Source organism: Cupressus sempervirens, chromosome 11 (genome assembly GCF_028749045.1).
Source record: "Cupressus sempervirens isolate cs-2001-9-10 chromosome 11, ASM2874904v1, whole genome shotgun sequence".
Lineage (NCBI taxonomy): Eukaryota > Viridiplantae > Streptophyta > Pinopsida > Cupressales > Cupressaceae > Cupressus > Cupressus sempervirens.
In genome coordinates this window covers 778,617,232-778,689,320 of record NC_143128.1, presented here as the reverse complement: position 1 = coordinate 778,689,320, position 72,089 = coordinate 778,617,232, and the positions used below count along the sequence as shown (strand labels likewise).

Genomic DNA, 72,089 nt, shown 5'->3' with positions numbered 1-72,089 from the left:
ATTCATATGTTTACTAGCACATAATAGGTATTGTCAGGTAATCATGAGTCTTACATTACCAAACAACACATTACTTGATCACTTATGTCAACTGCGTTTTTCAATACGTTATCCATACATGTGTGTCTTAAGGGGACATAGGAGTCATAATAGGTCATACTATTTTTTATAGGTTCTAATGAATCTTAATATGTATTATTAGGATATAATAGGTCTTATTAAGTAATGATGATTCTTACATTACCAAATGACACATAATGACCTCATGATATATTTTTAGGTATTTTTATCCATATATATGTTAAGGGGACCTAGGGACTCCTACTAGGTCATTACGTCTGTTATAGGTTGTAACAGGTATTCATATGTTTACTAGCACATAATAGGTATTGTCAGGTAATAATGAGTCTTACATTACCAAACAACACATTAAGATCACTTATGTCAACTGCATTTTTCAATACATTATCCATACATGTGTGTCTTAAGGGGACATAGGAGTTGTAATAGGTCATACTATTTTTTTTAGGTTCTAATAACTCTTAATATGTATTATTAGGATATAATAGGTCTTATTAGGTAACAATGATTCTTACATCATCAAATGACACATAACGACCTCATGATACATTTCTAGGTATTTTTATCCATACATATGTTAAGGAGACCTAGGGACTCCTACTCTAGAGGTCATTACGTATGTTATAGGTTGTAATAGGTATTCATATGTTTACTAGCACATAATAGACTGACCTTACTATCAACCTTAATAAAATTATATCCCATTTACTTTATTAACATTCTTAACTCTAATTCAAACTACTAAATTAAGTCATGAGTTCTAAATTGTAAACTAACATTTGCTAACTAAACTCATTTACTTATCTAGTAACAAATTTTTCTATCCCTATGTCCTAACTCTCATCTACACTCCCCATAATCATCAAAGCATTTACATCAAAATTTAAATTTTAGTCAAGAATTATATTTTTTTATTGCATGTATGTACATGTGTACACTTAGTTATCATTTAATCAAGAAATTTTATTTTATTTTTATTGCATATACATGTACATGTACGAATATTTATTTTTCACATTTGCATGAGCACGTTACAATGTACATTAGATATGGTCTCTAAGATAATTTGTTTTAAAATACATATGTATGTTACATGATTGTTCATTTAGCACCATACATTTAATGTTGTGTATTTATATGTACATGTGTTTCAAATTAAATTTAACTTTTAATTATTTTAATTTAAATAGACTTGTATGTTTATATTTGTATATATATGCATGTGCAGATCTCTAGATATTTATCACTCAGATTGTAGCTTCACATTCATATTCTCATATTTATTTTCATATATACATTATGGCATCCGGTTTTGGGGATCGTGCTCCTGCATCCTCAGGGGATACCAGTGTTCATGGTGGGGGTCAGAGTGTTGAGTCTGGTACAACACATAGATCGATCTCCACCCATGATAGACATCAGTTATTTAGAGATACAGTGGCGAGATTATCTCGTGCTATGCAGGTTTTGGATACCTCGCTTTCCTCTTCTACCACCCTCCCTAATAGGGAGAAGGTCATAGCGATGCGAGAGGAGTTATTTCGTATGATTTAGACAGTTGAATCATACAACCCTTTTGATGATATGAGCATTGAGACATTTTATTCTTCTTTATCTCACAGTGTCACTGGCACTGTGAAGTATACACAGATTGACGTTGAGGTTTCCACCGGCATGGTAAAAACCATGTTTCCATCTTATGCAGATTGTCGCAGAGTCAGAGGCTACTCTGCGATGAAGTGTACTGATCCACTCGTCGCTCCATTGATGTATCCTCGTTGGTTGGCTACTCATCATAGATGGCCATAGAAGGATGAGTTCCCCCTATATTTCTGCAAACAATTGTTTGCAGAATTTCATTTAGACTATGATATTGACTATATAGATTATGCAGGGCATGTTGGGCAGGGTCAGGGGAGACTTTCTAATAGATTTAGACCCGCGGACACTCTTGCGCCCGTTAACAAATGGGCAATGGTGGGTCCAAACCTTTTGGTTATGCCGAGAGGTCCACAGATGGCTACTGCAGGTGAGAGTATTCCTGATGACACAATTAGGACACAGATTTTTTTGAGCATTGCCACCGTCGCCACACAGTTACATGAGATTTCTTCTGATCGATGTAGTCGATATATGCTACGGTCTCAAGGTACCGCTCCCATATCTGCATCATCTAGCACACCTGTCGATGATGATTATGGAGTTGCAGACATACCTTCTCCTATAGACATTTCTGCAGTCTTAAAGGTGGATGCATTGCATCGTTTGGCATCATATTTAGCATCTGATCTTTTAGATGCATATCGAGCATTATCTGCACTCTCAGGGATTCCACTTCGTGACATGAGCTCTCAAATTAGACATATTTTGTCACGTACAACAGTCCCAGAGGATTCACAGAGGCAAGAGGACATTCCTGCACCTTCTACTACTCCTACTGCTACACAGGCTCAGGCTACAACACCAACCCCAGCTACTCAGGACCCTACATCACCCCCCCCTACTCAGGATCTCAGTGACACCATACAACCTGGTCTATTTACTTCCATGCTTTCAGATCAGGGCCGCACTATTGACTTGGATGCTAATACTATTTTTTCATTACATGATTCAGATATCAGTCAGATCGACAGAGCATTACATAATGCTACAGTAAATATCTCTATATGTTTAGATTTATTTTTATTATAGTAAATAATATGTCTATATGTTTAAATTAATGTATATGTGTGTGTTTGTGTATGTGTTATAGGGTTTGAGTGATAGTATGTTACGTTTTGCTGATCTGTAGACACCGACAGATCCTACACGTCATGAGTCCCAAGTATGTTACAATTTATATATATATATATTTGATTTATATACATGTAGATCTTAATATAATTTGTTTGTACACATAATTAAATGGTTCACTTGTTATCATTTGACACAGGGTTCAGATGCAGCTGATAGACCCTTTTGGGGACAAGGCCCAGGATCAGGAGGGGGGATGTAGTTGATTAGATCATATGTGACCTTTTATTTTATTACACACATGTTATGTCTAGATACATATTTATATGGACAGTTTGATGTTTTATATGTTATTTCCATATGCATACATTTTATATCCAGACACTTTGATGTCTTATATGTTATTTTCAGATACATGGTTTAGATGGACACTTTGATGTTTTATATGTTATTTCTAGATACGTGTTTATATCATGGACACTAAATGATGTTTTATATGTTATTTCCAGATACATGTTTATATGGAGATTTTGATGTTTTATATATGTTATTTCCAGACATTTGATCTACATGATCTATTTTTACACATTTGATATGGGTACATTATATTCTCCAGATATATGCACATATATGTTATTGATCTTTTAATGTAGACGTCTATTTTATTGATCTTTTGATGTCTTCATCTTTTATGTAACTTATGTATGTGTTATGCACATGTTTCTATATGTTATTCATATTTTCAATATTCAAGTTTACATCTATATGTATAGTTATTCATCTTAATGCCTTAATCTAAGTGTAATTAACTATATAATTTTAATGGTCGATGTACATAACAATATAACATATATTTAATGACATGTCTTAATTAACTGTATAATTAACTGTATTTAGTCTAATTATATTTAATGTAGATCATGTATTAACTATATTTAATGACATGCCTTAATTAACTATATTTAACCTAATTAACTATAACTAACTATATTTAATCTAATTATATTTAATGTCTTAATAATTAACTCTATTTAATGACTTAATTAACTGTATTTAATGACATACATTCTTAATTAACTATAATTAACAACATTTAATTAATAAAATATAATATACATGTAATATGTAACATAGTTCATATAACATATACATGTAAGAACATAACGATTATATACAAACATAAAGAATGTATCATATAAGAACATATAAAGATTATATGTACATACAAATACATACAAATACTAAAATGGTTGTCTTAAGGGGAGGTCTTAAGAGACCTGGTCTTAAATGAGATATCCATGTCAAATTTAAATAAAAATAACAATACATGCCTAATTTTGCATATGCAAGATAAATGATCCAATGTACAAAAATTTATAAAACAAATATCCTATCAATATTAAATATGAAAGTATAAGAGCTATATAGGCATAACTCAACTAGAGCTCCACAATAAGTACATAGGTAAACTAGAGCTCCACAAACAATGTATTGTTAGGATCCTCTCTACTTTTTATTATCTCTAGAAGTTTTTCATGTTCTTCAATAGACAATTTCCACTTTTGATTTCCACAACGTCCTTTTCTTTGTACTACTTCAAATTGTAATTTGGTTGCTATAACATGGTTACTGTAGTGTAAAACCTTTTCTCTAGGCTTGTATTCAATAAATTCAATACCACTACCAATTACCCTTGTTTGTTGATAATATGTTCCTTCAATAACAACTGATCCAATTGGATATGACTATTCATCAGCATCTATAGTTCCTTCTAGCAACTTGTGTTTTGCTTTTGTGCATCTTAAAAGATAATAGTCCACATTTTCTGCATTATTTGGTAAGGCTTGAACTGCAAAAATATCTCCTGCATGTATATAAAAAGATAAATATAAATTAATTTTAAAACAAATATACATGTATATTAATTTTATATATATGTATATATGCACACAAACCTGCCACAACTAAATCAAAAATGCGGTCATAATCAGCTGAATATACTGGATCATGAATGTCAATGTCAATGTCAACATCTTCAAAAGGAGGCTTTCTAACTATCTCCTTCAAATCCCAATGTGAAACATATCCATTCTCAATATTTTCACATGCACTCACTACATTGTCCTTAATGCAGTCATCACAAAAACATGTTTTCTCTCTTACTTTAAGTACTGGAGGTTTATGGTTTCCTGTAGTCATCACTTGATGTAAACTTCTAATTCTAGGAATCGTTTGACAATTGTAAGGATTAGATCAATCTATATCTGTTACAAATACAAAAACTAATTGTCATATTTCAAAATAAATATTTAATTAAAAACTCAACTTGATTTGAAAAAGACATTAAAAATAAATATAACTTAGTTCACCTTTCACCTCTCAAAAGTAACGCTTATTGTATTTAGTATCTCGAGTAGCAAAATGAACTTTGCACCATTCAACAATTTGATTTGCGCTCTCTATCCTATTCCCTATATGTACATAAAATATGCATGTATATATAAAATTTAAAATATATGCTATTAGAGTATTAAACATGTACATGTAAAAAATGCATATATTTACCTGCAAGTTCATGTTGTCGAAGCGCACGTTTTATACATGCTCCTGCTCCATCATGCTCCCCTTTTCCGTGTCCACTTTCAAAGAAATTCCATAAAAACTTAACATTGGTTCTAGCATGTTGCATTGCTAACCAATTAAATGCTTTTGCAGATTTGAATTGTCCTGTGAACATGAAACATGATAAGTATCTACAATTATCCAAGTACATATATTAAATAGAAATAGACATGTCCAAATAAATACAAGTTAAAATAAAGTTAAATAAATGTGTAACTATTTCGTGTATACTAACCTGCACATCCATCATACCAAATCCAGTGCTTTGAAACATTTATTCCACGATTTCTGAGATCTTCAGAGAACATTGCAAAACAATGAGCCACATAACTCCTGTCATGAACTTTATCATCACTAATATAGAAATGAACCTCTTTGATGATGATGCGTTCATTTTCATCCAATCTTTCTATCTGATCCACCTCAAATTGTGCATGTCTATAGGTCACTTGCACAAATATTGCAACTTGTTCAGAATGATAATATTGGCTTTGGAGCTTTGTATGAGGTGCAAATGTATAATTCTCAGAAAAATCTACAATTGAAAGTATACAACAAGGTGGAAAACAATTTTTGGAATAACGAAATTGTTTAGCTTGCCATCGTGCACCATGACAATGTTGGATATGTGGATATATCAATGGACGGAACTTGGCCATGAACTCATCATAATGCAATTCACTCTCCTTCAATACAATTTTTTCTGGATTCATCCCCTCTATTATTTTGGTATGTCTCATATTCATATCTCATCCATGAAACTAGTGTGAATTCATTAATATTCTCAACTTGCATAATTTCAGAAAATTTGTGTAAATCTGCACAAACTTCTGTAATGCCCCGCCAAGGGATCCAAAAGAATTAACCTAAAGTTTCACTAAGTTCGCTAAACATATTTTTTTTAAAAAGTAAGAATGTATAACATACGCATCAAACACATAGTAGCGGAAGCAATAACATGTAATCATCGACAAACATACATTGCAAGTTACACTTCTTAAAGATCCCAAGACGTTGAGTCACGTTTAAATTTAATTAATTCTAAGTCTAACAACTATCACATATATATGAAAGAATAATCAGAAAGTCCCATGTCCATAATATACATTTGTTCTGAATGCCTCTTGGCAAATTAATTCGGAATGCTCAATCATCCACTGTACAAGTCACAGGGTATGAAAGGCTTAAAAGAATATACATATGTAAAGATAAAGATACAACATCCTCAAATCCATGATACAAAGTACAGTAAAAATATATGAAACTATTCCCCTTACATGATACATCCATACATCCATAATGATAAAACATCTATCATAAAATCTAACCATCCATCATAATAATCCAGGAACATAGTGAAGGTAAATGCCAATCACGAAAACTCCAGCCACGGTGACCACGGAACGGATCTCAATGGTAAGAGTAAAAGCACTGCCACCCGACCGCGTGGAACCTAAATGGTCCACTCCCACCGCGCTGAGGAGATAGTCTCAAGTCCCAAACAAGGTATCAAAACACAAAACACAAGTACTCTCTAAGTCTGGGAAATCCTAAAAGTATACTAACTCAAGGGTTCCAACATAGATAGACATCTAGACCCAGAGGCACCACAAAGACACGTAGGAAACCTAATATGCAAGCGGGAAAGTGTCATCGCAAAAGTCACATAGAAGTTACCCGAGCAATCCCTTAGGAATCCCGGGTCCCTACTGATCCTGCGGCCACTAGTATCCTCTCGTACTGACGAGGCTTACTATGGAATGCAAGGTCGTAACCAAGCGTCCTCTCTACCCCATCCTAACCTGTACTAGCACTCAAGGCATGGGAGAGAACATACAATTATCTTGTTAGGTTCATTTTCTCCCATTTAGTGTAAATGTTTTCACTTATTAAATCAACTTACAATGGGTTACTCTAGGCAGCCTCTTAGGGCCCCGATCCCCATTGCAAGCCACTTCCCGACACTACACATAGATAACCTACCCTAGGCTCATGAAATCATAAATCAAAGAATCATAATAAAACCACCTCAGTCCTATACAAGCAACTGAAAAACATCATAAAAGATAAGCCACAAAATTACATCAGTTCTTCATGAGCAACATATAAGCATCCAATAATAATCATATGATCACGACAGTTCTCTATCAGCAACTGAAGGCATTAATGATAAATCACAAAATCCAATGGTTCTCTAATGAGCAACTAGAAAGTATCTCAATAGAAAATTACAATACTAATCGAAGACCCCAAAATGGTCAAGTTAAAACATGACATCATCAAGAACATAACAAACACTTCAGTCCTCTCAAGCGACCGAAAAGCAATCCAAGTATAACTGATCGAGACTCAAAAATGGTTATCAAATATAACTGATCGAGACTCGAAAATGGTTAAGTTAGGTATCTCAAATACATACACCTCAGCTTCACACAAGGAAACTGGAAAGCAATAACAAACAGTAAATACATCCATCATAGAGCATACTATCACATTACCTTGGTTGGTTTGAAAAGATCGAGAACAAATCATCATAACATCACATTCACAACCCCGAGCCTCTGGGGACAACCTAAACTGGTCAACGCTAAACCAACCCCATAACACTCAAACATAAACAATATATAGAAAACATCATAGTCTCACAATTGGTTTTGATTTGAAATATACAGTTGAGTTAAACAATAAGGTTTCAGTTTTCAGTGTTTATTTTCAAATAAAAAGTTTTATAGTTCAATTTGATTGATAATATACTATTGAGTAAATGTGAGGTTTCCATTTCCAGTTGAACGTATGTTTAAAATAGATAGAACCCGTAGTTCACCTTTACAAATTAACCCGTTCCTAACTCCAAATGAAACACCTAATTACCCTTAATTGATTTTAAGTCAAAGTCCTAAAACAATCTAAGGTAATAATTAAATTATTAATAATCCTTGTTGATTATAATAATCTGCGCTTCCATTAAAATCGATGTTATAATATTAAACTTGCTTACACAAATATTCGATTTAATTAATCTTAATTAAGTCAAACTATAACTAAGATTAATTAATGATACATAAAGAATCATATTATATTTATTAATAATTTATTTATTTATAAAATTATTAATAAATAATAATAAAATTTCAATATAATTTAAAATTTAATAATTTTAAATTATCTAATAACAATATTAAATAAAGTAATTCTATTTAAAACGTTTTTTTAAAAAAAAATGATTTATAAAAATTTAAATCGTAATACTTTTTTTAAAAAAAAACAATGGCGTTTTTAAAGGCCTGCCGGCTTGCCGTCCACCTGCGGCCGCAGGTGTTACTGCTGCGCAGCAGTACCACCTGCTGCGGCAGCGTGGGAAAGAGTGTAGGGCGTGGGAAGTGGTGGCCCCGCCCCACCCCAAATATATATTTTTTAATTTTAATTTTTTTTTAAAATTTAAAACAAATCTCCAATTTCGATTTTAATAAAAGTATAAAATAAATTAATTTTATTTTAAATTAGATTTATTTAATTTTATTAAAACAATAAATATATATATAAAATAAATAATGTTTATTTTAAATTTAGTTTTATTTAATTTTCATTAAGACAATATCCTCCAAGGAAAATATATATAATATATATATATATATATATATATATATATTTTTTTTTAAAACTTAGAACTTTCAATTTTACATTCAAAACCCTTACCTAATTAAATCTTAATTTCTAAATCAAGAAAACAAGGGTTCTAATAATTCATCCAATCTCCATGGATACAGAAATTATTGACGAACAATTAATAAATTCACAATATTGAAAGCTTAAAACTTTCATCACAGAGAATTCGGATTTACAAACCCCAGATACGAAGAAGACAGGAAAGGATAATTGCGTATTTAATCGATAATCAACAACACAAGACCCTACCTGATCCTGATGCTATTATGAAATTCCCAGGAACTGTAAGAGAATTCGCTCCTCTCAATAACCTTCTTCCCAAAATCTTTCTTTGGTATTCGCCTTCTGAAAATCGCTTCCAAAAGATGTCTCCCCAAAAATTCCCGTCCAACTTCATATCTCTCAAAAATGAACCCCCAAAGTTGTGATAAGCAAATTCTCCTCAAATCGGGGCACTAATTGTGCGTTCACCCGAGAAGATTCATTGCATAACTGAGTTAACTCCAAATTAACCTTTATTATCCTTTCTTTTATTTTGCATTCAACTTTCATGCACATTAAGTTAATTTATTAAATAACTTTATTTAATATACCACTTGACTTCTATTTTAAATTAATTTATTACTTTAATCTCATGTGCACTTTATGAAATTAAAATAACGTTATTAATTTCTATTATTTAATCTTTTAATTTAATTCTCAAATTTAAACTCATGCTTAGATCATGCGATCTAGAATTTTTAATAATTTTATATCTTTCAACTTTTAATTTATTTTAGAAACTTAATTGATAACATATTTAATTAATTTAAATAACAATAATATTTAGTATTTATTTAAAAATGAACTCCAAATATATTATTATTAAATTAAATAAATATTATCCTGTTCTAAATTTATCTTTGAACTTTAATCTCCAAATTTAGTTCTTTTATTTAATTAATTTCTCAATTAATTAAATATTAAAGATATCATATTAATTCTCCATTAAATTAAATCATTAATTAATCTTTTTAATTAGACTTAATTAATAGAAAACACAGCAAGGACTCATATAACAACATACAAAAACCCATCATAGAAAAACACATACCAAATAAAACAAAAAGGGTTATAATCACGAAATTACATCATTTGATGCATTCAGAGGGTACTTAACTCAGATACTTGTCCTAATTATCAATTAGGACAATTGGCTAAAGGGTTTAGGATTTGGACTTAAGAGTTTATCTCCTCTCTCTTACCATTGAGATAATGCGATAGGGTACGCTCATCCTGGCAATTCAAGGAAGTCGATACCCGGTACTTGCAACCTGCATAAAATCCACGCATGTATAAACACAATATTCTAAGCTAAACAGACAATGGCAGGAAGTGGTGCATCGTGTAGATCCCGACTAGTAGGTGACTACGACTCCCTTCCTTAACCACATCAGAAACACCATACATAAATAAAACAAACACGCACACCATACACATGCAGTATGGGGTAAGTATCCATAAGAAAGCACATGTGATAGTAAACCATCTAACTAATCATCATCGATAACTGAAAACATTGAATAATCATCATACATGCATGAAATATAGAGTACCAAGTAATCTCATCATATAATAAACTGAGTGTAAAACAACATCTGATAATCTCTAAAATAATAATACTAATCATCAAACATAAATTGGCCTAAAAGAGTTTGGCAAGGATGACAGAAATGCGACTTAGGGGCAGGCACTACAACTTCACACTGATTTTTGATGCATTGTACTTTGAATTCATCTGAATCTTCTAATTTATCACATAATATGGACCTCACAAATTGTGTTGTACTGCTAGGGATGACCAAATTAGGATCAAGTATTGCCATAACTTTTTTAAATGATTGCAAGTGTAGACCAAATTCAACATGATTTCTACAACAACAAGTTTCTCGCATCTTATTTATGCGTACAAAGGAAGGACGTAAACTCTCAAACATTCTCTGACATATTTTGACATTTGAAAATTCTTGTTTGAATGCTTCAAAAAATTCACTTTGAGTTATATCTATGAAATGTTTTGGATGTTCAATTTTGGCCCCTGTTTCTTGATCTTTAATTTGTATAGTATCACGCCTATTGGAAGAAACACGAGAATGTGTGGTCCAAAATTCAATAACTTGTCTTTTTACTTCTTCAGAAATCTTGTCTTTTCGAGGAACTCTACAAATATTCACCCAGTTATTCTCAATGTTATCATCTAGCATATTTCTCCTTTTGATGTATCTCTGGACAGTTCTTCTAGATATATGTAGTACATCAAAAATTGCATGTACCTATTTTCTATGTGTCAATTTTCTACTAGATATAGTAGTCATCAATGCTCTACGTGCATTTCTCAAATCACCTCCTCGAGTTGTGTTGTCAATTTTGTTATAAGCATTTTGCAAATTTTCAACTATTGTTTTATTAATATTATGAGCATGGCTTTTCCTGTTATCAACACTCAACAACTCTAAAACAGGTCTCATATCTCTTCTCCTAAATAACTTGACAAATAATTGTGCCTGTCGAAATATACTTTTATCCTTGAAATATTCATCCCACATGTTCTAACAATGCTTTTTGATAGTGTTATCATTTATCATATCTTTACATGGAATTTGGTTAAAAAGTAGTTCTTCATCCAAATCCATCAAATTTTTTATGCTTTCTAATTTGTCTCTATCAATAGAACTGCCAATTTCTTCCTCTTCATTACTTTCATTTTCTTCATGAATCTCATCATGTTCAGGAATTTCAGTAGGTTGGTTTTGAGCATGTTTTGTATGGCCTTTCATTTTTTCGTCTCTTTTTCTATCATATTTTCTTGATCTTTTCCTTTTACTACCCATTGAATATTTCAATCTATAGAACAAAAAAAAGAAAGAAAAAAGATTTCATTAAATATCAGCTAATGGTTCAATATATAATACATAAAAATAAAAATAATTAGAAGAGAAAAAAAGCACCTTCAAAATATTCAATCCTTTGCAATATTGATTAAATATGCAAAACAGTTGTTGAAAATTGCTTCAAAATTAATTGTTTTTTGCAAATCTTCTTCCAATTTTTGCTATCCCTGTATATTTAATTTAAAAAAAAAGAGAAAACAATATTTTTTTATATAAAAAAGTCACACTAACCACTAGCGGTTTCTCAAGCCGACAAGTGTTTCGGTCGAAACTGTTACGGCCAAAACAGTTCTGGCCGAAACCGTCTATGTGGCAGCCAAACAAGCAAAAATCAGAACTTCTATAAACATCTCACTTTGAAGGCCAATTTGACCTATTAAATTGAAGTATTTTTTAAAACTAAAAATATACTTTTGTAGTTCTCGGAGTCATGATTATGATTGTATAATTTTTTTAAAGTTTTGATTATGAATAATATGTTATAATTTGAAAATATTACAAGTAGGTATCTTAAGATTTAGGAAGATGTCTATTCAAAAATAAGAAAAAAATAGTAAATCATGTTAAAAAATTTAATTTTTTTTTATGGTGCACTAGAGGAGAGAGTCTTCTTCAAGAATATGTAATTTTTAAAAAAAAATATGTAGATTTGATGGAAAAAGTTTGACGAGAGAAAAAAATTGTCTATTTCTGATAACTTTGACTTTGACCAGTTATAACTTCAAAAATATTAGCCAAATTTCAATTTTTCTTTTTCGGTGCACCAGGTATACATGTTAACTCTAACATATTCCAAAATCAAACCAAAATATGAACATTTGCATATATTTGTTTGACGGGAAAAAAACTCTATATTTTTAGTATTTTTAAAAAATTTAAAAATACACTTTAAAAATTCAAAAATAAATAAAATTTTTACTCAATTTAAAAAAAAAAAAATTATAGACATAAACTTCATCCAATTTTACACATTTCATTAGTTTACATCATCTTCAAATTCTAAGCACAAATGCCACTTTTATTTCGTTAAAGTTGAAGACTTTAAATTCTGATATCACTTCTCCTTTATAAAAGGTGACACAGGTTTGTGCTTTTACCCTTCTAATTTGTGTTTACATTTCATATATTGTGGAACATTTGGAAGTAGAGGAATGAGGAGATATTCCAAGATAAAAAATGAGACCTTACTATGTTTAATCTTAAACTCGTACATTTTTATATTATGTCTCAGGTTATAGTTACATTGGAAGTGTCAAAGGAAAAATTTCTAGCTATGCTCAAAGATGGGCCATGGTAATCTTCAAGAAAGAAATCTAGCTATATACTAGAATGTAGGACCTTGTTCCAGACAAAACTGGCACAAACAATGCCAATTTTCTTATGCTTGACAACTCTAGAAGTTATCAGGAGGACATTAGGTTGGAGGATGATAGTCTCAAAGATAAACACATTATTTTTGAAGACAAGACCAAAGACATCATAGCTAATGAGGATGGGTGGAATTGATTATACATCTATTGAAGGTCAATTATGAATTTTGCAATAGGTACACCGAATAAATTTTGAAGGTCAATTATGGAAAAGATGATAAACTAGATTATAATCACAACCCTAACCTTAATTATTACATAAACCTAAACCATTATCCTAACCATAACCCTATGCTTAACCATAAAATTAAACGTGTTCCAAAGTCTAACTCTAATTCTAACCTTACCCCTAATCCTAATCCATGATAATATATATGTTGTAATCTCTTATACTAACCATAATTGTAACATTTTCGTAATCTTAACTCTAATCCCAACCCAAATGCTAAAACCTAACACAAAACAAGATTATAACCCAAACTCTAAATCTAATTTTTTTTAATGTACGATAAAACTAATCATATTCGTAATTGTAACCTCAATCCTTACCTTAAAACTAATCCTAATAAAAATTGTAACCCTAATCATAATACTAATTATGATATAACCCCTTACTCTAACTATAATTGTAACACTAAAATTTATTGAGATTTTATTGAGAATTCTAATCCTAATCCCAACCGTAGTTCTAACCCTATCATAACTCAACTACTAAACTCTAATCCAAAACAAATTCATAGCTCAAAGTGTTAACCTAATTGTAACCCTATGTGACATTAGCGACTAGTATAAAATAATTTAAATTATTTTGAAACTATAATTATATACAATAATAGTTTTAAAAAATTGATATTATACAACCTATTGTCAAATCAATTATTTTAAAACTAATTTTATAATTTCTCATATATTTATAAGATATTATACTTTGTATTTGACTTAAATGTAAAAATAGTTTTTAAATATAAAAGTATTTCTTTTATATAAATAATAATAACTTTTCTACATAGAAATGAATTTTTTTCCAAACAAATAGAAAAATATTGTGAAACTTTTTTTTCTTTTTACATTTATTAAATGGACAATATAAAAATTAAAATTGAAAACTGAAAACTCGATTTAAATATATATTAAAATATGAAATAAAAGAAAATTAAATCCAAAATAAGTTAAAAAATTCTTTGTATTAAATATAAAAAATAACTAAAATAACTAACCAATAAAATAACACATCTACGTCATTTTAATTGAATTTTTTTATATTAAATATAAGCAAACAATTAACTAATAAAACAATAATAAGAGATGGGCAAAAAATGAGTACTGGGATAGCGATGAAGAACCAAGACGGGTGGAAATCAACTGACCCAACATTCATCATTAATGCCTAGATGGATGTTATTTCAATCGTCTTGCACTGGCTGTGAGTAAATATAGGCCATGGATGGAATTCTGAAGTTCGGGAACTTCAGAATAGGGACGCCTTCGGCGTAAAAATGGGGACAAAACTTATTCGGGAACTGAGCATTGCAAAATTCCCCATTAGAAACAAATAAACTCACCAATTATGGGATCCACGGCTCCTTGGAGGCATTTGCTTTCAAAATCACTGGACTCCAACTCTCATCTCAGGCATGCAACCTACTTTCAGCTTGTAATGTACTGAACCCTTTTGCACACTATTCAATACCAATTGCATTCCAACCAATCTAGAGGATAAATATCAGTGCTAAGCCACATGTACTATGCTTTCCAATAATCTGATAATCCCAGAAAATCTCAGTGCGTGTCCTCCTGTTAATCACAATGTTGGGTAGAAATATAACGATGTGGGTGTTTATGTTTAGGCGACTGTCAGGCCCGATGGAAGACCAGCCAATAGAACAGTGGTTTTCAGGTACAATCCAGTTTACATTGTTTCCATATCTCGCTTTTGGATGCATCGAATTGTTGGGTTTACTGCATCTTATTGTATGCGTCTTTATTTAGAATGGGTATGGAAGATCTGAAATTTTTACTTTTTGCAGAGGGTTTATGGAAGGCACCAATAAACTTCAAGTTACTACGGATTCCCGCACTCACAAGGTCTTTTAGATGTAACGCTTCTTGCATGTGTTTTTCAGGTGTATTTAATTTGCTGTTGTAAGATCGTTTTCCAAACAAGTTGTTAAAGCAACTATGCAATTAGGTTATCTTTATTAACAAATGGTTGCTCTTAGTCCATCCTTTTTGCTATTAAAATTTTGATGGAAATTAATACATCATTGACCTGTTTGAAACTTATGACATTGTTCAGCTATTTACAATATAAATTTTTAAAACGCTTGTTTATATAATTAGAATTCCGGGGCTGATTATAAATCCATATCGATGTAGTTTGTATGTTTAAGGACGACGAGCAGTAATAGCGGTTTGCAATTAGTTCTGTTGGTAATTGAAGCGCCATTTTTGCAGGTTGAAGAGATTCGTCAATGTCCTTATGGGGAGGTATGTTATTTCTGCAGTCCTCTTGCGCCATAATTTTAGTTTTGCATTTCTTCTTTTGTGGGGTGTTAAATACAAGAATCTTGTTTTGCTACATAGCAAGCCAAATACGTATCTGGATAGCAGGCCGCTCTTTGGCATTCCTTATATTACAATATTTCCCTCAAGTCGATATTACTCCCATTTTATGATGCTGCCATTGGGTTGGAGATTTTTCAAATTCAACTGCTCTACCACATCCATGGCCATATCTATTGATAAGTAGCTCCTCTGCTACATTCACCAAGCTGCATTAATACAGAGATCACTTAACACACGTCCATCAAGCTGGATAACTGATATACCACTTAGCATTGAGGGTTGTCTGCCAGGTTCAAAACCTGAGACCAGTTAATAAGTGCCTCATCTTAGAACTAAATAACAACCAAAGTATGACGTAGACTACAAGCTTGGAATCAGCTTTGTATTTGGAACTTTCTGCTAAGATATAACAGCTATACCATCGCCTTCATACATTTTGAGATGCTGGATTGGGCTGCCGCATGAAGTCTATTGTCATCTCTCTTGCACATGATTGCAAAAATTCACGAGAAATACAAACATATCCTCTAAGTCCTTAATTGGTGTTAGCTGAGCAAGTCTTTCTTTGTAGGTGGTTCCAATTGTTACAAAATCTTTAAAAAATTTGTTGAGCGTATAGTTGTATAAGCTGTGTAATAGTTACTACAGTTTTGTTTATGTCATCTACATTCATTCCAGAGGAGCTGAATAACATCTCAATGTGACAATATGTCATTTTTGGTTTGTAGGTGTGTTGGTATTTTACTGATTCTTGGGAGCAGTTTCGTATACAAGTGAAACTTGATATCATTGATGAAACAGACATTGAACCCATGAGGCTTTTGGTAAGAATCTTGTCTTGTTGTTGTAACCTTGCTTGGACCCTGCAAAAAATTGTGTGACCTCCTGAACTATTTATATGAAAAGAAGAGTTGTGGGGAAACACACTGGATGTTGAAAGTTGTTTCAGCATCTCATTTTTGAGCTTTTGTGAATTCATTTGCATTGCTCATGTGACATATGCTGTAAAGTTCAGTTGAGCTGGTCCTACTTATTATTCTTAGTTCTATTCAGACAAAACCAAAAAATCAGAATTTTGACTATTGTGTTCAGTGGCTCTCTAAGTTTCCACAGTTCATCATAATTGTGCCTTTCATTACTGGATGTTGTTGTTGTGATTTATTGCAAGTGCAATAAACTGAGTTCCTGAAATTGCTGAGTCAAGGCTTGTAATATTAAGCTCTAATACCGTCCTTTGAATACATTTTTACTTTTTTAAATGGTCCCTCATCAATGAAACATCATTTCCTCTTCGTGCCTGTTGTTAGATTACTGATGTACATTCTATCAGGCCAACTGTTCTATCTGCATTTCCTTGAATTTAATCAATTTTTCCTTGCACTTTTGCAGATGAGAGAGAGAGCTTGGTTTGCTAGCTCCCCAAGGTCAAGATTACAATTTCTGGGGCCTCAGCCTGCCTTACCTGTGCTACACACTGAAGCAGAAACAAAATATTCACTGGATCCGTCTGCAGGGCCAGTTGGAACATTTTGTCTGCTAACATTAGATCCAGAGCAGGTGCTTTCTTCTTCCTCTGCTATTTTCTTGTGTAGGAAGATTATATAAAGCTTGTGCATGGATTTTTACGAACGAATGAAATCATAAGGAGCCACCCTACAAAGTCTTGAACATCTTAGAACAAATCTCAGTTATTTGTAAATCTTCATAGTCTATGTTTGCATGCTAATTATTTTCCAAATCTACTGTTGTACTAAAAAACAGCATTTAAATATGTGATGTCCCTTTCCTAATTTGCTCTAGAATCACAATTGCAACAAATTAGGGCTAGGGCTACATCTTACCACGTAATTAAATATTGTGATCTTGGATTCGAATCCTGCAATCATAACATGAACATTGCATACAAATATATATCTATTAAATGATTAGGGTTAGATAAGATCAACATTGTAATCATATACTATCATTATGCAAGCATATTGATTTGGAGGAAGAAACATAATAAGTTTGCCTGAAGCCATTTTTCCATTAAGCCCCAGAGTGGATGTATCCATAGTGGTTTAATTGTACCTACTTTCCCCATCAATATCTCATTCTCTCCTAGAGACCATGCCGCCTTGTAGAACTGGGCTGAGGCTCTAAGGGGGTTTATTGGTCCTATGTAAGTCCCCTCTTGGCCTCCTTACATTATGCAAGTGCTCTCTTGGCCTCCTAACATAACCCACTTCACCCTCTTCTTACATCTCAGACCCTCCCTACAAGGTGGGTTGCAGGTAGCTAGGCATACCTTATATTGTATTATACTTAAGCATTATCTATTATGCATATTGCAGCATGGATCTCTCTCTCTCTCTCTCTCTCTCTCTCTCTCTCTCTCTCTATATATATATATATATATATATATATATATATATATATATATATATATATATATATATATATCAGTATGCCGATCTGCAGATAAAATTCTTGGGATAAGTGCTGATCAATCTTGTGAATCACCTTTTGGGTGCTGCTGCTGACTCGCTTTTATACTTGTTTGAAGATGTGATGCTCCTATTGTGGCCTCCTTCCTTTAATATCTTATTAGCCTTTTGAGGGGTGAAAACTCGTGGAAGAGACATACATCTTCAAATTAATTATTTGTGCCTTTTCGATCACACTCCTTCAAACTTGTTAGTAATTTAATTATTATTCTTTATCACTTGGATCTTTATTATCATCGATCTCTGTTTTTGGATAATTAGTCTTGTGTTTTATTGCACTAAGTCCTGATTGCTGTTTTACTTGTATTAACAGATTGTTGCTTAAAATCAGCTCATCCTTCATTTTCTTGTTTAACACTTATTGTCCCCTCTGTTGGTGATAAAAGCCTACCCTTGATGTGGGGGAATGACTGTTACCAACTTTCATATGAGTTGAGTCACCACTTTAAATTGTTGCCTTTGAGAATAATATATTATTTGCCAAGTTGATCTCCCTTGGATCTTCTCAAAAGAAACCTTCTTTCCTTTATATCTTCCAATCTAAGAGAGGCACACCTTTTCGTAATGTTTGCCCTTCTGCAATAGTCACAATCTTTCACAATTACCACCCTTTGCGATGCAGCGAGAATCCAAGGGTACCCCTACTGGAGGTAATCTGGATCCTTGCAAATAACCACACAGTGGAAATACAACACAAATGCAAGATCTGATACGAAATCAAAACACTTTATTCATAAATCAATTGTTTACATGTAATATGTCCAATTGTAAGGCCTTCTGGGTTAGGGCCAAATACAATAGCAATTACAAAACAGTTCTGCAAGATCCCTCAAGATCCAACCCAATCCAAATCCTAGCTAGTCCAAATCCACACTCTGGTAGAAAAACTCCAAGGAAATCTGAATTGGTGCTCACAAGCCCACCAAGCAATCTCCTGGTTCGCCAAGTCTCAGCTACTAGCCCTTCTCAAAATTCGCTCCTACACTTAATCCTCTTGTCCAAGCTGGATGAATCTAATAATCTTTGCCTTAAGACTCCACAAAACACCCCTACTTATACCCAACTAAGCCACATGTTGGCCTAGCCCATTACAAATTAAAATAAACCCTCACATTAAATGCCCATGCAAGCCACAAGTCAGCTGCAACACAAATTAAATACCTATACACAAATTAATGCCAAAAGTCAGCCCATAGGCAACTCGGTTACAGTAGAGACCAAGACCAAACCGAGTGTCAGAGAAACCACACCGAGTGTTAGCATCACCACAAAAATAACCGAGCTCCCTTCATTGATCGAGCACCAGCATGTGCCAAGTCCTGGAGAAGCAACCGAGCCCCTTCATTGACTGAGCTACTTGGTCAATACAACAACCAAGCATAACCGAGCCCTGTAGTATGAATTGAGCTCCTAGTGTACGTCAAGTACCATAAGCATCACCGAATACCTTCTTTAACCAATTCACTCGGTTAATACAGCAACTACCAACTACTCAGTTTTAACCAAGTACCACCTCTTCACTGACCGAGTCCTCCAACTCCAAAGCCAAAATACCCCAACATGCAGGATTGCTAGCCAACCAAGGATGCTCCTGCATCAGTCTGAAAGAGTCACAATTCTTTCATCATTTCTTCCCTTTGAGAGAGTCACTTCCTCATTTCCTTGTCTTTTCTTTCTTCTTCCATAAATCCTTAATTCCTATATTTTCTTCTTGCAGATCAAAACTATCTTACCTTTCAGACCCTCACAAATGGACACTGCTGTTGGTGTTGGATATAATATAATCATTAATTATTCCTTTTACTCTTTTTATTGTTTATTATCCAAATTCCCAAACTTGCAAATCTCCAAATGAGTTGGTCTTCCTTCTTGTATCTTTGATTCTTTGTGCTTGCAGGGGTCACAACTCTCCAAGACGTATCATTTGACCTTTTATTAAACCTAATTTAATTTGTAATATTATTATATTCTTATTTATTTATTTATTTACATTTACATTTTATTATTATTAATTAAATTTTATTTTAGAGAGGGACATTGCAAATACGTTGTTACCAACTAAACAAAAATGTATTAGGAAGGAAGATTCCAATTTGTATAGAGGATTAAATGTTTTAACTAGGATTGCTTTTGGAGTGAATTTATTCCTTTTACTCTTTTTCTGGTTTATTATCCAAATTCCCAAACTTGCTGATCTCCAAATGAGTTGGTCTTCCTTCTTATATCTTTGATTCTTTGTGCTTGCAGGGGTCACAACTCTTCAAGAAATATCTCTTGACCTTTTATTAAACCTAATTTAATTTGTAATATTATTATATTCTTATTTATTTATTTATTTACATTTTAATTTTATTATTATTAATTAAATTTTATTTTAGAGAGGGACATTGCAAATACGTTGTTACAAACTAAACAAAAATGTATTAGGAAGGAAGATTCCAATTTGTATAGAGGATTAAACGTTTTAACTAGGATTGCTTTTGGAGTGAATGTGTTCCACTTGATATGAGACCAAGATATCTTTAAGTATACCCCATTCATGTGTTGAACACCCATTAGATGCTAAAGGAGGAGGTGAATCAGCATAAACCAAAATCTTACTTAAGTAATCAACTATCTTGAATATTACCCTCACAACACATTAAGAAAATAATGAACCAAAATAACCACATATCAACACTGAGAAATGTTTATACATGGAAAACCCAAACTAGGAAAAACCACAGTGAGTGCTTGCTCACAGAGATAAATCACTGATATATATATAATCTGATTACAAGAATGGTAGGAGCTCACTGCTCCGGACTTGCAACCAAAGGCTTAGTGCCAATACAACACCAAATATAGATAGGAGCTCACTGCTTTAGACTTGCAAAAAAGGCTCAATGCAAAAGTATTAAGATACAGAAAAGAAGCTGTGCACCCAAGACTTGCTGTCCTAGGGACAAGGTTCTTTTGACTCTCCAAGGTAGATAAAGAAAAATTCTCCTAATAATGCAACTGTCTTGCATAACTTTGTCAACCTCAAAACATTGTTTCTGCCTTTACTTCTCTGATGCAGTCACAAAATAGCAACCTCATAAATTGAACTCTGCTCTTCCAAAACTCTGCTTGTAGATCTTCACTGTCTTGCTTACAACATACTTGACTTTTTGCCAAAGCACACACTATACTTATATACAAGATAGGTTATTGGAATCACAACAAGGTCAACCGTGCCAGTGTAATGGGCACCCCTGAATGTCCCAAAACTAAACCAAATTGCTGAAAGGAATTATGTCAAACAGTTTGCATTCAACTTCTTAAAACCCCTTATAACTCTGGAAATCAAACGTTTATTTGTTTGTTGTGTTTCGTGCATGGAATTGGTATCATACAACATAAACAAGAAAGAAACTACAACAATATGCAAAGTGGAAATGAACTGCTGCTAATAAAATGTTATTTTCAGAATTCATAAAACCAAATACATGGCAGATTTATCAACTCACTAATTACTTCAGCAATATTGTCATAATACTCCAGCCCATGCTTACAAACTTGCTGCTACAATACTTTGTCCTCCAATCAGTCCACTACCTTCATAATACCATTCCCTCCAAGCGGCATAAGCGTCGGACAAGTAGTGAAGAAGATATGAGCAAAATATCAAATCTGCCTGTAGCCGGAAATGCAACTAAACTGCCTAATAATGAAGCCAATAAGAAAGAATTTCAAAGGCCAAACCCCAAGGGAATGACGTCTAGAATGTTACAAGAGAGGATAGACGTCCTCAAATGCCAAGAACAAAGCTGCAACTCACACACTAATTTCTTCTCATATTCAACCTGTCTAATGAAGCTACAAATGCTTCCTTTTATTCTATTCCCACGGGTCCGTTCAACTCATATGGGCAATGTGGGATAAAGATGTGTAATATAAAACATATATTAAAATACCCCTTATGTCTCCCTTGGGTACACATCACCATAAAATAAATATTAAAGTAACACTTTAATATTTTACAATTAAATTAGACGTTACTTTAATAAAACTTCAGGTATTAAAATGTATTAGCAATCGGACTCCGAATAATGCGAGTGATAGCTCATCGGAAAGCTCTCACCGAGGAGTATCGAATCCAATCACCAAAATTGACCTGCACTGTGTCCTGCCGACTTACTAAAAATAGTAAGTATGCCTGAAACTGAGTAAATCAACTTCGTTTTGGCCCAAACTGGAAATGACTAGGCCAAAACACTCCAAGATCCCATTAAACCCTTCGTTAGCCCTCGGGACCATGTAGAACAAGGCTAACGCACACACACTTGGTCAACTGCTAAAATGGGGACATTACAGTCCGCCCCCCTTGAAATTGCTTGTCCTCAAGCAATCTCAGTCCAGCCTGCTGAATAACCTGCTCACTCTCCCATGTAGAATCTTCCTCCGACAGATCTTTCCATCTGACCAAATACTCCTTCACTATCCTATTTCTAAGCTTCCTCTCTGGTATCCAGAATAGCCTCAGGTACTAACACAAGCTTCCCCTCCTCATCCAAAGGGGGTAAAACTACAGAAGGCACTACACTCTGACCAATGGCTTTCTTAAGCCTAGACACATGAAACACATTGTGCACTCGATTGCCCTCTGGAAGCTCAAGCTCATAGGCGACTTTGCCCACTTTGCGAATCACCCTGTAGGGACCATAAAATCTAGGTTTCAACTTTTTAGCTCCGCTCTTCTTGAGCGATGACTGTCTATATGGTTGTAGCCTCAAGTAAACCATATCCCCTACCTCGAAACTGCGCTCTATTCGGTGCTGATCAGCATACAATTTTTGTTGATTCTGGGCCTGTTGTATATTCTCTTTGAGCACTTTCAGGATGTCCTGACTATCCTGCAATAAGTTTTTGGCTTTGGGCACTCTACTGTCCCCCAAAACTAAATCCATGAAGCTAGGTGCTTCATAACCATAGAGTGCCATGAAAGGAGTCATCTTGATGGACATATGATAAGTGGTGTTATAACAATACTCTCCCATATGCAACTATCTGATCCAAGCCTTTTGTTGTGTAGTTACATAGTTCCTCAAATATCCTTCCACCCATTTATTCACAATCTCTGTTTGCCCATATGTTTGCGGATGATAACTAGTGCTAGGTGTAAGATCTGTACCACACAACCTAAACAACTCTTGCAAAAAAACACTCATAAACTTACTATCCCGGTCGCTGACAATGAATCTGGGCAACCCATGTAACCTGAATATCTCTTTAAAGAAAAGATCTGCCGCCTGTGCTGCTGTGTAAGTGGACGGAATAGCAATGAAGTGAGCAAACTTCGTCAAGCGGTCCACCACCACATAGATGCAATCCCTTCCCTGCACTCGTGGTAAACCAGTGATGAAGTCCATCGAAATACTTTCCCATTTCCTATCAGGAATGGGCAAGGGCTGTAATAAACCTGCAGGAAATGTGTGTTCTCCCTTATTCTGTTGACAAACCACACACTCCCTGACATACCTCTGAACATCATCCTTGAGCCCTTTCCATGAAAACCGCTCTCGGATCTGCCTGTAGGTCTTGAAGACCCCCGGATGTCGAGCTGTGGGTGCATCATGAAATGCCTTCAGTATCGCCTCTCTCAAATGTGATGACAGAATCAAATAAACCCTGTCTTGAACTCTGATCAATCCATCTATCACCTCATAGCGATCATCCTGTATGGTACCTGAAATCAATCCAGAAGCCCAAGCATCTCCGACATACTCTTCTATAATCCGATCTCTCCAATCTCCTGAAATCTCTGCCAGAGCACATAAGTGAGGTCTCCGAGATAAGGCATCAGCCACCACATTTTTCTTACCTTTGACAAACTCTATGTCAAAGTCATAAGCCTGCAATTTAGTCACCCATTTTTGTTGCCGGTCATTAAGATCACGCTGGCTCATGAAGTATTTAATACTGTTGTGATCAGTCTTGATCACAAAACGTCCACCTACCAAATATGATCGAAATTTGGCCAATGCATGCATTATGGCCAACATCTCCCGGTCATAGACAGAATAACTTTTCTCAACTCCTCGGAGCTTCCTACTCTCGAATGCAATGGGATGCTTCTCCTGCATCAATACTGCTCCAATCCCATCACCTGATGCATCACAATGAAGCTCAAAAGGCTTCGTGAAATCCGGTAGAGCTAGAACTGGACATGAAGACATTACCTGCTTGAAATGCTCAAAACACCTCTGTGCTGCCCCTGTCCACACGAAGGCTCCTTTCCTGGTAAGATTTGTCAAGGGTGTAGCAATCTGTGAGAATCCCTTAACAAACCTCCTATAAAAACCACATAAACCAAAGAATCCCTTAAGCTGTGTAAGGTTTGTGGGAGTAGGCCATTCTACAATAGCTCTAATCTTTTCGGGATCAACCCGAACGCCATCTGCACTAATGATATGCCCCAGGTAAAGGAGCTCAGTCATGCCAAACTCACATTTAGATTCCTTGGCATACAATGACTCTCTCTCTAGAATAGATAACACCTCCTCTAGATGATGTAAGTGCTCCTCCCAGGTCTTACTGAAGACCAAGATGTCATCAAAGAAGATCAAGACAAATCTCCTCAGCTGCTTCCTGAATACCTGGTTCATACAACTTTGAAATGTAGCAAGTGCATTGGTTAGACCAAATGGCATAACCATGAACTCAAAGTGGCCATAGTGACATCGGAAGGCTGTTTTCTCAATGTCCTTTGCTCTCATCTTGATCTGATGGTATCCGGATCGCAAATCAATTTTGGTGAAGAAGCATGCCCCATGCAACTCATCAATCAGCTCATCAATCCTAGGAATGGGATACCTGTTTTTAATTGTTTTCTTATTCAGTGCCCTGTAATCGATGCACATGCGCATCGTCCCATCTTTCTTCTTTACCAATACTACTGCTGAAGCAAAAGGGCTCTTACTGGGCCTGATATGCCCCATCTCCAACAAATCCTTAATCGCCTTCTCTATCTCATCCTTGTGTTTCTTAGGATGACGATAGGGAGTAATCATAACTGGTTTGGCTCCCTCCTCAAGCTCAATAACATGTTCCATCCCTCTGTCAGGAGGAACCCCATGAGGAATATCGCTAAATACTTTAGCGTGTCTATCAAGTATCTTCTGGACATCTAGTGGATGACTCTTTTCTTGTGGCTCTGGTGAAGTTGGCATAATGTGGCACTCTGCCGCCCACTCTATGTCATCATGACGAAAAAGTCTCTGCATTCTCCTCAAGGACACTACTCTGCAACCTCCATCTGAAAGTCCTCTAAGTACCACAGTTCTGCCCTCATGCTGGAATCTCATCTCCAATTTCGCTAGATTGAGTGTGAACTCAACTAGTGAAGCCATCCATGTCATGCCGAGGATGACATCATAATCTCCCATGTCCACAACATAGAACTCATCCTCCAACTCGTAGCCATCTTCAAACCTGATGCGAAGATTAGATATCTTCCGAGTGCATAATAACTTATCACCGTTAGCCACCATGACTCTAAACCCATCATGCTCCTCTGTCTGTAACCCTCTCCTGGCTACCAACTGTGCATCTATGAAGTTATGTGTAGCCCCAGTGTCAATAAGAGATATCACTTTCTGCCCTTGGATAGTACCCCTGACCTTAAATGTGATTGCCTTTTGGGCCCCTGTCAAGCGTGCCAACGTTCTATCATCCTTAGGAATGTTGCTCTCCTCTATAGTGTTACCCTCATCTGAATCGGAGTGCTGATTCTCCCCTTTTGACTCTGACTCTTCTGCTGAAAAATACTCCATTTGATTTGCCTTAGCCTTGAGAGAACATTTATGAGATAAGTCCCAAGGCTCTCTACAATGGAAGCACAGCTTCTTCTTTCGAAGTTCATTCAAGGTTTCATTGTCTAGTCCTTTTGATCCTTCTTTGGGTTTGCTATACTCTTTCTGAAATGATTTTTTGTCTTTGTCCTTGCGGTAGGAAGAATCTGTTGAATGGTTTTTTCCTTTGTATACCGAAGGGGCTAAATCTCGTGCCTTTTTAGTTGCTTCAGCTAACGTGAGTGGATCATGTCCCTTCACCCAACCTCGTAATGGATCAGCAAGACCATCACAAAATAACACCACCAATCTCCTAGGAGAGATATCAGTAACAAGTATAGACAAGCGCTGAAACTCGGCAATGTAAGCATCCACAGAACCTGACTGTTTTAACTGTGCTAGCTCCTTGAAATGTAACTCGGGATCCTTAGTGTCAAATCTCCCAATCAATGTTTCGGTGAATTCCTCATAGGATGTAATCTGATTATGCCCCAAAGTCACCATGCCATGATGCCACCATTCATGTGCAACGCCATCCAAGTGCATAGCCGCATACTTGATAGCCTCTTCCTCAGGCATAGGATTTAGCTGCAAGTATGTATCTACCTTCTGCACCCAAGCTCGTGCAGTCATCTTCCCTGAAGCATCATAATAAGGTAAAGAAAGTTTTCCAACTTTCTTCCTTAGCTCAAAGTTTTGATTCCTCCCTCCTGCTTTAGGCATGTGTCTCATCCTCAAGTCCATATAATCTCTAAGAGAAATATCCGCCTGAAACTCTGGTCCACTAGCCTCCCAGTCCCTCCTGAACTGATCCTGTAACTCGGTAATTTGCGGTTCGTTTACTGGTTGAACCGGATCTCTGGGTGGAAAAATGGGTAGAAGAGGTCTCGAGCTCGCAGTCCGTGCTGGGCGTGCAACGTGTCTAAAGTTATTAGCCTCATTCCCATTGTTGCCGTGTCCATTATTACCATTAATGTTATTCTCAGGACCATTGTTGTTGCCTTGGCCTTCATGGTTATTGTTTCCCCCGTTGTTATTGTTTCTCTCGTTATTGTTTCTGTTGTTGGCATCACCTGGATTAATATTGACACCCATCTGTCTAGCCATGAGCTGCAACATCATGTCCATTCGCCTATTCTGCTCCTGCTGCATACGTTGCCCCTGCTCTAATGTATCCAGTAACTGTCGGAACAGTACCTCCCCCTGATCTGGACCAGCATTTCTGCCTCCGCCTAATCCTGTATTCCTGTCATCTCGATCACCCATATTATTGTCCTGATCACAGAATATCTCCTCTGTGTCTGTATGGTTGAATTCAATGTCCCCCTGCACGGATGTACTAGATTGTTTGCTTTGCAAGTCTGAAATCCTATTTTGTCTTGCTCTGGTATCACGGAAATTATAAGACCCTTGTCGCATGCTCAAACATAAATGCTTAGCCTGTGTTTTTTACTTACTTTTTCCCTCTATCCGGCTGTTCCAAATTCCCTATAAGACCTCCACAGGATGGCAGGACTTATAGCTCTGATACCACTGTAATGGGCACCCCTGAATGTCCCAAAACTAAACCAAATTGCTGAAAGGAATTATGTCAAACAGTTTGCATTCAACTTCTTAAAACCCCTTATAACTCTGGAAATCAAACGTTTATTTGTTTGTTGTGTTTCGTGCATGGAATTGGTATCATACAACATAAACAAGAAAGAAACTACAACAATATGCAAAGTGGAAATGAACTGCTGCTAATAAAATGTTATTTTCAGAATTCATAAAACCAAATACATGGCAGATTTATCAACTCACTAATTACTTCAGGAATATTGTCATAATACTCCAGCCCATGCTTACGAACTTGCTGCTACAATACTTTGTCCTCCAATTAGTCCACTACCTACATAATACCATTCCCTCCAAGCAGCATAAGCGTCGGACAAATAGTGAAGAAGATATGAGCAAAATATCAAATCTGCCTGTAGCCGGAAATGCAACTAAACTGCCTGATAATGAAGCCAATAAGAAAGAATTCCAAAGGCCAAACCCCAAGGGAATGACGTCTAGAATGTTACAAGAGAGGATAGACGTCCTCAAATGCCAAGAACAAAGCTGCAACTCACACACCAATTTCTTCTCATATTCAACCTGTCTAATGAAGCTACAAATGCTTCCTTTTATTTTATTCCCACGGGTCCGTTCAACTCATATGGGCAATGTGGGATAAAGATTTGTAATATAAAACATATATTAAAATACCCCTTATGTCTCCCTTGGGTACACATCACCATAAAATAAATATTAAAGTAACACTTTAATATTTTACAATTAAATTAGACGTTACTTTAATAAAACTTCAGGCATTAAAATGTATTAGCAATCGGACTCCGAATAATGCGAGTGATAGCTCATCGGAAAGCTCTCACCGAGGAGTATCGAATCCAATCACCAAAATTGACCTGCACTGTGTCCTGCCGACTTACTAAAAATAGTAAGTATGCCTGAAACTAAGTAAATCAACTTCGTTTTGGCCCAAACTGGAAATGACTAGGCCAAAACACTCCAAGATCCCATTAAACCCTTCGTTAGCCCTCGGGACCATGTAGAACAAGGCTAACGCACACACACTTGGTCAATTGCTAAAATGGGGACATTACAGCCAGAAACAAATTCAATTATGGCTCTATGCGAAGAGTATTCAGACCAAAACATAGGTCACACATAACATGAACCCATTCAGATAATAGATGAATATTAAGTGCAATACTTGGAGCAAAAACATCAAGAATGACCCACTCTAGGAGAGAGGGGACAGTGAACTCATTACACATAACCCAATACCAGATCTGCAATTATTGGAACAACTTCCACAAGTATCTCAAACATGTATCATCACATTGTCAAAAGAGCCACATCACTTGCCAGCTGTATCCGGGGTACCACACACCATGGTGAAATCCAAACATCATGTCAGAAGCCATCACCAACAAATATTTGGACAAAAACACAAATTAAGCGTAACTACATCACTTGGTAACACTATTTTTGGAGATCACTAGGAAACAACATAACCAAGACCAAAAACTGAAAACAATACAGATCACAGCTACACATCCAATATAGTTCACATTTGCCCATCTTCAACCTTTATTTCGAAGCAGAAACCTTTTGGAAAACACAGCTGAACAACTGTCATGTTCAGCTGTATATCCCTGTAACTGAATCATTGACTTCCAGACCCAAGAATACAACACTAAGGTACTGACAAACATCACTCTCACATAATCTCTATGAAAAATACCTGTCTTCCATTGTATTGTAGCACTATCATATCAGCACACAACATTACTTCTTCTGGAGCAACACCCTTCTTCCAAATAATCAGTTAAACCTGAGCATGAAAATACCTCCAGACCATAGTAGTAGAGAAAGCACATCCAAAATACAATGTTTGATATCAATGACAATATATTTCGAGCAATCTCCTCCATTGTCATTGATGGCAAACAACCACCAAAACTATTTTGTTAAGATATTAATTACTGTCGGCTACCCCTAACTAAATTAATTATAACATTCCTCATTAACCTTCACAATTTCATTCTTTTGTAAAGTACATTTCAAATAAACATTTTCCTTACCTTTCTCCCCCTTTGCCATCAAGGACAAAGGCCAAAGACATACATACTGTTGCTCCACCTGAGAACATGCACTAGCATCGGTCCACAAGAAACTAAGTGTGAAAACTTCACCTCTCTGATGCACATAGTTAGGAGGGGCAACAACCCCAAGCTTCTCTTAGAGAAACTCAAAAATACCCTGATCATGCGATGAAACATATTATGAAACATACCTTCAACAGTCTTTATTCTTCGAGACTGACTCTGCATGGTAAGAATCTTTACAACTGGCAGATTATCTTCATTTGATGAAACAAGAGAAACAACATGCTCTTCACTAGTAGCAGCTTGCCTCCACATCAAAACCCATAGATTCCTTATTGATGCAGGAGCATCCTGGGGTAGTTGGCAATCTTGTATGCTGGAGTCGTTTTGACCTTGGAGTTGGTGGACTTGGTTGAAGAAGGTGATGCTCAGTCACTATGGGGTAGTTCCTGGTTGTAGTTTCATCCGAGGAACTTGGTGACTGAAAGGAGCTCAGTGATGCTTATGATGCTTGGTTGATATTTTGCTTGGTGGAACTAGTGCTTAGTGATGCTTGTGGGAGCTCGGTGGATGTGCTTGTTTGGTGTATACTTGGTGTGCTCTGTGGTTGCTGCTGACGCTCGTTGGTTTGGTTCACTGACTGGGTAGTCTTGGAGATTTAATCAGTCGACTTGGTGCATGTAATACGTGTTATGTGTGATCGTGGTGTGGATTGATTGTGGGATGTGTGTGGACCTATTCGGGGTCTTGGTTCTTTCTCCTATGTGCATTTAATGATTGTTGTAAGTCGACTAAGGTATATTATCTTTATTTGGGTTGTAGATGATTCTATTTGTAATAGGCCGACCTGTGGCCGTGCAAGTATAAAAGGATGGGTTAGGTAGAGTTGTAGGCATGCATTGGGGAGCAGAGATTCAGTTAGGAATTTGGAATTGCGAATTTGTGAGCAGAGCTAGTAGCTGACTGTGGGCTTAGGAACGAGAAGGTTGCTTGGTGGCTTGTGGGCGTAGGCTTAGATCTTTCTTGACGTTTCTACCGGATTGCTGTAGTGTTACACATTTGGGCTAGCTAGGGTTTGTTTGGATCTTGTGAGGTCTTGCAAAATTGTTATTGTAAATGCTTTGTATTTGGTCATAACCCGGAAGGTGTTATAGCCTGACACATTGCATGTAATCAATTGTTTATGAATAAAGAGTTGGATTTTCTATCAGATCTTGTATCTTGTGTTGTGTTTCCATTGTGCAGTTGTTTGCTGGGGTCTTGGTCACCTCCATGGGGGTTCACACGGCCTTGCACTGCGTCACTTATGTTCACCAACACCTTTTTATTCTTTCTTTGCATTATCACTTGGAACAATCGCCAAAGTAGAGCAACTCTCTAGACACATTCTTCTAACTTTCTTTTCTTGTGTATTATAGGACAAAACTTTTGTAGACATCTTTCTCATTCTCTCATCCTTAATTTCCCTTCCCCGACAAAAACAAACAGTTCTGCCACAACTTTAATCCTTGTAGCACTAGTAGCTTTTGGAATTTTGATCTGTTTTTTAATAATGCTTATACATTCTTCCTTAGTAGCCCATAGGACAACCTAGTTGCCCAAACAATTCTAGGTTCCACTGCTTCTATGTAGTAGAAATCCTTATTGATGTAGACGACTTCATCCTTATACTAGTCAAGTACTTTAGGAGGAATCTGGTTCCTCAAACACAAACTATTATTCAACTCATCAAAGAATCTTCTATAATCAGCAAAACTATTATCCAAACTATCTAGATGCATCTTAATTTGAGAACCAAGAGTTATATGATTTCTCGAACCCATACTCTAGAGCTTAGGCATAGCATCATAATGTAAAAAATTAAATGGACAATTAAGGAACTATATTGGAATGGATAATGTTCCTTCTTTGCCAGCATCAAGTTGTCAAAAAAGTGTCTCCTCATTGTCTCACATAGATCGTAATCAACATTCTCCTTAAACATCCTATAGGCAACATAGACTCTGATTGCTGCACATGAACCCTCTCTTTTTTTAATAAACTTTGTATGATATTCCCTTGTAGCATACCTGACCCCCAAATCATTAATTGTGTTAATTCCCATCAGATATAATACCTGTCAATACATTTACCTTAATGCTTATCACTGATTTGAGCAAAGGTACATCTCCAATAGTGCAAAGCGCTATCACATCCCTTAGAGCATCTTTCGTAATATATTATGGTTTATCTAGCCAGATGTATTCTCCATGTAGTCTACTCAAGTCAACATAAATGTCTTCAAACATCAGAAAATTACTTCATAAATACAAACCCTTGTGCCCTAATTTGGCTGAGAATTAATAAACTGCAAACCCTCAACTAAATGATTTTCTTTGAACTTCCTCACTTTCCCATGATTATCTCTTCGAAATTGACATGAATATATTGACAAACATCTTCCTTGTAAATAACTCTTTCATCAATCTTAGAAAAAGCACCATTCAAAGCCTCTCCAAACGGAACAAATGAATTCTTATTATGAAAAGGTTTGGGTTCATCATTTACACTTACTAGTTTTGCCATCTCTAACTCTCAATCTCTTTTGCACTCCTTTGCTCTAAACTTTCACTCCTGAAATCTCCAAATCACAATTGCACAAATGAACGTTAACAACCAAATATTTATTGTCACTAAGAACACCAAAAAGCTGACATTCTTTACTCAACCATACAGACACCTTTTTGGATCATACAGAGATATTACCTCCGAAAATTCCTTCAAGCTTTATTGCCATGCTAAGGAGATATTTAACATCTACTCTAGAAAGGGGAAACAGATTCGCATGAAAATTCCCCCTCAGACCATGCAGTCTGAGTCATTTGTCAGAAGATAAAAAACACCGAAAGAGGGTGCCAAAACATCAATAGTAGTTGCCTATTTCATTTGATTTCTTTACCCAATTTTTTTTCTAAGTTGCTGATTCGGGTTCTGGTTCGGGTATGGATACGTGGTTCAGGTACGTGGGTACCAAATTTTTTCCCACCTTGCGGATTCGGGTTTGTTCATATATGTATGTATTTATTTTCAACATCAAAGTTACAAATACAAAAAGAAGATTGATGCTCATAAATCCATATTGGGCAATAAAATTATAAATAAATAATTGTATTACTAATATGGTTTCAGATTACATCCATTACAAATTGACATCAATTCAAACATGATCAACAATTAACAAACATAACTATCGGCTGGGTTATACAAATCTATCAACAGTAATATACTCAGATCTTCAAATAAATAAATACATCAATCCGTGACCATCAAATGAATCAAAGTAGGTTGCTGTTCACTACTGTCATAAACTAAGGGCATTACATAGACCAATTTTAACTTGAATAATATTAGCAAGCTGTTGCAAGACACTATCTAAAGCTAATGCAAAGAGCATGCTGATGAACAAATCAGAAATACATACATTAACTAACCTACTGCCTTGGGGTACCTTCCTGGGTACCCACGTTTGTTGTGTGTCCTTCTATGAAGGACATAGAGAACCCATGAAGTACCCCGGAAGAACCAGTACCAAAACTGTACCAGTACCAGGACCCGGGCCTAAACAGCAGTACCTGGTAACTGAGTTTTTTTTCATTTTCTCATTATCCTTGTTAATATCCACCCTCTTCACCAAAGCACTGGTCTTCTTAGAATCGCTTTTGTAATGTTTTGCAATGTGACCAATCTTATTGCAATTGTAGCAAACCAGACCTTTTTGATAATTATTTTGGTTCATTCTGCTCCCTCTGGATCCATAACTGGTTTTAAATTCAAATGCTTTATGCCCAAACTTTTTGCATGGGTAATAGGTACCATAAAAGGCTGTTTATAGGTTATGTTGTCATATCCAAACCAGGTTGTTTTGCTTCTACATTCATTTGCCTTGTGACCAAACTTGTTACAAAAATAGCATCTTATGTTCCCCGGATTCTTTCTGAATTGACTTCAAAATTCACTAGCTTTATGTCCATATTTATTGCAAACACAACAATTAGCCTTGAAAACATACCTTATAGTTACCAGAGGAAGATTGTGAGCTGCATCTTCATTTACCTATGTTTCTTCAGGTTTTGAGCTGTCACCCTCTTCATATCCCAAGCCAACTTTGTCAGGGTTTTATCTTTGTGCACTGAGTGCAACATCAAGTACTTGCTTTCCACCTTTTGATTTTAACCCCTTTTCAATTTGTTCCTTCGTGTGTACAATGGCTTTTCAAGTTTGAAACATTCATCAGTTTTGCCATTTAATTCTTATCAAGATCTTCTATTTCCTTCTGTGCATCTTCTAGAAGTGTTCTTTGAAATATGATCTTGTCTTTTGCCTTCTTCAATTTGAATTTGGTTGCATCTAGATCAGCCAACATAGATTTCAGCTCATCTTCCATATCAGTTTCTATTTTGACATCTTTATATCCCAAGCACACTGCCTGGAACCATCCATATCATTCAGTTCTTCTTCAAACCTGATGTTCAAGACTCCAGATCTACTTGAAGCTGTTAAGCTTATTCAAGAAAAACCTGTGGGCTCTAATACTAATTTTTGAACACACATAAGTTGCTGAGGGGTGAATCAACATAAACCAAAATCTTACTCAAGTAATCAACTATCTTGAAAATTCACCCCGCAACACGTTGAGCAAATAATGAACTAAAACCACCACATGTCAACACCAAGATTTAAGACCACACAGAGATACTACCTCCGAAAAATCCTTCAAGCTTTATTGTCATGCTAAGGAGATATTTAACATCCACTCTAGAAAGGGGAAACAGATTCGCATGAAAATTCCCCCTCAGACCATGCAGTCTGAGTCATTTGTCAGAAGATAAACAACACCGAAAGAGGGTGCCAAAACAATGAAACATCAATAGTAGTTGCCTATTCATTTGATTTCTTTACCCAAGTATTTTTCATTTTCTCATTATCCTTGTTAATATCCACCCTCTTCACCAAAGCACTGTCTTCTTAGAATTGGTTTTGTAATGTTTTGCAATGTGACCAATCTTATTGCAATTGTAGCAAACCAGACCTTTTTGATAATTATTTTGGTTCATTCTGCTCCCTCTGGATCTATAACTGGTTTTAAATTCAAATGCTTTATGCCCAAACTTGTTGCATGGGTAATAGGTACCATAAAAGGCTGTTTATAGGTTATGTTATCATATCCAAACCAGGTTGTTTTGCTTCTACGTTGATTTGCCTTGTGACCAAACTTGTTACAAAAATAGCATCTTATGTTCCCCGGATTCTTTCTGAATTGACTTCTACATTCACTAGCTTTATGTCCATATTTATTGCAAAGACAGCAATTAGTCTTGAAAACATACCTTATAGTTACCAGAGGAAGGTTGTGAGCTGCATCTTCATTTATCTACGTTTCTTCAGGTTTTGAGCTGTCAACCTCTTCATATCCCAAGCCAACTTTGTCAGGGTTTTGTTTTTGTGCACCGAGTGCAACATTGAGTACTTACTTTCCACCTTTTAATTTTAACCCCTTTTCAATTTGTTCCTTGGCTTCTTCTAGTTCCGTTTTTTAGTGTGTACAATTGCTTTTCAAGTTTGAAACATTCAGCAGTTTTGCCATTTAATTCTTATCAAGATCTTCTATTTCCTTCTTTGCATCTTCCAGAAGTGTTCTTTGAAATATGATCTTGTCTTTTGCCTTCTTCAATTTGAATTTGGTTGCTTCTAGATCAGCCAACATAGATTTCAGCTCATCTTCCATATCAGTTTCTATTTCGACATCTTTATCCCAAGCACACTACCTGGAACCATCCATATCATTTAGTTCTTCAGACATGATGTTCAAGACTCCAGATCTACCTCAAGCGGTTAAGCTTATTCAAGAAAAACCTGTGGGCTCTAATACTAATTGTTGAACACACATAAGTTGCTGAGGGGCGAATCAACATAAACCAAAATCTTACTCAAGTAATCAACTATCTTGAAAATTCACCTCGCAACACGTTGAGCAAATAATGAACTAAAACCACCGCATGACAACACCAAGATTTAATGTGGAAAACCCAGATTGGGGAAAACACAGATAAATTATTTGATGGTAAAATCGATTAAGTGTATGTGAAATATTTTCAATCAGATTTTCAGCATTGAAGACTCTTGTGCATAGTCCAGATTCTTTGATGGCAGATTTGATTAAGTTATGGTAAAAGATTTCTGATAATTGTTGTATATGTAGTATACAAAATCTCAAGGGAAATAGTTCTTTTTACTTAATATCATTTTTTCTGAAAAATCCAAATAAAATCATGAGGGAGCTGTCCCTCTACACGCAGACGAAGTATCAAGGTGATCTATCCAGCGGTTGTAACCAATTTGTCATTTCTTTCCCTTAGGCCATTTGTTAAAATTTCAAAGTGACAAATCTGTTTGCCAACAAGCATAGATGTTCATATGTGATAAATGGTAGCAATAATGAAAGGTTTTAATGTTTGAAATAGATAACAAATGTTCTGGCTCATGGAAATCATCATCTTACAAGATTTATGTGAAAATTAAAGTTCTAGAATGAAGTTATGAAGGACTGTTGCATGAGTTGGAGGAAGCGAAAAGCGATGCATCACCGTTGAAGAAAATATTTGAAGATCAATTAGCAGTCATTTTTACTAATGCATTACCAAAGGATAATTGTGTCTCTCTGACAAAGTCTAGGTGTTAATTAGTGCCGAGCATATAAAATATAATCAAATTGTTTATGGATTCAACTGTGTAAATATACAGAGTTGTGTAAGAAACAATTCAAATATATATCTCATGGGTTGTGGAAATGTATTAAATTTAATGAATGCTGAAGCAGTTGGTGATCCAAATTAAGGGGAAGTATTGAAACACGTTATTTAATTTCTTCCATTCATGTCTGTGATGGAGACCAACAGTCAACAATGCTTATTCTTATCTTATCAGATTTGATTTACGTCTTTATCCTTATCCTTATCATGTCTTATCTTTATCTTATCTTTATTCTTATCAGCAAGTCTTAACAACCATAAATTAGGCTGTCTTGCATTATAATTCTCAGTTAGAAGATTAGTGCAAATAAATGTAATTGGAAGAGCTCTACAGAGTTCTATATTTGTGTATGTATTGGAATCATTAAATATATATTCAGTATGTTGTAGCACATGTTTCTCCCCTACTTTGTTTACTTTTAAGTTTTTTTTTTTTTTTTTCTGTTCAAATACATATTTTATGTGTTGTATGAAGACAAAAACGTATAGCAAAATATATCTGCAAAGAGAAAAAGTTGATGATGCAGGAGCATCCAGAGGTATAAGGGCAATCCTGTGTCACCCAAAAAAATATACTTAGACTTAGTTTCTGTTTCATGTGTTTTCATTTTTGGATACCCATTTGGGTCAAATAAAGGTTCCAACTCTCACAGTTCCACTATCAGTGTTCATGTAAATCCCGAAAAAATAGGAGTATGTAATTGAGCCATCATTTTGGTGAACTAGGAGGTGTAAATTGGCTAGATGAATGCAATTGTAATTTAGAACATTCTAGAAAAAGAATCAGGTCAAAAGGCCCCAAGGTTTGAAAGTTATTGCAGTTTTTCGGGTTGTGGAGACCTAAGAATGCTTCAAAGTCAGGTTAGGGGCATTAAATGACCTCGAAAAGGGCCGAAAAATGGGGGACGAGCAAAGTTGGTCCATAGGGCTATAGAGCGCTTCGAGAGCTTTTCGAAAATATAAACGGTTCGTCAATCGGAGCTACGGTTCAAAAGTTATGCCTCCCGGAAGTTCGGTTACCGTCTCTAGATTCTTCTAGATTTGCGTTGACTTCTAACACAGCTTCTGGAACCTTCTATTTGGTTGGTGGATGCCTACTAGCACTTTCTAGAATGTACTCCTAGTCCTTAACCCTCCGGGGTCTATTTAATGAGATTTCTGGCATTGTAAAAGGCAGTTCGGAGTGGAGTTTGAGAGGAGGTACTAAAAGGAGAAATTATCTCCACATTTATGCTATTGTAAGCCCTTAGGGCATGTTTTGAAGTTTATTTTCTTTGTATTAATTGTACTAGCTTATTTTCTCAGTTAATATAATTTTCCCCTTTTCTGTTGTGTCCATTCTGTGCTTGGGTTGTGTCCCCATCAAGTGGTATCAGAGCTGGTTTTCCTGAGTGTGTAGACAGAGCGCCGACTGTGAGGCAGTTTGCACCAGGGCTGTGTGGTTGTGGGTTTGAGTTAAGAAGATGCCTCCACGAAGAGAGCGTGGCGGAAGGGCCAGAGCTATTAATCTTGAGGAGGTTAGAGCCCTCCAAAGGCAGGTACAAGCATTGCAGGAGGAGCTCCGTAGAGGAACAATTGTGGTCGCAGGTGATGAAAGTGAAGATGACAATGAAGAAGACGAAATTGGACCAGAAGGGGAATTTGACGGGGAAGTTCTAAATCATGCAGAGGAAAGGCTTTTTAGGGCCATTACTAAGTTTGGGAAAAGACCTACAATTGAAGTGGGTGTATTTTCAGGAAATTTGAAACCAGATGAGTTGATCGATTGGATCAATGAACTGGAAGAATACTTTGAGTATGAGGATATTAGGGACCCAGATAGGGTTAAGTTTGCAAAGGCCAAACTGAAAGGCCATGCCAAAATCTGGTGGCAAGAGGTCCAATTGGAAAGAAACAAAAGAGGAAAGGAGAAGATCACAAGGTGGGATCGCATGGTGGACAAATTTAAGAAGCAGTTCATTCCTATGGACTACGAGCTTGATTTGTTTAAGAAGATGCATGGGTTAAAGCAAGCAGGAAGATCAGTCCAAGAATATACAGAGGAGTTTTACCGACTCTTGATTAGAGCAAGGCATGCAGAAGCAAATAAGGAGAAGGTTGCTCGTTATATCAGTGGGTTGCGACCTAGCATCCAGGAGGAATTAAGTCTGGTAAGAATGACCAGCGTTGAAGAGGCATACCAATTTGCCCTACGAGTTGAAGAGAAGCTGAATAAAAGGTTTGAAGGAAGACAAAGAGGGCGTGGTCAAGGAGGAAGGGGAAGCGGTAGATCATTTGGAGGCCGCAATGAAACCCAAAAGAAAAATGAAGATGTGGGTACTCGTAGGAACCAGAGGAATGAGGGTTTCAACCACTCCCATGATCAAGACTTTGGAAATCAGAGAGGAAGAGGTAGAGGACGTGGACAAGGAAGAGGAGGCTTCCGTGGTACCTGTTTCCATTGCAATGAAGAAGGTCATCGTGCCTTTGAATGCCCTCAATGACAAGGAAGGACAGATAGGAGAGCTGAGGGCCAAGCTAGGGTTGCTCATGTGGATGAAGATGCACAATCATCACATTCAGAGGATGCAGAAAGAGGAGAGACCTTGGTAAATGAAAGAGTCCTATAAGTGGTGAGATTGAACCAGGACAACGGAGGAGTCTGTTCCGTACCAGATGCAAGTGTGAGGATAAATGTTGTGACGTGATCATTGATGGTGGTAGCACTGATAACTTGGTATCAGAAGAGATGGTCTCTAAGTTGAAGCTCAAGAGGGAGAAACATCCCCAGCCCTATCGGATTGCTTGGGTAAAAGATGATCATAAGGTCCTGGTAAGTGAACGATGTTTAGTGAAATTCAAAATTGGGAGTTACCATGATGAAGTTCTCTGTGATGTTATTTTGATGGATGTTTGCCATCTGTTGTTGGGTAGACCATGGCAGTTTGATAGACATGCAGTACATGATGGACATGCAAACACATACTCTTTGACAAAGGATGGAGTTTGCCACAAATTGAAGCCCATGAAAAAGGAAGGTGAAAAGGTATGTATCAGTGCTAGGATTTGTCTTGTTGATGAAAGGAAGTTTTTAGATGGCATGAAACATCAACATATGTGCTATGCTCTGATTCCTAGGAAAGATAAAGAAGGTAGTAGTGAAATACCACTTGAAGTTTCAGATTTACTAGGGGAGTTTGGAGATATTATCTCTGATAATGTTCCAAATGGATTGCCACCAGTAAGGCAAATTAGTCATCAGATAGATCTGATTCCAGGAGCTAGTTTGCCTAACAAGGCTGCTCACAGGATGACTCTACTGAAACAGAGGAGCTAAATAGACAGGTTCAGGAGCTGTTGAGGAAGGGCTTGATTCGAGAGAGCCTGAGTCCATGTGCAGTACTTGCAGTACTCGCACCAAAGAAGGATGGAGAGTGGAGGATGTGTACAGATTCTCGAGCTATAAATAGGATAACCATCAAGTATCGGTTTCGTTTGCCAAGGATGGATGATCTTATGGACTGCTTGAGTGGAGCTCAGTACTTCACAAAGATAGATCTCAAGAGTGGTTATCACCAGATACGGATTCGAGAATGAGATGAGTGGAAAACAGCCTTCAAGACCAAAGAGGGTCTTTATGAGTGGTTAGTCATGCCCTTTGGATTGACGAACGCCCCAAGCACCTTCATGCGGCTCATGAATGAGGTACTTAAGAAGTTCTTGGGAAAATTTGTTATTGTTTATTTGGATGATATTTTAATTTTCAGCAAGACTTTGGAAGAACATTTATTGCATATTTGTAGTGTCCTTGAAAGGCTAAGGGAAGAGAAACTATTAATTAATCTGAAGAAGTGTACCTTTGCAAAAAGGGAGTTAGTCTATTTGGGGGTTGTTATATCACCTGAAGGTCTCAAAATGGATCCAAAGAAGGTAAAAGCCATCTTGGAATGGCCTACTCCAAGGTCTGCTACTAAGGTAAGATCATTTCATGGTCTGGTTAGTTTTTACAGGAAGTTTATTAAGAATTTCAGTGGCATATGTGCCCCCCTAACTGATACAATAAGAGGGGATAGAAAAGAGTTCAAATGGACTGCAGCAACTGCGAGAAGTTTTGAATTGCTGAAGAAGAAGGTAACAGAACAACCTGTGTTGGCACTTCCAGATTTTAGAAAAGTTTTCCAGGTGGATTGTGATGCCAGTGGCAGCGCTATTGGGGCTATATTAAGCCAAGAAGGTAAGCCTATTGCATATTTTAGTGAAAAATTGAATGATGCAAAGAAGAAGTATTATGTTTATGATCAAGAGTTCTATGCAATAGTTCAGGCCTTAAAGAAATGGAGGCATTATTTATTGCCAAAGGAATTTGTTTTGTATACTAATCATCAGGCATTACAGTACCTAAATAGCCAAGGTAAATTGAATCAGAGGCATATGAAGTGGGTAGAGTTCTTGCAGAGTTATACATTTGTGTTGAAGCATAGAAGTGGAAAATCTAACAGGGTTGCAGATGCACTAAGTAGGAGATAGTTGTTGCTTACAGTAATGCAGGTTGAAGTAGTTGGGTTTGATGAACTCAAGAATTTGTACCCCGAGGATCTTGATTTTGCTGAAGCATGGAAAGTTTGTAAAGAGCCCGTTGCTGTAGATAGAACCAAGTGGTTAGACTATTTGATTCAAGATGACATGTTGTTCAAGGGTAGTCAATTGTACATTCCAAGGAGTTCCATGATGGAAAATCTGATTAAGGAGAAACACAGTGGAGGGATGGCAAGACATTTTGGTCAAGATAAGACCATTGCCATTCTTAGAGAACATTATTTTTGGCCCCAAATTTCACAGGATGCGAAGAAGTTTGTACAGAGTTGCCAGGTTTGTCAAGTTCCCAAGGGGTTTAGTCACAATACTGGCCTATATCAGCCATTGCCTGTTCCATCAAGGCCATGGGAGGACATAAGTATGGATTTTGTTCTTGGATTGCCGAGGACACAAAGAGGTAATGACTCAGTATTTGTGGTGGTTGATAGGTTCTCCAAAATGGCACATTTCATTCCATGCCACAAAACTCATGATGTTGTCCATATTGCAGACTTGTTTTTTAAAGAGGTGGTAAGACTACATTGTCTTCCAAGGAGTATAGTTTTTGACAGAGATACTAAATTTGTGGGGTATTTCTGGAGGACATTGTGGAAGAAGTTGAGAACAGACCTAAAATTCAGTTCCACGCATCACCCGCAGACTGACAGCCAAACAAAAGTGGTAAATAGAAGTCTGGGCAATTTGCTGAGATGTTTAGTTGGGGATAAGCCCAAGGGATGGGATTTGATTCTACCACAGGCAGAGTTTGCTTATAATAACTCTGTAAATAGGAGTACTAGAAAATCACCATTCCAAATTGTATATGGCAGTAGCCCAAGGACTGCACCAGAATTGAGGAAGATAGAACAAGGGGAGAGGACAAGTGCTGAAGCTAAGGAATTTGCTGAACATATCAAGCGTCTACATGAGGAGGTTCAAGCACACATTACCAAGATGAATCAAGAGTATAAAGCTAGGGTTGATCAAAGGAGAAGACATAAGGAATTCCAAGTAGGGGATCTAGTCATGGTGCACTTACAAAAAGAAAGATTTCCAACCGGTACTTACAACAAGCTGAAAATGAAGAAATTTGGCCCTTGCAAAATTTTGAAGCAACATGACTCAGGAAATGCATATGAAGTGGAGCTGCCAGATGGTATTCACATTTCTCCCATTTTCAACATTGCAGATTTAACAGAGTATCATGATGATGGTGCAGATGAGGAGCTAGTGTTAGAGCCATGTCCAATTCCTGCTTCTAAGAAGGAGGAGATAGAAGACATTCTAGATCATCGTGTGGGTAGGAGTACCAGAAACAAGCAGTATGAAGAGTATTTGGTCAAATGGAAAGGACGATCGATCGAGGACTCAATTTGGATTTCAGCAGCTAAGGTTTCCCATTTGGGATTTCCTCTACCATTCATAAAGTGACAGGGTCACTTTTCAATCTACCGTGGGTGTCTGATGCAGGAGCATCCAGAGGTATAAGGGCAATCCTGTGTCACCCAAAAAAATATACTTAGACTTAGTTTTTGTTTCATGTGTTTTCATTTTTGGATACCCATTTGGGTCAAATAAAAGTTCCAACTCTCACAGCTCCACTATCAGTGTTCGTGTAAATCCCGAAAAAATAGGAGTATGTAATTGAGCCATCATTTTGGTGAACTAGGAGGTGTAAATTGGCTAGATGAATGTAATTGTAATTTAGAGCATTCCAGAAAAAGAATCAGGTCAAAAGGCCCCACGGTTTGAAAGTTATTGCAGTTTTTCGGGTTGTGGAGACCTCCTAAGAATGCTTCAAAGTCAAGTTAGGGGCATTAAACGACCTCGAAAAGGGCCGAAAAATGGGGGACGAGCGACGCTTGTCCATAGGGCTATAGAGCGCTTCGAGAGCTTTCCGAAAATGTAAACGGTTCGTCAATTGGAGCTACGGTTCAAAAGTTATGCCTCCCGGAAGTTCGGTTACCGTTTCTGGATTCTTCTAGATTTGCGTCGACTTCTAACGCAGCTTCTGGAACCTTCTATTTGGTCGGTGGATGCTTACTAGCACTTTCTAGAATGTACTCCTAGTCCTTAACCCTCCGGGGTCTATTTAAGGAGATTTCTGGCATTGTAAAAGGCAGTTCGGAGTGGAGTTTGAGAGGAGGTACTAAAAGGAGAAATTATCTCCACATTTATGCTATTGTAAGCCCTTAGGGCATGTTTTGAAGTTTATTTTCTCTGTACTGATTGTACTAGCTTATTTTCTCAGTTAATATAATTTTTCCCTTTTCTGTTGTGTCCATTCTGTGCTTGGGTTGTGTCCCCATCAGTTGAAGTCAAACTATAAAAGAAACAAAGCAAGAAGAAGAATATGCTACAAAATACCACACATTTTTGGTTGATTCCAATACCTACACAGATACAGGACTCTGCAGAGATACTCTAGTAGTATTTATTTGCATTGGATTTCTATTGAATATTACAATGCAAGGCAACTTTAATTATAGTTTCAGAATAAAGATAAGATAAGGATATGGCTAAAATAAGGATAAGACAAAAATCAAATCAGATAAGATAAAATTAAACTTTGCTGATTCGTGCTCTCTAACAGAAACAATCTTATCTGCATGGGACAAAGTAAACAACTTGTTCCATCAGCACCCCCCTAATTTTGGTCACCAATTTCTTTAGCACTAATAACACCTGGACTTTGTTGTAGATGCTTAAAACCTTCCTTTGCTAATGCTCTAGAAAAAATATCTACTAATTGATCTTCAGAGTTTTTAACAATGATACCTCTCTTTTGGCTTCCTCCAACTACTACGGTTGTCCTTGAAACCTTCAAAACTTTGTTCCAGAACTTTCTTCACTTACTCTAGACATCTTGTAAGACAATGATTTCTATTGACCCAAAACATTTGTTATTCATTTTGAACAGAAACATTTCATTGTTGCTGTCACTGTCACATATGAACTTTTATATTTGAACAGCTTTTGGATCATGCCCGTATTCATTTGCAAATTTGATCAATAGCACCATCCACAAATCATTTTCATGCAACTTGTCACATATTCTTTGTTCTTGCCTTTGCTCCTACATGTCTTTTGCAATGATTTTAAGTCCACAAATGATACAAAGATGTAGATCCCAACCCTTGTCCTCTATATGACCTTTCCTATTTCATTGACACCATTGCATGCTCTTCATTTGATTGATTTATTGAGTTTGTAATGTCTATAATAACAGTTGTTCTTGAATTCTCTCTAACAAATCCAAGACCACCATCCTTTGGCCTGATTATTAGCTTGATGGGCTCTCTGATTCCTTTGCCCATACTTTCCCAATCCTTCACCTATACAATTTATGTTTTTAATGATCATTAAAACGATAATTCTTTTTCATGTACCTAGCATCTTTTGCAGATAGATTATCATTTTTATTTGTACTTTTTTTTATTAGGAATAACCTCAACTAATTTCCTCATACCAATAGATCAATCAAAGGAACTACATAAATCATTTGTGTCACATAAAGCATCATACTCTAAAGACTTAGATTTCAAGCAACCACTTTCCTTTGATACGTTGTGAGAAATTGAGTCAATTTACTATTTTGTTCTTGAACTTTCAATACTTCATTCTATTGTATTCGATTTTATTTTTCCAACTTCTTCCAACTTTATTCCAAATCTTCAAAAAACTTTTCTTTTCATGTAGTAGTTCATTTTCCTTTCAAACCATTTTGACTTTTCTTCTTGTATTCTTTCCTATGTTACCCCAAGTTTCTAAGACAAGGGGATGGGGAAACGGGTTTCCAGAACATTTTTTTGTCCTTTGGAGCAGGGGACGACATGGACAGCTATATGTGTGTGTGTAGGGAAATCTGAAATCTCAAATATATTCATGAATTGTACAGCACGTAACATTCATCATAGCAACATAATAAGATTTATTAATTTTAAATCATTGAATCAATGATCATTAGTCAAATCATCATAGAGTATAGCGTTAAATGAATCAAATCAAAATGAGAGTTCAAATTTCAATTTCATACATTTACAGATATAATTCACAAAAACAGCCAAAGATTTCCAAAAAACACCAACATCAATGTTTCAAGCTGTTCACAAATTCATAGTATATTTTTTAACAACATATTTGGGCATCTCTCTGATTAAAACTTAGAAACAATTGCTTTGCAATATTCAGCGGGGAAACCAGGAAATGTACTAAGTCTTCTATCTTTGAAAATTCGATTAATGAAAGGAGTGTTTACTATGCTAGAAATGACTTCTTAGATCAATCGATAATAAATATTGATCACTCAGCCCAAACAATGAAACCCTGCAAATATCAATATAATCGGGCAAGTAGAAACTCTAACCTGCAAAGTGCAAACCCAACAATAAAACACCCACTCACAAGACAACAAACCAGGTCAATAGAGAAAAAATAAATTTTCATGAGACGATGAACTAATAGAATGCTTTATGCTTAGTTTAGTTGAGGCAAATAACATGAACACATTTTTAATAATATTTAAATAATTTAGGTTTGCATTGAGGTTCATGTACAATTAAAGATATTTGCAAACATTTTATAAATTTATCTTTTTTGGCCTATTGCCACCATAAACAACTGATTATCCTCAGGACAATTTGGGGACATTTTGGTCGTCTCCAATTGTCTTTGAGATGATTAACGGTATCTAAAAGTTATGTTGGTCCTCGTTTTCATGTTTTTGGGACAGTTTTTAATTTGTTAGTATGACTTGGGATGACTTGGAAACTTTTTGGCTGTCCCCAAGTCCTCAAATTGTTTTCGTTTTTGGTAGTTGGGAATTTAGGACAGAACCATATTTTTGGGTAACACTAATTTTTTCTTTAGCTATGTGACAAGGAATGAGGAAGGATTCAATAATGTAAGGATAGATGGAGGAGGACGTTTAAGTAAAAGATGATTTTTAAGATGGAGATAATAAGCAAGGATGGTGTTCACCGTCGAGCATTTCATGAACAAGGTTGATTGTAACACCAAGGTCAAGATGGAAGCATCATCAAAGCAATCACAAGTGATTTATCAAGCAAGAAAAAGGGCTAGGACTAGAAACCAAAAATGCAAGTGCAATGACTTAAGTCTACAATCACAAGGCTTGATGGAGAGATTATTGCAATAGCAAGAACAACTTGAAGGATGAAGAGTGTCACAACTTCGATAAAAGATTATGAGATGCCTTGCTTACACCTTACCTTGTGAAGTGATTTGAGATTTCATAAAAAAGGCATCGATATGGCAAGCAATGCTATATATCCAAATTTGTTGAAAACCTCAACCAAGGGTAATGATCGAATTGCAAATAAACTCATCTTATGGAATAAGGAAAGCCATGATGCAATCCCAAACAAGGAAAGATGAAGATTGACAAGTTCAAGTCACGAAGAAAGATCAAGGCCAAGATATAAAGACGAGAATAATTTCAAGAACATGTCATTGAGAAGATTTCCGAAACGAGAAGGATGAAGAAGTGGAGTTGAATTGAAATGTACAAGATAGACATGGTGAGGTGACATCCACTCATCTTCAACCAATCAAAGGATGCCAACATGACATGTCCATCCTCAAAAGGTTAGACAAGCATTTAGAGCAATGAAATTTTCTAATTGGTTTTGTTTAATGCTTGTAGGTGGAACTTAAGGCAAGCCTAATTAGGGTTAATTCAAATAATTTGGGCTGTTGAACTTGGATCAATTTGAGTCATCCATTGTACTTGAAGCCTCTATATAAGGCTTGCTCATTTCATTTGTAAGAGGGAGATTTTGCAAAAGTGTTGTCAAAATAGTGCTAAAATAATTCCCAATTCATTGTTGTTTCTTGGTGAATACATGTTTTATTTGGGAGTGTTACATGTTTTCTTACTTTTCACTTAGATAGCATTTGTTTATGTTGAGTACATGATGAAATAAAATATTGTTGGTGCATGGTGAAACTTATGTTCATACATTTTGGTACTTTTTGATTGCAAGTAATGGTGCAAGTTTAGACTAAACTTCATTCCAAAGTACAAACTTCAATTGCTTCGTGTTCATTGATTTGTATGCTTTACGGTTCAATTGAGAATTGAATACTTCGTATTTTATCCTGCACATTGGGGTGGTCACAAAACTCATCAACAATGCCCCCATGACTGTTACTTGCTCAAGGAAAAGAAAAACCATCTCGAAATTCATTTCCCTATCCCCTCATCTCTCCATCTTGGAAACTCGGGGTAACTTAGAATATAATCAGTCATAGTTGAACCACTTATCCCAAGTCATCAAAGCCATTCAAGATATTGGAGATATTAGCAAGAAGCCAAAATTTAAATAGAAAATGTAACACGGTGAACTTTTAATGAGAATCTTCCTCTTAGCTTTTTAAGGAATTTTACTATGCTGCTTCCTCACCCAAGGGTCTTGGTCCCATACCCAACTAGCCTACAATGTACCCACAGGGGACTCAAGGTAGTGTTAGTTTCTTAACTGTAGTATCTACGTAAATAGATCAGATCTAGATTTACACTACTAGATTTATTTAATGAAATAAAGCAGTGGAAAACTTAGAAAAGCAAAACACAACTCATATGCTCTTCAATCAGTTCATCATTCAAAATTAACAGAGAACTTACAAGAGCTCCCAATACATGGGAACATGGCTTTGAAACAAGTTACAAAGAAAAAAACAAACTTGGAATATACTCGGTATTTGTACCTTGTCCTTTACTGTTAACTGTTGTAAACTTCCTTCTTTCTGCCCTGCTGAAAATCAGAAATCTCTTCTCTCTCTCTCTCTCTCTCTGTCACACACACAATATCCTTGAGAAAGATTATTATTTTGTTTAACCCTTAAGTTCCTTTTATAACAGCAGTTGGGAAAAGTAGAGTCCTAATTGAAGTCTACTTCCATAAAGTAGAGTCCCACTTGAAATATACTTTTATAAAGTAGAGTCCTACTTGAACTTTTCTTCTTAGGTGACTACTTTAATTAGTTAGGTGGATAAAGTAGAGTTCTACTTCCTCAAAGTAAAGTCCTACTTGAACTCTACTTCTAGCTTACCTTTATGAGCTACAATTATCAACACCCTCTTAGTGAGGAAGGTATTCATCACAACTCCAAGTTTGTCTCGAAAGAAAGAAAACTTCCCTTTTACGAAGGGTTTGGTGAGTATGTATGCAACTTGTTCATCCGTCGAAATATGCTGAAGCTTAATTGCTCCCTTGAAGACCTTGTCTCTGATGAAATGATATTGATCTCAATGTGTTTTGATGTACCATGAAACACTAGATTCCCTGAGAGTTTTATGCAACTTTGATTGCCACAATTAGTCACCGTACGCTCCAAATCCTGATCAAATAAACTTGTAAGCAACTTACGAAGCCAAATTGTTTCACAACTTGCCAAATTGGCTGCTATGTACTCAGCTTCAGTTGAACTAAGTGCTACTGAGGTTTGCTTCCTGTTGAACTAGGAAATCATGGCTGACCCTAAACTTAAACAACAATCTAAAGTATTCTTCCAATCCGTATCACTCCTCGCCCAATTTGAATCAGAATACCCTTGCAACTTTACCCCATCTCCATAGAGGTATTACAAATCACACTCTACTGTGCCCTGCAAATATCTAAGCACATGCTTTTCTGTGATCCAATGAACTTGCCTTGGCTCTACCATATACTAACTCAAGGTGTTTACAGGAAAACAAATGTTTGATCGATTGTTGATGAGACACATCAATGAGCCTATTAATTGCTTGTATTGTGTAGAATCTACCAATCCTGACTTTGAAGAATCAACCTTCTTCAAGTTGGTTACCATTGGAGTAACCATTGATCTACTGTTCTCCATCTTGAATCTCTTAAGGATCTACAATTTATACTTCCCTTATCCAAGAAAGATCTCTCTTGATCTTTGCCTAACCTCAAGTCCTAGAAAGTAATGCATCAACCCAATGTCCATCTCAAATTCTGTTACCAAATCTGACTTGCACTTAGTGATCAACTTCTCTGCCCCTGTAAGAATCAACTCATCCACATAGAGCACCAAAATGAGGATCTCAAATTCAACTAGTATGAAATATAGGTTGGAATTTTCCTCACTCTTGGTAAATCCATGCTCTGCAATAGCTATCGATGCTGGAGGACCATGCCCTTGGAGCTTGTTTGAGTCCATACAAGGCTTTCTTAAGCTTGCATACATGTGACTCTCTGTCATGTACCTCAAACCCCAGTGTCTGCTCTATATATACTTCTTCCTCAACGACTCCATTGAGGAATGTTGTCTTCACATCCATATGGTGAATCCTCCGCTCTAACTCTAAAGCAATGGATATAACAACTCGAATAGAAGAATATCTAGCAACATGAGCAAAGATCTCCTCGTAGTCTACTCCCTCTTTCCGAGAGAACCCTCTGGCCACAAATCTTTCTATCTACTTCTCCACACTGGCATCTGCTGCATGTTTGATTTTGAATAACCATCTAGAAGTCACCACTGACTTCCCCACTGGTCTTTGTACACATTCCCAAACCTCATACTTCATGATGGAGTTATGCTCCTTCACCATGGCACACCTGTTGGCTAGTTGCTTCCTCAAAGCTGGAAGGCTTTGAGTTGATGATGTTGGTTATCAAGGCTATATACGTCAAAAACTTCTGGGGAGGTCTACTCTCCCTGAGTGTGGTTTGGGGAGCCTCAACATGTTCCTGAGCATCTCTCAAGGTCTACTCAAACCATTTGGGCCTCCTTACTAATTTTGAAGGGGTTAATTGTCCCTTTCTTGAAGTTTGGCCCTTTGTACTAGAAGTTTGTCTTCTCACCTTTTGAATCCTCTTGCAAAATATCCTCTGCAACTGTCAGTGCATCATGAGATTTCTCGGAGGCCAAGCTTTCTTCAAACTTGACATCCTTGCTCACAACTGTCCTCCGTTGTGTTGGTATAAAGACACTATAGGCTTTTCACTCTTCACTGTATCCCACAAGAATGCTCTTCTCACTTGAGGGCTCCAGCTTTGTCCTCTCCTCTACAGGCACATGAATATAGATTGGACAACCAAAAATCCTAAGATGCCCATCTCCGGTTTAATCCTAGTGAATGCCTCCTTTGGGGTCTTGTCCTTTAAAATCTTGTGAGGGCTCCTGTTTTGTAAATATACGGATGTGTTGCATGCTTTTGCCCATAGAAACAATGGCAAACTCTAATCATGGATCATGGCCTTTACATAACTGATGATAGATTTGTTCTTCCTCTTTGCAACCCTGTTTTGTTGTGGATTGCAGGCAACTGTCTTCTCCCTCTTGATTCCTTCATCCTTGCTAAAATCTCTGAACTCATTTGAGGTATACTCACCCCCATTGTCTGATCTCAACACCTTGATCTTTTTCCCTACTAGATTCTCCACTTGAGCTTTGAACTCCTTGAATAGAGTGAAAGCCTCATCTTTGGTCTTCATGAAGTAGATCTAGGTCTTCCTGGAGAAATCATCAATGAAGGTCACATAATAGGATGCACCATTCATTGATGCCACTGACATAGGCCCACACACATCAAAATGTATTAGATCCAAAATCTCTTTGGATTGAGTTTCACTGTTGGCAAATGAAGCTTTGATATTTTTCCCAAGAGCACAAGAGCTTTGACTTCCACACTCAACTTTGGAAGTCCAGTGACCATCTCTCTTAATATAGGTAGTGCTTTATCCTCACAATTGTCTGGATTGGCTCCCTCTGGGCATATAAACACTTGCCCTTTCTGGAAGGTAATTGTGTAACCTTTGTCCTTCATAATTGAGATGGACAACAAGTTCTTTTTCAAACCAGGTACGTACAACACTTCTTGAGCATCAATTGATTCTCTTGACTTAAGCTGAAACTGCACGATTCCTTGTCCCTTAACAAGGCATCATTGCCAAGGTCTACAGTGATCCCTGATTTATACTCAAAAAGTTGTTTGAACAACTCTCGTGCTTCAGTCATGTGATGGGAGGCACCATTGTCCAAGTATCAAGCACTTATAACTATAGTGCTGGTAGAAAGACAAACTACAAGGGAAAAGTCATTCTCAAACTTTGTTGCAAATTCACTCAATTGAGTCTCTGTTGTTGCTGCTGCTGCTACTTGTGTCTTTCTTGTGCCTTTCTTCTTCTCTGGTCATTGAGAAGCATAGTGACCTTGCTTATGGCAAACAAAACACTTGATCTTGCTTAAGTCTTTCTTCTTTTCAGGATGATGTCCTTCTCCATTATTGTTATATTTTTTAGTGAAAGCTTTCACTTTGCTTTTCTTAGTCTTGGTGATGAGGGCCACGTTTTCATCACCACCTCCTTGCTTGTTGGATCTAATCTCCTCATGAGTCTCCTCTTGAATACAATCATCCCATAGCTTTTGCCAATCTGGAATGTTTTCTCGAACACAAATTCCATTCACAAATGGGTCCCATGACTTGGTGAAACCATTTAGAGCTACATTCACCAACTCTTCATCCAAGATCTTTTCTCCAACTGCTGCAAGCTGATCACGGATATGTGTGATCCTCATAAGGTGATTGGTCACAATAACAGATTTGGTCATCCGACACTCTCAAAGCTTGTTCTTCAAAATCTTCTTCCCATTCATATTGTCACTTTGAAAGAGACCAACCAAGGCATCAAACATGTCCTTGGCTTTCGTCTTTTCTGCTATGTGCGGAATCAAGTGAAAGATCTGTTTTAGTGGAAGACCCTTTTCTGCATTCTCCCACAAGTCTTGCCCTTTGAGAAACAATATGACTCGTGCCTTCCATGGCAAGAAGTTTGAAATCCCATCTAGCCTGTCCTCGAACCTGAGACTGCTGTCTGCCTTATCTGTCTTGTGCTTTTCTTTTAGAGCTTAAAGCTCTGATGCCATGTTAATTTCTTAAATCTAGTATCTAGGTAAATAGATCAGATCTAGATTTACACTACTAGATTTATTTAGCGAAATAAAGCAGCGGAAAACTTAGAAAAGAAAAACACAGCTCATATGCTCTTCAATCAGTTCATCATTCAAAATAACTTCAGAACTTACAAGAGCTCCCAATACATGGGAAAATGGCTCTGAAACAAGTTACAAACAAAACAGAAAACCTGGTATATACTTGATATTGCTACCTTCTCCTTTATGGTTAACTGTTGTAAACTTCCTTCTTTATTCCCTGCTGAATATCAGAAATCGCTTCTTTGATTCTTTTTCTCTCTCTACGTCCTTCTTGAGAAAGATTATTATTATGTTTAACCCTTAGCTTCCTTTTATAAAAGCAGTTGGGAAAAGTAGAGTCCTACTTGAAATCTACTTCCGTAAAGTAGAGTCTTACTTGAACTCTTCTTCTTAGGTGACTACTTTAATTAGTTAGGTGGATAAAGTAGAGTTCTACTTGAACTTTACTTCCTCAAATTAGAGTCCTACTTGAATGTCCTACTTGAACTCTACTTCTAACTTTTTTTTATGAGCTACAATTATCAACAGGTAGTAGGGCTGTACACCTATGATGTGCCCATAAAGTATGTGGGGTAGTGAGGCTACGCCTAGGTCACTCCCAAGCGCTTGTGTGACACACAATGGCAAATTAAAAGAATGTCAAAAACAAAATTTTGAAGTGATTTCTAAGCATTAAAACATAGAGAAAAAACCCTAGAACATGCCCATAATATGAGTATTTTGACAAAAACACATCTATTTCACCAAAAAAATTCTTGTTTTGCCTTTTTTTGGCATTTTAGGAGATTGCTCTTTTTTCGAAGGAGAATGATTGCATAGTTCCAAGGGGAGATTATTGTTTGAACATTCTTATAAACAAACATGTATCAATTACCTAATTTCACCCTCAAGTGAAATTGTAAAAATGATCTGCTCCATGAAAGTTTTATGTGGTTTCAAAGACCTTGATTTAGGCTTGTTAACAGTAGCTTTGCCCATTGACCCAGTTGGGGGAATTACCCCCAGCCTCAGTGCCCCTTTGTTGAGAAATGAGAATCGCTGTAAATGTAATTGCACTGCCATCTTCAGTATGTGTTTTCTAAATGACAGCGATATATTATTTACATTGAGGATAAGTTGTGAAGAGACATGTCGATTCATTAATTATATAATTAATATAATAAATTTAATCTCTCATAAATATATATCATTATTATATTAATTTCTCTCATATAATAATAAACATATATCTCAATTATATATATAAATTATATCTCATATATAATTATATATAAGTTTATCAAACTGAAGCTATCAAACATCAACACCCTCAAGCCTGCTATTGGGATCTCTTGGCACATAAGAAACTGGATTATGTTGAGGGGGTGATGAGGAAATGTGATCTAAGTCTTTAGTATGCTGACTTGGACATTATTATCATATCACTTGCGAAAAATCTCTTTAGATGAGGCAACTTTCACAAATGACATGGCTAGTGGAAGTGATATTGCAACTCCATGTGGTTCAAATGAAATTGAGCCAAATGTTTTTTATGATGCTCTTTATGAAGAGTAATATGAAGATAATTGAATATTGATTGTAATTTTCATTGTGTATTGACATTTGATAAGTCACCGAATTATGAATTTATGTGTCCCTTTTTAGCAAATAATGAGGTATTTAAATATTCTGTTTGTCAAATATGAGTATGACTATATATATTATTATATACATATGTTACTCAGCTGTACTGCAGCGAAGGCAAAAAAATTGCCGTACAGGTGTAGCTCTACCCAACCCCATACTGGAACTAGCAACTTTTTAAGGTTTTTATTCCCTAAAAAGTTAAGCATTTTAAAATTCTAATTCATCAAATGAGGTAAGTTGTCATGTCCTGAAAGAGAGGGTGTCCCCATATCCCTTGGATGTCTGGGACATTGGGGATGTTAACCAGATACCTGGGGATGTGTCCTGATGGAACACCTCATAAACACTGTATTTGTAAATATTAGTCTAGATCTTATCTGTGTGTATCAGCTTTTATTTTTTACCCGTTTAATCTAATCTTTTCTGTCACAGGTGGACTACTTAGATCTGAAGAACAACCAGCGTATTGTGTTTAAGAATTTCTCTCAAAGTAATGACATTCATGAGTGGATGCAAGAAGAAGTAAACCCTTAAATCCAACCCTTTCATCTAGAAACAATGAATGGCAGCTCATTGATGCAATAAAGCATAATGTGAAATTGTAATATATGGTTCAGTGTGTCTATATGCAACAGATTTGACATAACTGTATAATTAATCTTTACGAGATTGAATTTTCTTTCTCTAAATTTCATGTTCATTTCTATTTTAATTTTTCAGTGAGCCAATGTGGAGCTGATCTGATTATTGCAACACTATCGGTTCTTGTTACTATGAAGCTTCTCAGCCTCTCAAAGCCTTCTAATCCTGAAGTGAAAGAAAGTCCTGATAATTCATCTATTTTTTGTTTCAACTGGGCACCACTGTTAAAATTATCATTGTTAATCGTTGGCCAGACAGTTTTATGACAAATGATTGGTTTATTTATGAGAGGCAGTTCTGTATCCTTGCTCATCTCTCTACGTGACATTTTCATAACATTTAAGTTACTTCACATGAACAAAAAATCTACATATAAGCCACCTCTACGAGATCTCCTCACCAAGGCATGTATGCATGCAAATTTAACAATTGTGATGCAGATATAGGACCAAACTCAAAGCCTAAGACAATGGCTAGATTTTAATGTCTTTTATGTTGGATATGATAACTAAGGCAAACATGACAAAGCCGTTGATTTTATAAAGAAGACTAATAACGTAATCTTTGTAGCTTCCATTCATACAATAGAATGCAATACTTAATTGTTCTGAAAACTTGACTATGATTTTTAATTTGTGCTTCATGGGGATGCATCCCCTGGACTTTTAGACCCACTTCTGTCTGGGGAATGGTACGGGGATGGATTTTTGCCATCCCTAAGGGCAGTTCAAAATGGGTAAATTGGGTACTGTCCCTGAAGCACCACTTTGAGGGCAGTATGGTACGGGGGTGTGACTAGAGGTCCTAGAGACTGGTAAGGGGCTTCTATAATTTTTGTAGCTCTCATTCATACAATAGAATGCAATACTTAATTGATCTGAAAACTTGAGTATGATTTTTAATCTGTGCTCCATGAGGAGGCATCCCCTCGAATTTTAGATTGGCTTTCGCCCTTGGTATGGTATGGGGACAGATTTTTTCTGTCCCCAATGGCATTTTAAAACGAGAAAATCGAGTATTGTCTCTGAAATTCCACTTTGAGAGAATCATGGTATGGGGTTACAATTAGAAGTCCCTGGCTTGGCTAGGGGACGAATAGAAGTCCCTTACCTGTCTCAGGGACTTCTGCCCGTCTCCTATTTGCCCAAGCCATTTTTCGACTGCTAGTGCTACAAAATAAGACATTTAAAAAATATTCGGATTTGCAAAGCAAAGGATAACAGAAACAAGAGCAGGACCAGCTGGTCAATGAGTGAACAACAGTTGAATGAGGGGGTTAGAGCATCACATTTACTTGATTTAGACCCTTAAGACTCACCATCTATTAATTATGGACAATTAATACTATTGTGGGCTTCTATGTTTATTGTTTAGTAGTTTAGTTATTGTATTTACATTTAAATATTTTATGTCATTTCATCGTTGAAATTTGGAGCCTTTGGAGATTTTTGCTATATGTATGCCATATATTTACAATAAAAGCATTTGAATTTTGTTATTTTGTTTATCGATTCACATGTGAAATTTCAATTCAAGTCCACTGCTGTGTATTAAGTTTTTTAAAAAATGTCTATGAAGAATGCTTTATCAATGTTATGTATATATGAAATATATATAGAACTGCCCTATATACTTAATGGCTGCCCACTAATGTCCCATAAAAATTGGCCTTATGAATATAGTTTTTAATAACTATATTAAGTCAGATCTTTCTAAAGCTATGAGGTAATTTAATGCATTTAAAATGCTCATTGAATATCAATTTTCAAAGTTAAATCTACTGCCATTATTGAGGAGGCTCGACATCACTTGGCAAAAGTTTACTGTTGCTTGGTTGACTTTCGCAAAGCTTTTGATTTGGTCCCCCGGGCAGCGTTATTTCAGCGACTCAGAGATATTGGGGTTTCCAAGATTCTTCTCGTTGCCATCATGAGACTTTACGAGAGTGTTGTTGGACGTCTTAGGACTCCACAAGGGTTATCTGACTTCATTCAGAGTTCTATCGGTGTTAAGCAAGGCTGCCCTCTTTCCCCTACGCTTTTCAACATCTACATTGATGAGCTTGAGACTTTCTTGAAGGTTTTTTCACATCCCGAGAATGGGTGCTACCTTCATGGGGTTCGGGTGCCCATCCTTCTCTTTGCGGATGACGTGGTGCTCCTATCCTCCTCACTTGATGGGTTACAACGACTTTTGGATGGATTGGCCTCCTTTTGTGATTCTCGACAGTTGGTGGTCAACCTGGTTAAGACTCGAGTTATGGTTTTCCATAGCTCGAAAACCTCTGATTGCCGTTTCCTTTTCAGGGGGACTGAGATCGAGAGGACCTCCAGTTACACGTATTTGGACACTTTATTTTTGGGACAGCGTTTTAGTTTGAGACCAACCATGATGTCACGTGTTAATAAGGGGCTAGGTTCATTGGCATTGCTTGAGTGACAGTGCTTCAAACACCACTTTCAGGACACTACGTCTAAGATGTCTATCTTAGACTCCTTGGTTAGATCTATTGTCCTTTATGGTTTGACAATCTGGGGGCCCTCCCTCCTGACCATAGACTGGGCTTCGGTGGAGAGAGTTCAAACTCTCCTTTTGCGACGCTTGATCCGTTGTCAGCCAACTACTCCTACCTGTATTATCTTAGCCAAGTTCGGTGCTCATCCCTTCATACTCTGTACGATATTTGATCTAGTTTGGTTACTTCACATACTCGGGGTTTTATGAACTCTGTTGATGGAAGATACCATTATTCTTACTTGGCTTATTGTTCCTCAACCTTGATTGCTGCCTCGGATCCGACTAGTCGTGCGCGTTGCTGGTATGCTCAGGTTTCAAGGCTCCTCAACACTGTTGGTATTGATATTGATCACCTTCCCCCTTTTCAATATTTGTTGGACATGCTCGCTCATCTTCTTCCCTCTCAGTCGAAGTTGAATGAGATTACCAGGATGGACATCTACATGAGGTATATCAAAGTGACTTGGGTTGACCCTTCGGGGGGTCTCCGTCCTTGTATGGTCTTCTATGCAGAGCACTTTATTGACATACAAAATGGTATCATTGTTTGTCCCTACTACTCTTCTCGACGATGGCCCCATGCCTTACTTATATAGTTGGGTTCTTTTAGAGTGGGTTCTCACCGGCTCCGAAATCAGACAGATAACCAGACTAACAGAGCTGAGAGGTTTTGTCAGTGTTGTGACATGGATGCAATTGAGAATGAGATACCTTTTATATTTTACTGTCCCATATACTATGGGATTAGAGGGAGGTTTCATTGTTTATTCAGAGAGTGTAGGCCTTTGTCCTCCTTTTTCAGGTATGAGAACTAGTAGTGCCTTGCTCTTTATTTACAGGAGGTGTTTTTGTCTTCGAGATTTCACCCTTCGGGAACTATCCACCCCTAGGTTTGTGTCTCGTCATTCGCTTATCACTTCTTTTTTTCACTCCGATTACCTCTCCTAGGGGAAACAAGTAGCCTCGATGCTCGTCCACAGATACTCACACCAGAGCGAGGAGATCACGCAGAGACCATTTGCACCCCCAATAGTTATGTAGCTCCTCTCTCCGACATTAGATTCATATTTCTCTGCACACAACTAGTTATCTTTCTATTCTGAGCTACTTTTCCACGGTTATGAACTATTAGTTTTTGCGGTTTCCCTAACCACCCTTGTTTTTCCTCTTTCTTTTCCTCTTGCTATGCTTGTTTCCATTTTTTTGTTTTGTTGTACTTGGACACCGTTTGGTGGTCTTGCTGCCTTCTCCACCTTGTTTGTACTCTCAGTCCCTTAGACTTGTTTGTGGTCTCCTATTGGACATTAATAAATTATCTTATCTTATCTACGCAAAAATTCTATGTTGAAGGTTTTGCATTTATATATGAATAAGGTGTTTTGTAGCTTGCTTTTGTACATTATTTGTATTTTTGTGCCGAAGGTACACATACATATACTCGATTAAATTTTTTTGACTATAATTTGTAATGTCTATATTAAGTCAGGTTTTTCTAAAGTTATGATGTAATTCAACGCATTGAAAATGGTTATTTAGTATAACTACATACGATTAAAATTCTACACTTTAATTATTGGCAAATGGTTGGCGAGAGCAGGGTACACAAAACTCCTAGGCCAATTTCTTATTGTGGGACTAAATATTTTAAGAAAATGGGTGAATAATTGAAGAATTACTAAAAGAACGTCTAATTCAATGGCAAAAGCAATGCTGTAGGCTTTGAGATAGTATTGAGTTCAAATCTTCTATAATGCTAAAATAAAATAAAATTGAAGGATAAAATCACTCAGTAAGTGCTAGGAGGTGCTAATTTGTTTCTAGTTATTAATTAAAATATGTATCAAAGTTAGGTTGAAAATACAAAAATATCTCTAACTATTTTTTTTTTTGGATTTGATTGGGCAGTTGAAGAACTAGGAGGTGTTAATTTGTTTTGAGTTATTAATTAATTTTTTTATATCAGAACTAAGCTGAAAATATAACTTTTTTTTGTATTTTGGATTTGATTGGGCAGATTTTTTGTGCCCAACATTTTAGATGAAACTCTATGATCCATCATCAGGGAATGAAAGCATTAGAAGAGAGAAGTTAGAGTTTGGTAAAAATCAAAATGCTAATCGGTACAAGAATTAAGGCATAAGGGGGAAGAACCGAGGACATATAAGAAAAAAGAAATAGAAGATCAATGAATTAATAGCAATAAAATAAAAAATGGTAGTATATTATAACTAAAATCAATAATATGATAAAAGTTTATACGTATTTAATAACAAAAATAATGTAATTAATTTAATGTAAGGAATATATGTATAAAAAAAGTGGTATAGTCTAATAATTACAAAGTACCATATTCAATAAAGATAATAACACAAAAAGGTATATTAGTTAACCAAAATAGTTTTACAGTTATATACCATGACTGATCCAATTATATACTAAACATATAAGACTTCCTAAACCAACTTGTCCTGAAATGAGTAAGATAACGATAGAGATGCAAAATTAGGATTTTGATTCACCTTTGTCATTGGAGCAAAGGTGTATGTTAAATATACCCCATTATGCTGAGCTACAATGAGATTCCCTATAGTTTTGTTTGAACACCTACAAGCTTTGAAATTCTTTAGCTCTTACCTTTCCCATTTGAGACCTTAGATGTAGATGAAGTCATTGATGATATAATAATAATAATAATAAGTTAATTTAAAAATATTGTAAATATAAAATAAGAAGATATACTAATTATTATTGTAACACATAATAATGTTGTTGATTAAAACTATAAAGATATATTGATTATTATTATAATTAATATTAGAAAAATTAATATTGTTAATTTAGTAAAATGATCAAAAAGAAAAAAAAAAGAAATTTATAAGAATATGTACCAAAAAATTTAAAAAGACAAAAAATAAGACATAATATAATATAGTAATAAATATAATTAATACAACAAATAAAAGGTAATTATGTTAAAGACATTGGGCAAGAGCCTTCAACACAACAGTAAATTGTGAGCCTCTTATTGGGGAGGTGTTGGGTTCAAATCTACTTGAGATTAACACATAATAATAATTAATCTTAACAATAATAATAAATGAATAATAAATAATCTAGGCTTCGGTCGATTACCTATAATTTTTTTTAATGTTAAAGACATTTTTTAATGCAACTGACAATCTAAATTTTGAAATCAATGATTCAACATTCAGTAGGATACAAGATGATAAAATTAATCTCAATCATATGACTATATTAATATTGTATTTTAAAAATATAAAAATAAGAAAATATATATTTTATCTTATTTTTTAAGTTTCAAAAAGAAAAAGAAAAAAAGGTTTAATTTTCTTTTTCTTTTTGAGGAGTTACAAATGTGAAGTTATATAAAGGATATTAGATTATAACGAGAGGATCCTTGTTACTAGAAACTAGAAAGATTATTAACCTAGAAAACTAATGCAAAGAATAGATATCTAAACTATGAATTCAAATAACATGAAATCAAAATAGCATCACGGAGTTAATCTCCACAAGAGAAAACGTGCAAATGCTTGATAAGATAAGATAATTTTATTAATGTCCAACAAACAACCACAACTTGGGTCTATGGGACTGGAAGCTTACACCAAGAAGATAGCTAACAAATGGAGCACCAAATGGTGTTCACAAAAGAACAAGTACAATAAATGAAGAAGAAAGCGGGAGACATCACGAAAAAGATTAGGTATCCATCCGCAAAGAGAAAAAGTCCAGCAGTGATTGATACGGCTAGCGGCTACGAGAGGCTCTATGGTGAGGCTAAGTGCTACGAGAGGAGTGTCGTTGGCAAAGAGGTCCCTTATGGGATCTCACAGATTTGGAATGGCACGTGTTAGGGAAATTGCACGGTCGCTTCACACCCCAAGCTAGAGCTAAGGGCGAGAAGAAGGTTGTAATAAGTTGTGCCTGGGTCCGACTCTGGGAAATGATAGTTGTAAAGTATGGTCGCAAAGCTGTAAGGACTCATGAAGATAGAGTGCAATGCAATGCTGATCTGTGTACCTGAAAAAATCTGAGAGGGATTTGCAATCTCTAAACAGACAATAAAATCTATTAAGAGGATGTTGAAGGAAAATATGCTAAATAAAAGCTAGGTAGCATGCTTCTATAGAAAAGGGAGATATAAAAGGTGGTTGCAGGAAATTGTGCTCACCTAACCAATCACGTTCACCTAAAAAACTATGCTCACCTAACAAAACATGCTTTATTTAGCTATGCAAGATTAGTAAAAGGCATAGGATAAACCTAAGAATAAAGGGAAAAAGAATAACCTAGCTAGGAAATAAAAACCTCAATAACACACCCTTTTAAGCATGGCTTAGGTGGATGTAAGATGATGGGTCTCAGAAACTGAGACCATGTTTGGTAGCCAGGTACATATCAAAGTCCCCCCTGCCCCACAAAAAAAGAAATAGAGAGAAAATAAAAGGACTAAATAGCCACCCCATAAGAGGACAATGACAACACCCCAAGCAAAGCTCATAAATGAAGGAACTTACACTCAGTGAAGGGTTTGGTGAAAATACTTGTAGTCTAATATGATGTCGGGCAATACTTAAGATCAGTGATAACACTATGAATAAGCTCCTAAATGTAATGCATGTGGATCTCGATATACTTGGTTTGCTAATGATGAACTAGATCACGAGAGAATTGCAAGAGATGTCAATTACACTTTGGTTGTCACAATACATGGTTGTGTGCTTCTAGAAGGGAATGCCAAACTCAGTGAGAATATTTTGAAGCCAAATGACCTCTATAGTAGAATTAACTACTCCTCTATACTTAGTCTTTGTAGATGAAATAGCTATAATAGACTACTTTTTGCTCAACCAACAAAGGAGACCAAAACCATGAGAGAAGAAATATCCTGAAGTAGACTTATGATCTTGAGAATCGCTTACCCAATTTGAATTGGGTGTCTGACCAAGTCGAAATCTATGCCTACTGCATAATGAATCCCATAATTGTGAGTACCCTTGATGTATTGTAGATTTTTCATAGTTTCCTTCCAATGCAACTCATGTGGTTCCTACATGAATTAAGAGACCATGCCCACTGCATATGAAATGTCAGCCTCGTATGAGTCAAATAGATGAGACTGCCAATGACCTAACTATACAAAGTGTCATCAACCAAGGGTGAAGAATACTTACCCTCAACTTTGATCCCTGACAAGAATTGAGTAGCTATAGTCTTACAATTAGCCATGTGAAACCTTTGGAGCATGTATAGTGCATTTTTAAGATTGGGCAAGTGTAACACCCCACTTGGGAACCCAACAGAATTAAACCTAACATGTTACAATGTTTACTAGACTATTTTTTAAAGTTTAAACAATATCAAATTAATGATGCAAAAGCAATATACACATACACATCAATTACACTAATGCAAATACGTTAAAGATTTCATTCCTCAAGGGTTCCTTCATGTTAAGTCACATTTAAGATAAGATAAAATTATTAATATCCATGAAAAACCAAAATGGTTTATGGGACTGAGCATACAAACAGAAGAGCCAGCCAAGGCACCAAACGGTGACTGAAAAGGAACAAAGCAACAAGAAGAAAGAAAGACAAGGAAATGACTAAGGGTCCTTCATTGTCACAAAGAAATCTGTAAGAAGATATATATTGATTAGTTTAGAAATCAAGTACAATACCATGATCATAAGGAAATAACAAATACATAATCTCATAAGCAAATGCATATGTACAATTGATACAATGAAATAACATCCACTGCACATGTCGCAAGGTATGCGAGAATAGATACAAGTACATCAAATACAAGATACATGATAACATATATACATCAACTAAATACAAGTCTGAAAAATAAGAATAAGAAAGATAGTGATACAATTGCATCCACAAACATCCAACATTTGCCAATCCGAGGGGGACCCAGATGGTATGAAGTCACTACCTCCTGACCGTGTGGTCACTTAGTTAGGCTCCCACTCCCACCATGTAGGGAAGATAATGGACAATCCACATCCAGATAATCAAATCATAAAACAATCATAGACAAGGAATCCTGATGGCCAATTCTACCTCAAGCGTACACAAACTACTGAAGAAGAAAGATAATTAAAATCAAAGGGACACCAATCCAATACCAACACCACATACCAAGTCAACATACATATACTAAGTATAAATCGAGTATCAAAAACAAAGAGATAAAGTCAATGAAAGATATCCACTTCAAGTCAAAAGTACAATAACCAACAAATCACTAACTGTTATCAATGTAAGTAAAACACCAACAATAAATACATCCAACAACAAAAATATTACTAGAGGCAAATACAAAATCTATAGAGGAGAGTCAAGCTACATACTAGGGAGTGTCATCACATGGTCAAACTATTTGAGTTACCCTAGATCGGTCTCTCATTGGACCCTAGACCCTTAAGCATTGAGTTACCCTAGATTGGTCACTCTAGACCCCAGACACTCAATGTGACACATGCGAAACCAAAACACCCTCTCATGAACATGAGGAAAATTAGTCATACCTCTCATTAGGTATCATCCCAATCCCATCCTTAGCCTATACAAGCACTCAAGGCATGGGCAACGCAATAAACTCTAATTTATCTTTTTAATGTATCTTAATAAAAGGGATAGACAAAATATATTTAATTACTATGTTATCACTTATTACACAACTTACAATAGGTTACCCTAGTATTGATCACTTTGAGTCCTCGACCCCTATTGCAAGCCACTCCCACAGACATGTACCTAAACAACATCTCCTAAGTACATAAAACACAATTGTGTCCCATACCACAAAAGCAATAATAATCATATTTGGTTCTATGATAGGTAACCCGATATGCAATGGTTCTCAAAATCCAAGCTCTCATAAATGCTCATCAAAGTATATCTCACAAAATATAAATCTCAATTTGAAACATAAAGTACATCATGACATTCAAGCAAGTAAACAACATAAAAGAAACTCCCAAAAGGCCTATGGTGCATGCCCTCGTTGGCCAACTGAACAACTCATAGGAAAACCATCATGAAAAAGAATATCAAATAACTTCAAACAAGAATACAAGGAAAGCATGGGTCCCTAAGCATATAGTTAAATTCATTTGTTTCTAAAGACTAGTTTGATCATTTGGAGGTTTTCTAAACATTATGATAGACATTTTTTTTTTTCAAAAATCAAATGATGTCTTCATGACTAATTATTTAAAATTTATTAATAGGCATTATCAAGGTTATAAATCCACTAATGTCGATATATTTAAAAACAAGTATATTTGAATATCACCATTACGTTTGAAATTTAATAATATTTAAATATTATTGCCTAAACTTAAACAAGTTTCTAATTAGTTATAAACTAATTTTTAAATGTATATATGTTTTTAAAACTAGACATAACTAGATTATACAATATTTAAACATAATAATCTAAATTCAACAAAACATATTTTAACTAAATTATGCATTAATAAATAATCTAAAATAATGACATTCTATTTCTTTAACAACTCTCAATTAATTTACAATAAATAGTAATCATTTAAAAAAACTAATTAAAAAAATATCATATTAATTTTTTTAATATTTTAAATAAATTAATTTTTAAAATAAAATAAAAAAACACACATAATAAAAATCAACCCCAATGGTGGGGCATGCAGTCAGTGTTTTGATGGGCTCCTTCGACAGCTAATATTGGCAACATTCGATGCGAAGCAGTGTATAATAAGATGGGGGGAGTGTCTATGATCCCCTTCCTATTTTTAAATTTATTTTTTATAATTGTTTTAAAATTAAAATAATAAAAGCCCAGTTTAATATATATAATTTTTTTTTCTTGCCAGGCTTGGAGGACGGATTTTTCCACCAAATCAAATATATTTGTTTTTTTTTTTTTTCTCTAAAAGAAATGGAAGGGATATAAACAAAAATGTAGATTTAATCTATATAATTTTCTTTCACCAAACCCTAGCCCATTTATTTCATTTTCTCTTTCAGATTTTCTTCTGTAGCAAAATAAATATGAGTTTCGTTTCATTCACACAGATCCGAGCTAATAAAACATAATGGCAATCAAGTTTCAAGTATCCATAAGACATGAAACATACACATATTTTCAAATGAAATATACTATTATGAGTTTCAAACCCTACCTCACGATGATGCTAACAATCTAGCAACCTGGTGAAACCCTTACTAAATTGAAACTCTTCAAAGCTTTCAAATTTTTTTTTTGCTCAAAATCCCAAAAATTTGCTCCTCAAAAACCAGCGTGTGAAATAATGAACCAAAAACATCTAATATAGAGCCCTGACTCTCTTTAGGGTTTCTATCTCTAAAAGCCCTAAAAAAAATTTATTTTATTTAATTAGTATTTTCATGCATATTTAACTCACTTTTTAGTTAAATGAACTCTTTTATTTTATTTTCCCACTTTATTATTTAATGAAAGCATGTTAAAAATAATTATTTATTATTTTAATCAATAAAGATAATTACAATTCATTATTTAATGCAACTCTAATTTTAATCAATATTAATTAAATATTTGTAATAAAATAATATTTAATATTTAAATTCTTTTAAGTTTATTTTCTTAAATTAGAACTTTAAATTTAATCTTTTAAATTAGTCATATAATGTAATAATTTCCAATGAATTAAATATCATCTTATTTTAGGCAAGAGCCTACAACACAATGGTAAATTGTGAGCCTCTTAATTGGGAGGTCTTGGGTTCGAATCTACTCAAGATTAAGTAATAATTGAAATAATTAATAAAAAAAAAAAAAAACGTTGGCTTCAGCCTCTTACCGATCAAAAAAAATAAAAAAAAATCTTATTTTAATATTTAAAATAAAAATAAAAATCAAATAACATTTAATAATCCAAATATCAATGATTAATCCAAAAATCATAAATACCATTCTACTAAGAAATTTACATAGTTAAGGTCACATAAAGCGCACAAGGAAAACCAACCAACGTGAAAGTCAAACAACATACACACAGAAGCCTCACAAGTTTAAAAAGGGTAAATAGTTAGATATGAGCCCCCCTTGTAGGACAAGTATTAAGGCTTTGGTTGGGATTGGATTTGATCATTAACTTCCCATTCTTACCATTGAGTTATTGCAATAGGGCACACTCATCCCGACAATTTAGGGAAGTCGATGCTCGATAGCTGCAACCTGTATAAAAGGTGAGCATGTACATATGCATATATTTCTAAGCTAAACATGCGATGGTAGGGAGTGGTACATCATGTAGATCCCAACTAGCATGTGACTACAACTCTCTTCATTAACCACATTAGACATAAAAGTAAAACAAACACACACACCATACACATGCAAGTATGAGATAAGTACCATAATAAATCACTAGTACAAACCATCAAATGCTCAGATATAACAACCCATCATACAAATATAAATAATCATCATTTAGAGACCGATCATATGACATCATCACTATGAATAATTAAAACATCATTAATGTATAAGTAATCATAATCATCAAATAACACGTGAAATAAACTAACACATGCATGAAATAGACCTAACAGAGTTTGGCGACCCAAAATAGAAAAGAAAACTACGGGCGGGCATTACAACAAGAGTAATACCTGATGAAGACTGAGTGATCTTAATCCCTAAAAACTAGTGCAACAAGTTAGGTCTAACACTACAAACTAATCATGAAGGACAATTTCGCTACCCAAATGGTGGATTAGTGACTCTTGGATTAGTTGGCCAAAAAGGCATATGACAAATTTTGATTCAAACAATTTATCAAAAGTTTGAAAGATGTCTCAACAAAACCTTTGAATAATCCCTCTTGGTATTCAACCCCACCTTCAAGTTGGCTTCAACCAAATCCTACCACAATTTCTCTAATAGTCTGCTATGTGACGTTTCAAGCCAACAATCAAATAAAAAACATATGCAAACATGAACTTTAGACCCTTCAACTTTGAAATATTATAAAACTCATTCATATAGTCCTCTCCACCCATTTATATGAGTTCTCATTGGCGGAGAATGAAATTATATAGTTTTTGTTCATAATGTTTACCATAGGCATGGTTTTTACTTGTCATCACAAAAAAACCAATATCTCATGCAAAATCAAAGAAATTCCTTCATTAAACCATAAACAAATGAACGATAAGATACTTCTACATTGGCCTCAATTGATTATTGTTCTATACAAAACCATACAAATCTATACAAGGTCATGTTATAGTTTGTTACATGGAAAACTATAACAAGAATAGGTGCCAAAATATTATTATTTTCATTCCAATCTGAATTTTGCTTCTCTTGCTCATATTTTACACAATTTGGAATTCAAATGCCCATTCCCCAAATGTTCTAACTGACACCATATCATGTGTTTAACAAACATGACCATAATGACAATTTTTACATTGTTACTTAATAACGTTGGCATTTTTTTTGCAACATTAACAATTTAGCACTTTTCCAAAATATATAATAATGATCCCAAATGGTCTTAAATAACCTTATTTGACCCAAAAAGCTCCAACACAACCCAAAAATAAAAATAGTTACTTGTCACAATTAGGAAACTATAGTTAGTTGTTTTTAACTTATAGCTAAATTTTGCTAATAATATCCTAAGTTATTATTATTTTTGTCCAAGGAATAATCACATTATACTAATGGTAAACTATTTCTTTAGAACATCTTTATCTACAATTTTTAAAAAAAAGAATGGTTATAAATATCTAAAATCTAGCCATATTAAATAATGCATACGATTCTTTTACACCTTCAAGATAAGATAAGATAAATTGATTAATGTCCAACAGGAGACCAATGAGGGTCTAAGAGACTGGAAACAGTACAAAGGGAAAATGCCAATAGGGGGAGCACCAAACGGTGTCCGCAGAAAGAAAGAATGTGAAAGCAAAACAACAAAAGAACCAAGAAAAGGAATACCAACAACTAAGAACTCCTCAAAGGCGAGAAGTAGTCCAAAATGGAAAGGTGGGCATTAGGGCAATCGGGTACTCTGGAAGGTTGTTGCCAAGTGTGATCTTTGCGGGGTCTCATAGATCTGGTGTGAACTGAGATAGTACAGGGAGGCCGCTTCAATCCTCAGGCAAGGGCCGAAGGATTGAATAAAGAGGTGATGAGCTATGTAGGGTTTGATGTCGAGTAAACTTGGAGCTGTATAGTGTGCTTGTGAAGCCGCATGGTCTACTGAAGGTATACTACAAGGGAGTGTTGGTCAATATATCTGAAGAATGAGGGAAGATACCGATACTCTTTGAACAAATAGTAGAATCTCCCTCAGATCTCATAGTTAATGGGACAATGAAAAATAAAATGAGACACGGTCTCAACCTCCTTGAGGTGACAAAGCTGACAGATCTTGTCCTCCTTGCCGATTTGGTGATCAGTTTGAATATGTAGCCGGTAAGATCTCACTCTAAATGATCCCAAGGAGATGTGAAGAGCGTTATTCCAATAATGAGTGAGGTACCGGGGGTGTAAGATGATCCCATCCTGGATATCAAGGAAGTGCTCAACATAGAAGGCCATACGCAAGCGGAGCCCACCTGGGAGATTCCTCTAGATCGTGATAACATACTGCCTATAGATATCAAGTTTAACATGCTCATTCAACTCCCACTGAGGTGGTAGTAGATGGGCTAGAGTGTCTAGAGAAAATTAAAAGGGGGGAAGACAATCCAAACTAATACCAATCGAACCCAAGAGGATAGAGACCTGGGCGTACCAACAACGAGACCTGTGGCTAGAGTCTAAACCCACAACCTCCATAGAGGAACAATAAGCCAAGTAGGAATATCTGTGATGGCCATCGAAGGAATCAACAAAACTCTAGAGCAGGTGAAGAAGCCAAACTAAATCAAAGATGGTCCCCAATCTGAAAGGGTGAGCACCAAACTCTGCCAAAATGATGTTATGCAGTGTGGACTGGTGACATCTAATAATCCACCGAAGGAAAAGAGTTTGGACTCTCTCAACAGAGGCCCAGTCAGATTCCAAGAGGGAGGAGCCCCAAATAGTGGATCCATAGAGGACGATCGGCTTGACCAGGGAGTCAAGAAGGGACATCTTAGTCGTATCTTGGAAGTGGTGTCAAAATACTATCACTCAAGAATAGTGAGGGAGCCGAGCCCCTTGTTGACTTTGGGCTGCATAGCTGGTCTCAAGTTGAACCGAGGTCCATAAAACTTAACCCCCAAGTAAGTGTATGAAGATGCAATCTCGATCTCGATACCTTGGAAGTAAAAATGGAGGTGTGATGTCCTCAAACAATTAAAGACCATAACGAGTCTTGCCCAGATTTACAACTAGCTCACGTGAGTCGCAAAAAGAGGCCAAGCCATCAAGGAGCCATTGAAGATCATTAGGGGAAGATGCTAGGAGAATCACATCATCAACAAATAGGAGAATAAAGATCAACACCTAATGTAAGTAACAACTAGAAATCACGAACAAATGCCTCAAGCTCATCGATGTAGATGCCAAAGAGAGTGGGGGAGAGAGGGCAGCCCTGTTTTACCTCGATAGTACTCTGGATAGGGTCAGAGAAGCCTCGTGGAGTCTTGAATTTGCCCACAACACACTCAGGATAACTTCATAAAAGTTGTAAGGAGAGTCTCTGAGATCTCGATGTCCATAAGATGCTGAAAGAGAGCCGCACGAGGAATAGAGTCGAAGACTTTGCAAAAGTCAACAAAACAACAGTAAACTTGCGTCGAGCAGTGGTGAGCCTCCTTAATGATGGCCCTTAAGGTCAAAATGTGATCAGTGGTTTGAAAATCTGTACAGAACCCAACTTGACCTCTAGCCCAACAATGTCGTTGATCGAGCTCTCCGGACAAGATACCATTCAGTGCAGTCACATAGAGTTTGGCAAAGGTATGCCCAACCATGATGGTCCTGTAGTTCTCGGGGTCGAAAGTTGGCCCGAATTTATGGATCAGATAGATAATATGTCATGACCAAGAGTCAGGAAAGCCGACACAAACCACTCAATTAAAGAGTGATGCAAGAAAGGGACCTAGGACAGAGATACCCAACTTGAAGAATTCAGCTTGGAATCCTTCCTCATCTGGAGTTATGCTACTGTTCATAACTCTAACTGCCTCACAAATGTGGGAAAAGGAAAAAAGGTGACCAGGAATATCATAGAGGGGATAATGAGATGGAGAGGGGGCTGATCAGGAATATCATAGAGGGTGTAGGCAAGGGAGTGAAGGTCCAAAGTGGAGGGGGGGTGGGAGGGGTCCCCGAAGGGTGATGCTAAGGAGGGCATGGTTAGCCATATAAAGGTGAGAGATGGTAAAGCGGTAAATGAGAGGGATGAAGGAGGCCGTAGAGAGAACATAGTCCACAACGCTAGCACCACCACCATGTGGCCAACAAGTGAAGAGTTCGGAGCTAGGAAAGCAAGAGAGCCCATTCAAAATTAGTAAGTCAGATGATTCACAAAGCTTAAGTAAATTTTGACCATACCTAGTGAAGGGCCCTTGACAATCCTTAGAGAGCCGATGCAGACCTACAAAACCAAGATCAAAAGTAGTCGTACACATGGGATCAACCCTACAATCATGGAGGGGAGGTTGTAGGTCTTTGGTCCATGCGTTAAAGTCTCTCAAAATGATGATGCCCCCCATGGTAGAGAATCTGGTAATGTGCTCAAGCAAGTCCTCATAAGGGTCCCCACCCTCAATGCTGTGAACTGCATAGAACAAAGAATCTACTATTTAATTTCATTTTTAAATGAAAAATAAATCTAATTTTGAAAAGCATATTTGTAACTATAACATAATAAATCATTTCAAGTTTCTAATCATTAGTTAAAAAATCAAATATGAAATTTAATACTATATATACGTATATTAAACAACAATATTTGTAGTTTTATAAATGTGCACATACACACACATGAATAATAAAGTTCAAAAATACAACCATAGATGGGGTCAAAAATTCTCTAACAAGCCCTCTAAAAAATTAATTATGAAAATATGTGAACTACACATGTTTCACTAGACTATATCATTCATGTTGTTGCTATGCTAACCTCTTCTACCTAGGTTGTATTCTCACCTTCGACACTTGTCCAAAAATTCCAACACTCAATTTTTTCGCTAGTTTGGGTTAATATGATAACCTATGAACCAAAATTAACAATGGAATTGCATCACTAATCCATATTTCATATTCAACAATTCAAACATTTATCTTTACAATACATGATGACCATAAAAAATAAAAATCCATAATCATGATACCCATAACATACTAATTTAATGTCCAATCATCCATAAAATATGAATAACCAATGTCTAACATCAATAAAAGTCACTAACCAAATCAAAGATAGTCAAAGGAAGTCAATGGAGTCAATGTATCTCATGGTGTGACACTTTTTCCTTCTTTTTGGTTAAAATCACACCATTATAATTACAAAACCTACAATAATTGGGAGTTACCTCGCTTAAATAAAGAGGAAATAATTACTTAATAGTTCTATCTTCCACCATTCTAAACATTATAGTGTCTTATTGGATTTTTCCAATTATTTTGACTACATATCATGGTGACAAATATGTTTACCTATACTAAGAGTTTTGTTGTCTCCCACACAACTCAAGCTAGATGGGCCTTATTGACTTCTAGAATTAGCATCTAACTTCATATCTTTTATGGATTATAAAAGTCTCAAAGCAAAATAAAGCCTAGGAAATCTGACCTCAATTTGTATATATCTAATGTTCATCATGATTGCAAATCTTGATGAGATTTTTTTTTTCATTCTACTCTAATTGTGAAGGACCCAATTCAAATCCAAGGCATCTTTGTGGTAAAAATCTTATGGAAGGCTAACAAGCCATAATTTATATGGAAAAAGAATGATTTTTAAAATGTGTTATATATCAACCAACAATTCCTTTAAAGTAGTTTCCTATGATCACTTTTCAAGATAAACCTCTTGCTAAGGTTATTTTTTT

General features: G+C 35.9%; 1 protein-coding gene across 5 annotated transcripts; it reads left to right on the top strand.

Moving 5' to 3' along the window:
- The first annotated feature begins 14,723 nt into the window (after nucleotides 1–14,723).
- On the top strand, nucleotides 14,724–54,786 carry LOC149531905 (Pyridoxamine 5'-phosphate oxidase family protein). 5 transcript variants are annotated; one of them, XM_089809301.1, is made up of 8 exons: nucleotides 14,726–15,056; nucleotides 15,250–15,299; nucleotides 15,430–15,487; nucleotides 15,857–15,889; nucleotides 16,696–16,791; nucleotides 17,357–17,524; nucleotides 54,292–54,381; nucleotides 54,580–54,786. In XM_089809301.1, exons 1-8 carry the CDS (start codon nucleotides 14,970–14,972, stop codon nucleotides 54,580–54,582), a joined length of 585 nt encoding a protein of 194 aa, XP_089665427.1. In that variant the 5' UTR covers nucleotides 14,726–14,969; the 3' UTR covers nucleotides 54,583–54,786. The 5 variants fall into 5 exon arrangements, with proteins under 5 accessions (XP_089665430.1, XP_089665428.1, XP_089665427.1 ...); XM_089809304.1 differs by lacking the exon at nucleotides 16,696–16,791 and having other exon boundaries at nucleotides 14,724–15,056; XM_089809303.1 differs by lacking the exon at nucleotides 54,292–54,381 and having other exon boundaries at nucleotides 14,728–15,056.
- The last annotated feature ends 17,303 nt before the right edge of the window (nucleotides 54,787–72,089 follow it).

Excerpts from the sequence above, each read along its gene's own strand:
- LOC149531905 (XM_089809300.1), top strand. The coding sequence starts at position 14,970 with ATGGGATCCACGGCTCCTTGGAGGCATTTGCTTTCAAAATCACTGGAC. Across the intron at positions 15,057-15,249 it reads ATGCAACCTACTTTCAGCTT|GCGACTGTCAGGCCCGATGG; the intron begins GTAATGTACTGA and ends GTTTATGTTTAG. Across the intron at positions 15,488-15,856 it reads CGGATTCCCGCACTCACAAG|GTTGAAGAGATTCGTCAATG; the intron begins GTCTTTTAGATG and ends CCATTTTTGCAG.